This window comes from Arvicanthis niloticus, chromosome 1 (assembly GCF_011762505.2).
Source record: "Arvicanthis niloticus isolate mArvNil1 chromosome 1, mArvNil1.pat.X, whole genome shotgun sequence".
NCBI classification, from domain to species: Eukaryota; Metazoa; Chordata; class Mammalia; order Rodentia; family Muridae; genus Arvicanthis; species Arvicanthis niloticus.
In genome coordinates this window covers 46,718,660-46,790,748 of record NC_047658.1, presented here as the reverse complement: position 1 = coordinate 46,790,748, position 72,089 = coordinate 46,718,660, and the positions used below count along the sequence as shown (strand labels likewise).

The following is a 72,089-nucleotide window of genomic DNA, read 5'->3' as shown; positions in this document are numbered from 1 at the left end:
GTAAAGTACCATATTGCTGGTGGTCCATAGAAGTAAAATATCAAAAGCTATCATATAATGCAACATTATGCAGATAGGTTCTAGCTTGGCTTTATTGTTAACTTTAATTTGGTTTCCATTTAACATGGAGTCATTCACAGGCAAGATCCTGTAGCCCTTCTGAATCCTAAGAGGCACTCATACACAGGGATACACACACACACACACACACACACACACACACACACACACCATGCTGTTCAGTTCAAACACATATTATCACATCTTCTACTTTTAAAATGTATTGTAAGGAGACAGAGAATTGCTATGATTTTGATGCCAGCTTGAGTCACACAATGAGTTCCAGGCCAGCCGGGATATAGAATGAAGCCCCGTCACAAGAATTTATGGTAAAAAGTTATGATTAAATATAAGGAAAGTGTTATGGTTTGGGTAAGAGATATTCTCTGTAAAATATTCATGTGTTAAATGCTTGCTCCTCAGCTATTTTGGGAGGTTCTGAAAACCCTTGAAGGTGGGGCCTAGTAGGAGGAAGTAGTCACTGGATATCAAGACTTTGAAGGCTATACTTGGTCCTCTGTCTCTCCCTTCCCCTGTTTCCTATTTGCCATGAGATGAACAACACCCACCTCCACATGCTCCTGTTTCTATGATGCTCTCCCTCAGCATAAGTCCAGAGTCAGTGGAGCTCAGGATGATGACTGAAATGCTGGAGCAGAAATAATCCTTTTTCCCTGAAGGTGTCCTTTTATATATTGTGTCTCAATGACAGAACAAAACAATTCAAACAAAACCTGAGACTGGAGAAACGGCTCCATGGCTAAGAGCACTAGCTGATCTTCTAGAGGAGCCATGCTCAGTTCTCAGCACCCACTTGGTGCCTAACAACTGTCTGGAACTCATTACAGGAAAACAAATGCCTTCTACTAGCCTCTGCAGGCATCAGAATGGTGAGTGGTCCACAGATACACAGCAGGCAAAACATCAACACACATAAAATAAAAATAAACCTTAAAACCAACCAACCAAAACCCTAACAGAGGAATGCTGTGAATTCCACTCATTTCAAATTTCTTCTTTCTCTCTCTCTTTTTTCATCTTTCTTTCTTTTGTATTTTTCATGTGACTTTGAGTTTAGCCAAACTTGTGCTGGCACCTCAATTTACAAATGTCAGATTAACCTGCTCAACTCCTTCCATTAGGAATTAGGTTTTTTAGATTAAATGGATCCATTGGTACCTTCTTGGACTCTCTAAAGAAAGAGGCATGATTGAGATTTTCAGAATACAGGTTTGAAAAGCAAAGTGAACTTGCAGATAATGCAAAGTTTTGTTTGTTTGTTTGTTTGTTTTGTTTTGTTTTTAAACTGTTATGTTTAGTTTGTATGTATGTTTTATACAGCATTTCTAAGCTGCTGGAGAACTCACTTCCTAGTCTAGGCTGTGTATGTGTTCAAGCTATGAAGGAAAAGGTACCTTGGCAATAAGGAGCCAGGGAATACCACAACATCACGCCACACAACAAACATCACACAAGAGATTTTTTGGAAAAAAAAAAAAACACAAAACAGTGTTTGCCTCTACTCTAGAGAGAAGCAACAAAAAAGTAAGCAGTAGGCAGACTTTTTTTTTAATTCCATGTTTTATTTATTTACATTTCAGATGTTATCCCCTTTCTCATCCCTCCTTCTTCCCCCTCTCCTTTTTATTTATTTACTTTTATTTTTTGCTTTTATACTGTTTAAATTACATGCAAGCATTAAGGTCACTTCTAGGTTGAGTGTCTAGCAGTACAATAGATGCAAATAGTCAAGAAACAAGCAAGACAATAAACCCAGATAGTCAAAGAACACGCAGGACAATAAACAGAGTCCTGTGATCACTATTTCTAAGGACTTATGGTTTCTTGGAAAGTGGAGCTGGTCAGGGTGGCTGGGGGTTGGAGGGGTTTTGTGGCCTGATCTTGTGGCAAACTAAGGGACTGGTGGTCTGATCTTTGGCTTTTTTCCTCGTAGGACAGAGCTTGGTTGCCTATGTCTTAAGTGGCTAGAAATGGCCTTCGCAGCTATTAGAATAGTCTGGGAACAGAGCCCAGCCACTTGAGAGCCTTTAGGAGCTTGCAGACTTGTCTCAGAATCATTATCTACCTGCCTCAGGCCTAGAGTACTAGAATTATACGGAAATAAGATCACACCCAAATTTAGTTTATATTTTGAAGTAACTACTAAAAAAATTAATATGAGGCTTCAAACCTCAAATCTGACTGACGAAAAAATAACTACTGGATTATAATCAGGACCCAGTGGAGACAGATTAATGCTGTTTTTGCAATCAGGAATCTTAGCGGAAAACATTCAATGCAGTTGCAGATATAAATATTGGCCCTAGATTTTTAAAAAGACATATTTCCTGTCATGCCTGGTGGTTGATACCACCTGGAGCTGTGGGTCAGAGCTCTTCTGTGAGGTTTTACTACATGGCTTGGGCGCCTTCACATCACGGCTGCTCCCAGGAAGTCAAATTGACTGTTTCACAGATGTTGGGTTAGTGCTCTAGCAAAGCAGGCAGGAACTGCATCCCTGTCCTCTCCTGCCCTGGCTTTGGGATTTATTATCTCAGCCACATTCCATTAGCTACTCATGACTCTCAAGCTAAGGGAATAAGTGTCAATGTAGTCAAAGCATTTGTTTTTTGATTTTGCTTTTTATAACAATCCAAACTCACTTCCTGCTGTTCTTGCATCAGACTGTTTCAGACACAGACTGTTGGACACAGAGAGTAGAGCCTCTAGCCACTGCCGTTTTGCCTGTGAGTCTTCTTTCTGGGCTTGATTCCATAAATCCTTTGCAACTTCTTTGACTATTCAAGGTATATGGATTTCTGTCTGCCGTCTAAACTCTTGACATGGACCTCCCTCTTCCCCTGAGTCTCTCGGATCCAGGACTCAAGAGCAGATCTGCTATCCCCAGTTTTCTCTCATTCCAAGGTATCTCAGGCTATCCTCGGGAAGAATGAAGGTGGACTATAGAGAGGGCTGTGAAAATGAGAGAAAGACACAAGCCAAACCTTCCAGAAATTTCAGAATATATCATTCACATAGAGCGAATAAATCTTTTCACCACAAACAAAGCAATGCCCAGTCCTTAGATCATATACTGCCAAAGTTCATATTTCAATAATAAAATATAAAATGAAGGAGAACCATAAAAGATAAATCAGGGGCCACACGAGGCAACCAATGATATCCAACATGTAAATCTAAACCTAATTATTCCTTCAAATGATGGCTTTGTGAATTTGCTTTGAAAGTCGTATCTATAGATCATCCAATCAGATCTAAATAACAGGTTTTGAGAATTGTCTGAAGCCAAGACATTATGTTTATCATTTATCGTGTGTTGTGTGTTGGCTTTTGAGGGAAGATGTTAGCCTAGGACCAAATATGTATGCTTCTTCAGTCAGCCATGTCTCAGTTGAAGGGTTCATCTGTTCCCTGTTACCATTGTAAGCAATGTTTAAATGTCAATGTCATAGCAAGGAATTACATGCTGTTTTTTTATTTTGTCTGTTTGCCCTATATTTTCGTTTTCCAGAGCCTGACATTAATAAAGGTGTTGGATCAGAAATGGGCATCTCCTCTGATCTTATCACAAAAATCTGCTTCCTATCTTACTAGATCCACAAGTAACATCCCTATAACCTGCCTTCCTGGAATAAACACAGCTACAAACAACTTCCAGGTGAAACTAAAGAGTCACATGACATGTTCTAATGTTCTATCTGCTGTTCAAGTCAGCCAATGAATTCACCATACATTAGGCAAGCTATTGAGAGAAATTCCCGAAAAGGGCAAGTTCTCATATAGGGATGACAACTGAGACATTCTCCGACTTCCTGCTGAGCTTTAAAAAGTGGAGCTGGCTCAATTAAGGTGCTGTCAAAATGACTGAAAACCACCTGCCACCAATTTCTATTTCCCTGTATGAAAACCAGCCTTCTAGTGGATTCCTACTGTTGGCGAGAGAAGAAACCTCTCTTTACTTGCTGATTATGGTCAAATGGTCCGGCAGAGCTCTGGGGTAGATATGGTGAAAAGATGCAGAGTGACAGGGAGAGAGACAGAAACGACTGTGACAAAGAGCAGTCAGTCTCTCCGTAGCAAGTCTGGGTAGGGCACTTAAGGGTTGCAGCGCCCTTTAAAAAAAAAAAAAAAAAGTCTTTCATTCAAAAGAATAATGCTCTGACCTTTAAAAGCACTAACTGCTAATTTTCTTACAGCCGCGGCTCTTTTCTTTTGATTGCATTAAGAAAAAATATTATATGTAACCACAAATTTTGATAATAATTTTTATAAATGAGAGAATTTGTCATAATTTTGGTTTTCTGGGTTTTCCTGTGTAGGTAAATAGAGATACAAAGAGTCACAATCAGAATGAATGCAGTAATTTATATTTCTTGAATTAAGAAAGGACTACAGATATTTGTTCTGTTGTTTGTTTGTTTGTTTGTTTGTTTTCTAAAACCCAAGTATGAACTGGGTTGATAGCTCAGTTTATAAAATGCTTGCCTCTCAAGTCCAAGGACCTGAGATTCCCCAGAACTCAGATTTTAAAAACTGGATATGGCTGAGCAAGCTTTCAATCACAATGATAAGGTGGGAAGTAGAAACAGATAGATTCCTGGAGCTCACTCTTCAGCCAGCCTAAGCTACTTGGTGATGTTACAGAGCCATAAAAAGTAGAACTCACCTGGGGAAAGACACTTAGGACTGTCCTCTGACCTCTACACACATGAATACACACATGTGCTGGTACCCACGAGAACAGGAACTCACCCTCCTCTGTCTCTCTGTCTCTTTCTCTGTCTGTCTTTCTCAGTCTTCCTCTATCTCTCCTCCATCCCTACTCCCCACACAATCACTAAATAAACAAGCATCGTTATTAATTAAAGTAGAATAGTTCGTTTATTTCAAGTACAGAATATTTAAGTTGATGAAATTTAGCAATATCTTTAACTATGGCACCAACACTGAAATATGATCATTGTTCTCAATTTTTCACCTTCATGACTAAAAATCATTTCCCCCAGATTAAAAAAAAAAAGCATGAACCCTATTTTTAAGGCTCCCAAAGTTATATATCTATATCTCTCTATCCATCTGACATGGGAGGCTTCTCTCCACAAGGCCCCTTCCACACAGAATTTTCTATGGTGAATGGCATGCACAGCCCAAGTTATACAAGTGTATAGCTCACCAGGTCACTAGCTTATCACTGGACTGTCTTTCCAAAGCCTAGCTTATAAGGGTCAAAGGCAAAAATCCAGTTGCTTAAGGAGTTCATTATTGTGCTTATATAGATAAAATACTTAGTAACAGTAAAGTACTTCGAAGCTGGGCATGATGACACTCATCTCTAGCCCCAGCCTCTCAAGAGGATGAGATAGGAGCATGAGCAACAGAGTTATCCCCAGTCCCTAATATTTTAATAAAATATAAGTGGATTTCACTATAAATTTTATGGGTAGTTGACAGTGTAGGATTCAAGATCTATTTCTTAAGAAGCATAATAGTTTATGGGCTGGGCAGTCACTATGGGCACTTGCTACTCTTGCAGACAACTAGGATTCAATTCCCAGGACCCAGATGGCAGCTCACAACCATTTCTAAGTCCAGGTCCGAGACATCCAACACTGTTTTCTGCCTTTCAAGGGCCAGAAAAATATGTAAATATGTAAAATATGTAGTAAATATGTAGTGTACACATTCTCCTGCAAGCTTATACATATATACATGCATTTTTTAAAAAGTAAGTATTTTAACAGAAAGAAAATGTACTAATTTGTGAATTCACTTAAAAACTGCAAATATTAAAAGCATAACCATATCAAGGAAAATCAAAGGCAAAAAAGCCCAAAAACAAAAGAAATAAATTTCAAAAAAAGTAGAAGAAAGTGCAAATGACATCTATTACAATTTCATACTTGAGACCCCTAATAAAATTGGAGTTGATCAATAAAAAATGAGCAAGTAGAGAAAATTGGACAAATGAAATATTTTAAACTAAAAAAATGGTAATTACTCAATGTAAAATAATTGTGTCTATTATGTTAATAAATGTTATTAAATTAGGACATTGAGATGAATCTATGTTCTTTAAAAGACCATAAACACGAATACTCATGACGTGAAGAGTGTCACAGGCATATGTCCCAAAAGCTAGATCAAGATTGTGTACGTGGTGTGATTTCAATCATGTATGGGAAACAAAACTGCGCATTACCAAAAGAATGAAGTTGAGAAGAAAATCATGTCAAAATATTGACAGTGATTGACTCCGGGTTGGACTGAATGATTTTTACTTATGATTACTGAAAGTTTTCTAACCATCTCTGTGAGCTGATGAGAGCAGGAGGGAGAGCTGTTATAGGGTGTGTTCCCTTCAGATTCCTATGCCAAAATCCTAAACCCAAAGTCCTCAGCATGTGAGTGTACTTAGAGACAGGCCTTCAAAGAGTAGGGCATTAAGGTGGGTCCTGATCCAGTATAATTAGAATCCTTCCTCCTACAATTATGGAGGAAGCCCACAACATACCCACCGACAGCCTAGGGAGAGAGGCTAGGAAGAGACCCTTCCCTTCTGCCTCCAAAGGACCCAGTTCTGTTGACACCAGGATCTTGAATTTGTAGCCTCCAAAAGTGTGAGATGACACATTCATTTTGGCTAAGCCATTCAATGTACAGTGCGTTGTTAAGGCAGCCTTGGCAAATGCACAGTGTTTTTTTCCTTCCTTCCCCTGGTCTCCTTCCTCCTTCCTTTCTTCTTCCCTTCCCGCTTCTCTCCTGCCTTTTTCCCTTCCCTCCTCCTTCTTTTACTTTATTTCCTCTCACCATTCTCTCTCTCCTCCTTTCTATCTCTTATCCTCCTCTCCCCACTCCTTTTTATTTATCCCATCAGAAAACATGAAAACATCTTAAAGCATCTGTTACTTCCGCCTATGACTTTCACTGTACTGCTGGTTGATCATGTGACTGGTTGGGGAAGAGAGTCCTGACAGATGGATCTGTGAGATGACAATCAGCATTTGGAACCATCAGCTCAGGCTGAAGGAAACATATTTGGCTAGTGACAAGTCAGTTCTCTTCATCAGGTAATAAAGCTAGGAAGAAGGGGACAATGGCTAAACCAATTGTAGTGTCAAGGATAGAAGAGGAAATGTCACTTTTCCACACATAAACTCTGTCAGCACAAAGCACTGATTGCTTTCGATGTCAGGATTGTGTAGTTGTTCTGTTCCTGCTATACAAATACTCTTCCTCAGTATTTATGATTGCATTTCCAGACTGGAACCCACAAGGACAAAGAGGTTTTATCTCCATCTATTCAGTTTCTATTCAAGTCTTTGAATTCAGGCCATTGACTTGGCTAATTCAAGTCTTGGTAGCCGATATATTTTACAAGGTGGACAAGTAGAAAGGAAATTTGATACTACATAGGAAGATAATCCTGCAAGGGCCAAGTGGGCTATTTTTTTTTTTTTGCAACATTGTTTTAAATTATATTCTATGTATTTTATTATAATTTAAAATAATTTAAAGTGCATGTTCTTCATGGGAGCTGCTTGCTTGCCTTATCTCTGGTGTTCACAATCCCCCAAAGCTAAAAAGAAAGCTTAAAAAAAAACCTAAAATAAATATCTATTCATTTTCACATTTACCCACATTCCAAGCTTTCCCATCTTGAGAATTCTCCCAGCATGGAGTTGCTTCCAGCCCTTCATCTTTCCCCACTCCCCACTCTGTCCTGGAATGGAATGCTCGCTCACACACACTCCCAGGCTCTCTTTGAGTTCCCTCCTTTTGGGTTTCACGTCCCTTCAGTTCTCTTCCTGCTTGTCTTGCAGCATTTCTAAGGAGGTGGGGCAGCCTGATGACATCCATACTAGGTGCGTTGGGATAAATGCCTCTTCTCCATGGTTATGTTCATTCTCCTCCAACTGCACCTTTTATATTTCCCCACTTTTCCTAAGTGTGTGCAAGACATGTTTTGCTGCTGCAAAGGACAGTGTTACTGTGAGCCTCCGGGAAATGGCTGTTGCCTCTGGTCTTCAGGGAATAACAGGTGGCTGCAATTGCAGAGGATGTTAGGGAGGTGCTCCATCCAATCACCAGTGTGGACCAAGGGGATCAGGGCAGGAGCACTGACCCTGACTGGGGTCTTGAGCCAGGAGTGCTGGTCTACTCCTCATTGGTTACAGCACTCTGGAGAATGGGTCCTACATCTCACCTGGGTATCACAGTAGAGCTGGCCCTGTTGATGGAGGTGTGGATGAGCTGGTCCCATCCCTCTTCTGCCATGGGTGGTGTGGGTAAGGAGGGATCACTTGCCTTCCCCTCCTCTGCCTGTGGGAAATGGGTTATCTGGCCCTGAAGTCAGGAGAGCAAGTGTGCTGCCTTCTCCCTCCACCCCCTCCCCTCTAGACTGCAGTATTCTAGAGAATCTTCCCTGTACCTCACCTGGGCAGCACAGAAGAACTGACTGGATGGTAAAGGCATAGGTGAACTAGCCCTGAGGACATAGGAGCAGGAGAGCTGACCTCTGCCTCTTGTCAGCTGTGACATTAAATTGAGCTGGAGAGTTCACTCTGGTGGTGTGGCTGCAGGAGAGCTGTTGAGCTAACCAACTCAGCTGCCTTCCAGGCCTAGATTCAAGACTTTGAGTTGGCCCACCCCAACATCCATCCTGTCTATAAATCCATGAAATGGATGGAATCCATGAAAAGATTGATCCTACAGATTTAAAGATGCAAGATCTCCATGACACATCAACTACAGGATATCTGAAAGGAATCCCAGTGAGGGTCTGGTATTGATAGTGTAGCAGAAGTCAGATGCCTCAAACTAGACTAATGACTCATTGTAGTAAACATTTGCAAGTAAAGCTGTGTGGACAAAAGGGTATACTGTGTGATACACTGTGACACACTATAGCTTCCATGACAAGATTTATTTTGTTATTCTATTTTATTTTATCGGGGGGGGTGGATTATAAGGGCAGATGACAGATATAAAGAACAGGAAAATGAGTGGGGTTGTAGTCTGTGATGTGAAACTCACAAAGAATCAATAAAAACTTAAGGGAGGGGAGGTGGAACAACAATGAGATGTCTTACAGAGGAAAGAAGCTTGATGCCCAGGCTGATAACATAAATTCAATTGCTGGGACCCATATGATAGAAGGTGAGAACTGATTTCTGCAAGGTGTTTTCTGACCTCCCACACACACACACAGAGAGAGAGAGAGAGAGAGAGAGAGAGAGGGAGAGAGAGAGAGAGAGAGAGAGACAGACAGACAGACAGACAGACAGACAGACAAAGAGAGAGAGAGCGGGCAAAATAAGAAAGCACCTTTTACAATTCAGTGAAACTCTTCCAAAAACTTTTAATACTGCCTAATAAAATTTAATACACTGTATTTACCCAAGGGTGCGACCAATGCTAATGGTTCTAACAGATGAAGAACTTTGCTTTAGAAGTCAACAAGGAATTCCAGCACTACCCCTATGATGTGTTCTGGGTTCTCCTAGGCTTCTTGGAGCTCCATGTCAGCCCTAGTAAAATGCACCTGTCATTTTCAGGGTAAATAAAGCTTCCTCTAGAGTGTCTGGCACAATCCAAATTCTTAATAAATGTTAGAAGATTGCAAGCATACCTCCAAAATATACTATTGTAGTGTTATTTATCAGTGAGAGAATTCAGAAAAAGTAGTAGAGAACTTTTGTTTCTATACAAGGAAGTTCCATAGATACACAAACACCCTTTGAAAATAGAGCATGATGTATTCCAAGGCAGTATTCACCATTATTTATTATGCATTTTGTGAGATAAAGGTATAATTAACTATCTGAACAGTTTATACGTAGAGCCCAGTGCCACTAAGTATAGTCACCCAGTTATGTGATGCTTACAATAACCCATTTCCAGAACATTTTATTTATCTTGCAAAACTAAAATTGCATGTCATTTAACAATACGAATAATTAAGCCACACCTTTCTGTTAGCCAAGAAAAAAAGATATCATTATTTCTCAGGTACTCCAGATCCACATTACATACATGAAACATCTATGATCACATGGTAAAATTATAAGCACATATTGAAATGATCAGACACAAAAGAGTTTCTTAGAACTCAATAGAATATTAGTATATGAATGTCATTCATTTAGAAAGCATGGTGGGAAAATGTAGGACTGGGCACCAAATCAAAGGCTGCAAAACACTCAGAAGTAAATTTTCAGAGCAGTAACTTGGGAATTTTATTTATTTTAAAGTTTTAGAAGTTTGTTTGTATTTCATTTATATGAATATTTTTTTGCATTCTAGACTGTGTATCACATGCATGCCTGATTCACAAGGAGGCAGGAAGAGTGTGTTGGATACTTGCAACCAGGGACAGGTGTAAGCCACCATGGCATACTAGGAATTGAACCCCTGGTGCTCTATAAGAGCTGCCAGTGCCCTCAACGGCTGAGCCATCTTTCTAGCCATGACAAGTACATTTTAGATATAGTAACACCTTATTGGAAAAGCTAATAATTTCCAAAAGAGAGAATTTATGTGCTTTGAGAGGGCAGAGCATATCAATTCACTAATCACTTTTTAAAATATTCAATCAAGACATCAGCATTGGTGGATATTTATTGCCACTGTGAAAACACCTAACAGAAGCACTTCAGAGGAGGAACACTGTGTCTCGGTTCATGCTTTTGGAGGTATGACTCTGTGGTTGTCTGGCTACTTAGCTTTGGGCCGAGAGGAGGTAGAGCATTAGGAGAGTGAGAGCAGGTTATAGGGGCAACTGCAGAGTGCAAGGCAGCCAGGAAGCACTGAGGAGTCAGGCAAGACAGGGCCAGGGATAAGGTGCCCCCAAGGGGGCATCTAATCCTTCCAGCCAGGTCTCACCACTGAAACTCTCCAACTTTTGCCAAAACAGAACTCCCAACTAGGAACCAAGTCTGAAACTCATGGGCCTGAGGGGGACATTCCATAGGCAAACCACAGCAGCAGCCAAACCTATTTTAATTTTAATTTGGCAGGACAAGAATAAGAGTGAGAAATAAGATCAATGTGGTAATGGAGACCTGAGAAGAGAAGTCACAAAATATTAGAATATTTGGATAAAAAAAAAAACAAAGTTAAACAGTAGTACTGTCCCCAAGCAAAGAATTTCTCAAAAGAGATAAATATGCACAAGTACTTACCATATCTAAGTAAAAGATGGCAGAGACATTTATTCATAATGAAGAGATAGCATCCCAAGGGAGGAGTGCAGACTTAGGGCTGTATATCATGCTATCCAAAGGAAACTCAACACGTCTAGGGAATTAAATAAAGCTCTGATTTTTTTTTAAAAATGTACTCAAACTAAAATAAACTACTACTAAGCATTGAGGAGCACATGAAGGCCTTTCCAGCATAAATTTAAGAGATTAGTAAATGATAGATTAATCATTTTACCTTAAATACATAAAATATGAAAAGACTATTTATCTAATAATATAACAGTAATAAAACTAAACTCTAAATTTAATCTTATGAAGTTAGAGGCATCTGCATTATATTTTGCAAGACAAATGAAAGATTAACCTTTGCAGCAAGAACAAACAAGGCAAGAAACAAAGTTCTGAGAATACTCCCATGATCACTGTTTCTTAGGGCTTATCAGGATGACCAAAATATCTAAGCCAATTTCCCTGTCTTAGCCCAAAATAATTCTCATGTCTGAAGCCTACTTCCTTGTTCTAGCCTATAATTTAGATTCCTGCCTGAAATTACTTCCTTGTTCCAGCCTAATATTTAGAGACCATTTATGTTTATTGTCTTGGTTTTTCCTTGACTATTTGCATCTATTGTATTGCTAGACCCTCTACCTAGAACTGACCTTAATACATGCATGTAATTAAAATAGTATAAAAGCAAAAAGGAGGAAGGGGATGGGATAGGGGCTTTCTAGAAAGGGAAAATGGGCAAAGCAGATGGCATCTGAAATGTAAATAAATAAAATATCCAATAAAAAAAAAAACAAGAAAAAAAAAGGAGATCATTGGTTCCATTTTCTAGGACTCAAGGAGACTACATGGATAAATGAGTCAGATAGAAAGTTGAGTGCTTTCTCCAACACTCACTCATGCTTGCCTGTGACAGAGTCATGGTGACTCTAAGACCTAACATATTATTTCCACAGAACAGAAGCTGACTGCACCACCTGTTTCCAGACACATGGAGAACATAGCTGAGAGTAGAATTCATAGCCGCCCTCTGGGGCTTAGGCTTTGACTTTTGTTCTTGTTTTGTTTTCTTTCCCTTGCCATGAAACAAGATACAGAATAGCATAAATGATCAAAGGTGCTCTACAGTTTGCTGACCATATTCATCAACTGTCTTCTACATCCCAAGCCCCGTGTAGACCTAAAGATAGATCAAGACGTTCTCCTGATATCCAGGTTGGGGAAGAAGCAAATAAAATAATCTCTAACTGCACAACTATGTGATTCTATGTATATTTCACATGAAAGTCAAACAACTTTAAAGACACCAAATTTGAATAATGATTGTAATGATTTGCATATGATTGGCCAAGGGAGGTGTGTCATTGTGGGCATGGGCTTATGACCCTCATCCTACCTGCCTGAAAGCTAATATTCTGCTAGCAGCCTTCAGATGAAGATGTAGACCTCTCAGTTCTGCCTGCACTGTGCCTGCCTGGATGCTGCTATGTTACCACCTTGATAATGGACTGAACCTCTGAACCTGTAACAGCCCCAATTAAATGTGGTCTGTATAAGAGTTGCCTTGATCATGGTGTCTGCTTACAGCAGTAAAACCCTAACTAAGACAATGATAAATAATGAAAAAGTGAATGATTTGATGTAATTTCTGTGTGTGTGTGTGTGTGTTTGTGTGTGTGTTTATATTAAGAATGTAGCAAGCTTATTTCCCTGGATGCAATGGTCTCTCTTATTTTTTAGAATTATCTCAAAAAAAGAAAAAAATAGTTCACCTTGCCAGGTACAGTGGTACACCTCTTTAATCCCAGTACTCAGAAGCAAAGACAGGATCTTGGTGAGTTCAATGCCAGCCTGGTCTTTCAAGTGAATTCTAGGTCAACCAAAGATACATGGTAAAACCCTGTTTCAAAAACAAAATAAAACAAAACAAAAAAACAAAAGCACTAAATAAATACTTCACCAGAAGGGATTAAGTATCATCCGCCTATCAACTTCCCAAATACTGTTAGTACCTATCACCTGTGAGCTTCATGCTGAGATTGGGAGTGCATACTTAAATAAAGGTCCTTCCACAGAAATCTTCATTTTGCAGTCATTGTAACAAATACACTAAAATCTATTCAATAAGAGTTACATGCTATTGGCATTGGTGGTCAAACAGAACAAGCTATTAAATGTGCATTTTTATACTACATTAGAAATAGGCATCTGTAAAAGAGAACACAAGCTTTAAAATATTATATTTTGAACTGAATTTTTCTGGATAATAAATCTGGACTGTTAAACACTAACACTAGTAAGTATAGCTCAACCTGAAAAAGTCATACTAGTATTTAGAGAGTAGAGTGATCTTTATTTTGAAAAATTCGTATGGCCATCATTCTGGTTCCTTGATGAGAATCAGAAAGAGGGGCAAGAGTTCACACCACCGAGGAATGGTCCTGAAAGAGATTAATAATTGATTAAAGGGGCTTTGCAAACACTCCACTCTGCCAACAGTTCACAGAATCTCAAACCAGAATCTGTGAGATATGAAGAGCATCTTCTCGTTTAACACACACCACACACTTGTCCTCCTTAGACACAAGGCAATGTTAAGTGGAATAAGAGGCTGTGCTGACACCTTGTCCCACGTAATACCCCACTTACTCTGAAATTACTGGCCTTTACGGTTCCCCTTGTAAGTACTGTACTTGCTAAGTGTTATCAAGTACAATTTTATTCAGAATTCCCATAGTCAAGCATTCAGTATAAACATGTATTTTAACTTACTTACGAAACTGTTAAAGTACTTCAGTGATTCTTGGTCACTTTGAATCTACCTACTACCTGCTATCTAGCCCAATTATGTGCTAGTAAATCACCTTGTCTAGCACCTAGAAAGCAGGAACTCTAGTTCTTCTAGTTGATTTGCTTTGTTTTTATCTAAACTAACTCTTCGATACCCTTCAAGTCAATCACTACAACCTGGCAATACTGAGTCTGACCTTTCACCAACAGGAAAGAAACAAAGGCCTGCAGTAAGGAGAACACCCATTGTTAGGTTTGTAAGCACAAGGGGATTCTCCTTTTGATAATTGCAATCATGGAATGGCCAAGCCTGGGCGAGCTCTCTATCCTGGGAGTTGAGGTGGACGTACCTAATGACGATGGATGCTTTGGGCAGGCTGTTTTCATAGATTTGGATGCTGATGACACAGTGACCACACTGAGTTATCAGTTATTGAGACCCCAGGAGATGTTCTCATGATAGGTAACACTTAGTTTTGATGATTATATACTACATAATGTTACTGTCTGGTTCTGTGGCTTTGCTTATGATTGTACATGGTTATTTTTACCCAGTTACACTGATATGTAAAATGTAAGCAAATGGCTTCTTGGCTGATGGAATGAATATAGATTTTGCCACACACAAAAAAAGACAGAGTCTGGGACAATCTCCTTTCCTACATCATCCTGCCATATGACCCAATGAATGGGGATAAACAGCTCAGAGAGAGAGAGAGAGAGAGAGAGAGAGAGAGAGAGAGAGAGAGAGATACTTTGACTATAAAAATATTTGTAAAACTTCCTTTTCATGTCAGTCTTAAACCAGTGAAGTATCTTAGAGTTCTTCAAATGAAGAAGGTGCTGCATTAAGATAGAGGAAAGGCCTAAATTACTTTGTGGATGAAAACAGAGAAGGAAGGATGCGGTGGCAGGCCCTGTGACCATAGCTACCAGTCCAAAACTGTACATCTTGTTGTGTGTGGCCCTTTAGTTGATGAAGCACCTGTGTGCACCCGATCACAGCTCAAGATCTTGTGATTTAAGAGGATGCAGATAAATGGGAGTGCATGCAGAATAAACCCAGAAGAGGTACACCCACATCTGGACTGTTTACAGTAGGCTGTACACTCTACTAGTGCATGTAATTCTTTCAATTTCCCTTAAGGTCTCTTAGTTGACTAAACCACAGTGGAAGGTTTGGGTTAGTCACTTGTCCCCTACCATATATTTGATGAATGTCAAAACTGAGGCTTAAAAGCAAGTAATAGGATGTCAAAAACTTAGTGACCTTAATGGGCACTAAAATTTTTTACCAAAGGACATTGTTAGGAGTAGAGACCAGTCAGTGACACTGAATGTTTTGAGTTATCAAAAGCTGCCCATTTATGTGAGGAGTAGAATCTCTGAGAGACTCCAGAAGAAAGCCCCAGGACAAGAGGATTCTAGTTTTAAAAAATGCTATTCTGGGGCAGTGAAAAGTTTTTTCTCCTAGGAAACCAAAATGGAAGCCTTGAATTCCCTCAGTGACGGATGATGACATCGAGGTGTGTGGTTGCTTGGATATGCTTGACCCAGGGAGTGGCACTATTAGGAGGCATGGCTTTGTTGGAGTAGGTGTGGCCTTGCTGGAGGAAGTGTGTCACTGTGAGGGTGAGCTTTGAGACCCTCCTCCTAGCTGCTTGCAAGAAAGTCTTCTCCTGTTTGCCTTCTGAACAAAATGTAGAACCCTCAGCTCTTTCATGTCTCCCTGGATGCTACCATACTTCCCGTCATGATGATAATGGACTAAATCTCAGAACCTGTAAGCCAACCCCAATGAAATGTTATCCTTATAACATAAGAGATATATAAGAGATGCTGTGGTCATGGTGTCTCTTCACAGCAGTAAAACCCTAACTAAGACATGGTGTAAGATAAATAAAACATTTCCTCCTCTGAGCTGCTTTTGGTCATGCTATTTGTTATTGCAATCTAATGAAACCAGGATAGGAGCTTCTCTATGGGCTGCTAACAGTTTGCCATCATTTGAAACCTGTATCATATACTTTGCTTCACATGCCTCCAACTACCTCTGCAGTGCTGGCCTGTGGGGTGTCATCATTTTATCATTTCCAGTGCTTTTTCCTTTTTTTTTTTTTTTTTCATTTTTGTGGCCAGAGTAGCAATGAGCAATATGCTGTTTAGTGCATAGATAGTGATCAGTTCTTCTTGACTTCCTTTTAATTTGCTCACAAAGCATTTCCTGAGATTTTAGAAATTGGGCCACAACACTCTGTGGGCAAAGGGAGGGGTAGATTATAGTGGTTGGGCAGAAAAAAAAAATGTGCTGTCAGTTTGATTACAATGCCAGTTCAAACTTTGGGAATAAAGAGTCTTTACACACACACACACACACACACACACACACACACACACACACACACATTTTCACCTTTTCTAGATCATTTTGCATATCACTTCTTGGCCATGATCAGGAACACAGTGAAAGAAGATTGGAAGGAGGACTTGTGGTTAGTATGGTTTTGACACGGGCTGGTCCATGTGAAGACTGCTAATGCTGCAGGACTTCCTCACTCCGGGACATTTGAAATTTGCTTCCCTGCACCAGTAAACTTTGTAAATGAAAGACACTCACCTGAAGATGTGGTAGCTTCTGGCTACTTAATAAATCTATACCAATCTGTGGGCTCCACGCTGATTTTCTTGCGGGCCTTTGAGCTGCCTATCATCTCAACAAGAAACAAGTCAGAAGTAACTACCCTGGACATGTGCATGCTTGCATGAAGAAACAGTTGGGGAGACTTCTCCCTGCCAAGCTGGTGCTTGGTATTTCTATATATTGTAACCCATTTAGTTTGCCTACTACATAAGGTAAATATTTCACCATTATGATCATGTAAAAAAAAAAAAGGGTTCAGCAGAAGACAGAATGGGTCTAAGTCAACCTTATGTCTTCAGAGACTAACTCTGGAGAGTTCTCCCAGTTTAGTAGTAGCTACCTTTTACATTAAAAAAGTGAGACATTTTAATCTGAAAGTATGATTCTTTAGACCTTCAAGGCATCTCACTTTATCTCATCAAAATCTCACCAGCCTCTTCTGTATGCTCCATGATGATGTCTCCAGTAACCCCACCAAAGGCTACAGATACTATGATGATAATCTTTTCTTCCTGTGTTTGCCTACCTAAAAATGTGTACTCCCTTCCCCTGTGAATCCATAAGTTATTCCTGTGATTGTGTAAATAATCTTGTCCATAAAGCCATTAGGACAATGTCCACAAGTCATGAGTTAAGACGGACCAGTAGACTTACCTGTCATCAGAACTCACTTATAATGCTGCAACTTTATCACTAAACTTCATGATCCTATTCTTACACCACGTGTATCATGAGTACCTTTGTGTGTTTATTCTAAGGATTGCATTTGTATTCATTATTAATGCTTCTTCCCTGTAATATCATCACATTTTTCACCAAGTGAATCTCCAGAGTCCAAACATAAGAATAAAGATGACATTGTCTCAGGAGATTATCTTCTTTTAAGTGTAAACTCTATGGCTTTTCCTTTTGTTTTTTATTTTACTTTTATACTTTAATGCTCTGACATAATTATAAATTCATATTGTTTTATATTCAGCATTTCACTCAAAGCCATAAAGTCTCTGTTTCTGCATCTTGTCCTATTCTTGACTCCCCACCCCTCGTGTGTGTGTGTGTGTGTGTGTGTGTGTGTGTGTGTGTGTGTGTTGACATGGGGTCTCACTACACTACCATGGCTGGTCTCTCCTTCTGGTATTTGGTACAAGGTTGCACTCTGTGGCCCAGCCTGTCCCTAAATTCATAGCAATCGCCTTACAGCAGCCTTCCAAGTGCTGGAATTATAGGTGTGAGACACTTTGAATGTTTTTGAGCACAGTGACACACTTCAAGTAAAGCACATGAAAGTGTATATTATATAAGCTACACTGTACATTTGCCACCTGAATTATTATCAGTAACAGAACACTGAATATAAGTTATGACCACAACCATTGTAATAGGTTGTTCAGTTTGATGAATGATATTACTCTGACCTCATATCACATTTGTCTTTTAAGGAGCCCACATATCTCACAGTGTTTACTAGATATTTCACATTTGCCAGCACCCAGTGCATAGAGGCCATTGAGCTGGGCATAATAATTAGTGAATGAGGATCTTGAAGAGTGGAGATATATTAGTTTTGAATTGGTGAAAAAGAAGAAAATCAAGAAGATTAACATTTTTTAAATGGTGACAGCTTTTTTCCTCTTGAAAAATTCTTTTAAAATATCTGACATATTTCTTTGCCTAAGATAATGGAATGTCATATAAGAAAATGTACCTTGGCCATCATAAGCAAGAATAATTTTCATGAACATCAGGCAGTGCCTACCCTGGCAAGATATGCAGATTTTCAAAGAGAATGAATACTGGAGCCAGAGAATGTGAACTTAATTTCTACTTTATCATTTAGGGTAATTTAGGATTTTTGCATTTTGCACAAAATCTACAACTCAATGTCCTAGAAAAGATTATTGTTTTATGTCAAACAGTAGAGAGATGGATCAGTGGATAAAATTCGTGTTACACAGGCATAAGGACTTGAGTTTGAATACCCAGTACACATTGCCAAGGGGCAATGGTGCCCATCTGTGACCCCAGTGCTGGGGGACAGAAAAAGGGCATCCTGTAAGCTTACTGGCCAGCCAGGCAAGCCAATTGGTGAGCTACAGGTGCAGTGAGAAGCGTTGTCTAAAAACCAATAAGGTAAAGAAAAATAGACAAACACTTTCAATGCCTAACTCTGACTTTCACACATGCATACATAGTGAAATGCATTTGCACACACATGCATATTACACATACATGCATAGCACACATATCCTGCTGGTATGTATGCTAAACACACATGCATAACACGTACATGTGCATACTATACACACAGGCATAACACACACACACTCCAGATATGAATACTACACACATATGCATAACACAAATGGATAATACACATGTATAACATCGTTCAACTGCCATCACAATTTTCCCCAAAACACATGGTCAGGTCTTTCAGAGCAAAACCCTGTGACCTATACAGATTTCTGCCTTGAACTCCTGCCTGCCTGACCTCCTTAGACATTGAACTGTGTTGTAGAAGGGAAACCTGAACGAAACCCTTTCTTCCCCAGGTGCTTTTAGTCTTGACATTTTATCATAGCAATAGAATCCCTAACTAAGACAATTGCTCTTTTCTCTTGGCAGCTTGCAAAGCACCATCAGATACTGTGAGGGCTAGTCCTCAGTGAGGAGACTTCAAGGTCAGTTACAACTTGATTTTTCCATGCCCTATGTGCATGTGTGATGTCCTCAGTAGTAGGCTCTTACTTTCAAGTTCTGGGAGGAAACCAAGGACAGTGACAATAGACTATATTATTTGGAAATTCTCATAGATTCTCCTAAACAACAACTGAAAGGAAGGTTTGCCATGTCTGGAATTGGGGATTTTGTTAGGTAGTCCATGGTTCTTAGAATAAGCATTGTCACTCCATATGGTATGATGCCATAAACACACACACACACACACACACACACACACACACACAAACTTATAAAATATTTCCCTATTCCCTATGGCTTTTTCAAACATCCTTAGGGTTACTTATTTTTCTTTTCTCCCTCTTCATCCATATTATCCTCCCTTTCTCCTCTCTAGTTAAAGTTGTTCCTCTGGTTTTCCTCACTCCTTCATAGCATCTGGGGCCCACTATACCCCTTTCTAGGGCTTCTTTCCCTCCCTCCCCACCATTCACTAAGGTCCTATTCTGCATTCCTAGCTTTGATGGTTACTTCATGTTGTATGCACAAATCTATAGGTCAACTATTGTGATAAACTATCATGGCATCAGCACAGACATGTATATTGGGGGGATAAAAGAGAAGACCCAAATATGAATGCGTATAATGAAATCTGTCTTACATTTGACAAAGGTGCCAAAAATACACATTGGAGGAAACATTGGATGTCCGAGTATTGAAGAATAAGACTAGACCTATATCTAGTGCCTTACACAAAATCAACTCCAAATGGTCAAATACTTCAATGTGAAACATGAAACTGTAACTGTTAGGAAAAGTGCAGGCAAGACCCTGCAAGCTGTATGTGTAAAAAGAAAAAGAAAGCTTTCTGAATAGGACTCCACTCACTCTATGAATCGAGGCCAACAATTAGCAAATGAGGCCTCATGAAATGTAATAAGACAAAGGAAACAATCATCCTAATGGAAGGGAAGCCCCACAGAATGGAGAAGAATCCCTGTCAGCTGTACCTTCTGTAGAGGATCTAAATCCAGAGTATACAAAATCGCTCAAAAACAGCATAAAGGAAACAAATGACCCAATAAAAGTGGACTACGGGTTGAACAGAGAGTTCACATAAGAATATCGCTAATAAATACCTTTAGAGGTTTTCAACATCCCTAGAAATCATGAAAGGGAAATTATTTCCTTTTGCCTCAGTCAGAATGAGTAAGATAACAAAAGTAACAGTAATAATAACTGACAATAAATGCTTGCCAGGACATGGGAGAAAGGGATCCTCATTCACTGTCGGTGGGATTGCAAACTGTTGGACCTACCCTGGAAATCAGTGTGGAGTGCTCCATCTACCTCCTGGTCCAGTATAGCAAGCACTCAGTGGCATTTGCCCAAAGGTCTCGATAGCCTACTCCATAGGCTCTGTTCAGGCATGCCCATTTCACTCTACTCACAGTAGCAGTGAAATGAAACTACCTAAATGCTTTTCAACACATGAATGAATTATAAAAACATGATAAATATGCACAATGGAATTTTTGTTGTTGATTTTTGTTTGTTTGTTTGTTTGTTTGTAGAAAGGGTTCTTCTGTGTAGCCCTGGCTGTCCCAGAACCCACTTTGTAGACTAATCTTGTCTCAAACCCACAGAGATCTACTTGCCTCTGCCTCTTGAGTGCTGGGATTAAAGGCACATGCCAGCACATCCAATCACCTGGAATTCTATTCTGATGTAAAAAAAAAATGAAATAGGGAGATTCTCTGGTAAATGGATAGAACTGGAAGATATACTGAGTGTGGAAACTCAAACCCAGAAAGAGAAAAGTCATACATTCTTTCATTTGTAGATCCCATGCCTACCTTTTCGGAAGGTAACCTGAACACTCTCTCTGCAGATGCCCATATACATATTTGTATTTAGCATTATATTTGAAGTGAGAGTCATTTGATGAGATAAGTAGAGACAAACATAAAGAACATTCCACAGCATCCCAAGTTCAAGTTCAAGTTTGCATGTAAGCTTCTGGTAGAGGCAGTGTGAGATGTGGAAAAACAAAAGAATCATGGGATGGTTAGGGGGTACAAAGAAAGTAGGTGGTAAGAGAAGGGCTGGTGAGCTGGCTGAACAGGTAAAGGGACTTGCTGCATTATTAGTCTGGCAACCTGAGTTTAATATCCAGAACCCATGTAAAGATGGAAGGTACAGAACTCCCCAAAGTTGTTCTCTGACCTCAACAAGGATGCCTTGGTATTTGTACATCCCCTCTCTGACACGCATCACGTACACATACATCATGCCTGCATAAACACAGACATGCACACAGTAATAATAAATTTAAAAGAGAAAATGTAACACGTAAAGTTATTTTCAGAATATGGGGTGCTGAGCTAAGAAGTTGAAAGCATATTTTTGTTGTGAGGAAAGGAGCAGAGTGGAATAATTAAATGGTTTTTGTTAGTAACGAGTCCTGACAAAGACATGAACATAGACGTCAGTTTGTCAGTGATATTAAATGAGGTCGTCCCAAGCACATTTGTTAGAACCTATCAGTCATCTTGGGCTGTTATTCTCATGACTTAAATTGAACAACTACTTATTCCTCACTCATATGACCTGCTCACTACTAGAAACCTGGGAACTCTTGCTCTTTGAAGTAGCATGCAGCCCAGTTGAAGTGATACTCTCTCAAACTGTAGGAATTGCCAAGCTTTGGCACCAATGTGACTCAGAGAGTTCAGGGCTGATGATAGCTTACATGGGCTCACAAGAACCAAATTTGTACAACTCTACATCTTCAAATGGTATGATGGTAGTTTGAAATCAGCCATGTTTGCACTACAGAATCTGAGAAGTGCTATAAATCACTGCCCTCTCTCCTATTCCTCCCAAATGCCCATATGGTAACCCTCTTTCCATGTCTCTCAGCTTCATGTTAATTCACAATTCATTGGCTTAATCAAATACAAGGGGATCAAGATGTTCAAAGGGGCTGTGATGTCACAGCTAAAGGTAATGTTTGATGAACAAGGCTAAAAACAGCTATCAGGTAAGATAAGGGTCCAAAGGTTTGAATCACATATACCTTTATTCAGGAAACAGGCTCAAGATGTTAACCTAGGTACAATATCAGTGAGAAACACAAGCATGTTTGTTGTGGTGGCATGGCAGTTTAGCAGTTTATGTCTTCCTTGTGTTTACTCTACACTCTATATCCAACCTCGAACACTGAGGATTAGAACATTTCTTCTTGTATAGGTTGTAGTAGAAGGCAAATGACAGAAGCTCCTAAAATGACCTGCATGTGTTAAGCCTGAATAGATAGATGTGTACATAACCTGAAGGGCTTTATGCTGAGTGAAATAAGACAGACACAGATAGGCAGATGCTATATTATTTCACATATATATGAAATGTACAAGAGTCAGATGCATAGAAGGGAGAGTTGAATGGTGTTATCTACTTCTAGGAAAATGGGGAAGTGATGTAACACATAACATTTCAGGGCTGGAGAAATAACTCAATTGGTAAAATGTCTTACAAGCAAGAACCTGAACCCTAAGCCCCACCCCCTCACATACACATACACGTACACATACACATACACATACACATACACATACACATACACATACACAAAAGCATTGTTCTGGGCATGGGGATGTACACCTTTAACCCCAACAATTGTGAAGTAGAAACAGAAGGATCTCTGTGAGTTCCAGTCTAACCTGGTCTGCATAGAGAGTTTGAGGCCAGCCAGGATTTCATAGTGGTACTTTGGTTGATAAATAAATAAATAAATAAACAAACAAACAAGCAAACACATTAATTAGTTGATTGACTGATTGATTAAACTGGCTCACATTTACAATCCCAGTGCTGGGAAGGCTGAGAAAGATAGATATCTATGTTTGCTCATTAGGTCTTCTAGTGCATTTGTTGAACTCCAGGTCAGTGAGGGACCCTGTCTCAGAAAGAAAAAAGAAAGTGGATGGTGCCTATGAAACAAGACCAGACAGTGTTCTCTGCTTCTGCATGCATGTCATACATGTTCTTTCCCTCCTCCACCTCTCTCTCTCTCTCTCTCTCTCTCTCTCTCTCTCTCTCTCTCTGTCTGTCTCTCTTGTGCTTTCTCTCTCTATATATGTGTGTTTGTGTTATATATGTCAGTTATGTCAGTTATATCAGTTATGCTAAGATAAATAAGTTCTGGGATATATATTCACAATGCCTACATTAATTAATGCTGTGTTGTAGATAAAATTCACAAAGAATAACCATAGTAATAGCAGTAAGGAGAATGGCATGGGTGGGAGTCACTTTTGGGTGGTGGTGTTATAATGTACCTTGAGGTGGAAATATTCCATAGCTGTACAGTTTCCCCAAAGTCATTAAGATGTGTATAGTAACTACACACAGCTTATTGCTTGTCAGTCGTTTCTCAACAAAGTGGTTTAAAAATATGGAGTAAATAATTTTTCACAAAGTTTCAAATGATTTTAATTATGGACTGAAATTGAGGGGTCTGGGTGGTATGTTAGTACAGCCTGGTGCTGCCTAGCTTTTGTCTAGATTTTGATTGACATCCACAAAGGGCTGGGAAATGGCATATTTCTAAGGTCAAAGGAGTAGACAGTGGAAATTGTTCCCTCCTGTATATTTTCCTCATCCCCAAATCCTAAGTCCCAACCTCATTCCCCACTCCAGCCTACTAATCAGGTTAAGGGTCACCACCATGTCTGGCCTTCTCATACCTGTTCCTGGAGCAAAAACTCCTTTCTCTTCATATTTCAAACAATTCAGGAGTCTTACAGGACTCTCTCTTATTGGAAGAAATTAACAATGGTAACAAAAAAATTCCAGAAGCCATTCTAACAATAGATTTTTTTTTTTCAGAGTATAATCTGCTCTTGGAAATTGAAATGTAGCTACAGTCTGCATGCAAATCAGGTCGCCTGCAGCTCTGGGCCACGGGGCTTGGATTCATCTTTCTTGACATATGTACACCTACTTCTCCAGCTTGCTAGTTTCATCTAAATCATGTTCATTAACAGATTGGTAAGGCTTTTTTCTACGGGTGGGTGAAGTGATGGTTTCTCTCCAATTGCTCTAAAATAGCATTTTAAGGTCTCAGTGGGGGCACGTGCAGAGACATACTGGGAGAAGGAAATTAGCAATTCTCTATGAATGCACTCAAAGTCCTTGGTCAAAGGACCTAAGAATTTTACAAAAGAAAATGCTCCTATGGGTATGTGTTCCCCTGTCTGATTTGTATTTCTCTGCCTTTTCCATAATGAACATGTGTTACAATTTCAATAAGTTTAAAAAAAAGCATTTATATGTAATTAGAAAAACATACAGTACTTCAAGATTTACCCAACAGAAAAGGGGAAATCCAGGTTACCTACTGTAGAACATAGCTGTGTAGGTTCTGCAGAGTTGTGTTTTCCTTGTTTGGGTAACCCAGAGTACATTTAAGGAAAGTCTATTACTTCACAAGTATTTGGTCCATATAGCACTAGAGAGACTTGAAGATAACTTTTGCTAATTAAATATTTATCAGTAAAAGCTTAACAACAACTTCAATGCCTCTTCAGCATTCAAGTAAGTGGTCAACGTGTCCCAGAGGAGAAAGGAGCAGGGGAATTATGAAATATTTCTATTGAGTCCTCTACTGCATTCTTTACCACCCTTGCAATTCTAGATGAATATCTACCTGCAATATGTTTCGTACCTTTATCTCTCCAGGTTTCTAGTTTGGGAAATCTTCCACATTCACTGGCACAGAGCAATTAATATCCTGTTTGGGGAAAACAAGGCAAAATACAATATATATTTGCTCCAAAGATAAAAATTTTAATTGAAGAATTCAGAAAATCATCATCATCAACAACAACGCCTTCCTTGGGATATGTAGACCCTATAACATAGTTCCTGTATTTATCTACCTATGACCAGGAATAGACCAGATTCATACTCCTAGATAGCAATACGCTTGCTGCCATGGAGACCATGAAAAGTGCAGAATCACTCTGAGACTATCTTGCAAAATGTCACTTCAGCCGAAAGATGAAATATGCAAAGAATCAGTAGCACAAAGCAGTCATGCCAGGTGATCTTCTTTAAGTATAAGATGCCCTCTATAAGTTCACATTTTAAGGTTTTAGAACACTTTATGAGTATGAGTGATTTTGCCTTCATGTATGTTTGTATACCACATGCATGCCATGGTGTACATAGAGGCCAGAGGAGGGCAATAGAATCCCTGGAACTGAGGGTGGAGAGCCACTGTGTGAGTTCAGGAAATGGAACTCAGTTTGCAAGAGCAGAAAGTGCTCCTAACCCCTGAGACGTCCCTCCAGCTCTCAGACTTATGTTTTGTGAGCATGTTCATCAGTTGATGAAATGAATTTGGAAGCCATAGAGCCTCTGGGAAATGGGCCTGTGCTGGCCACTGATTCCAGCACTTTCTCTGCTTCTTAGTCTTCTGCATGTTACCAGCCTCCATCTAGAACTCTTACCATGACAGGTAGTACCACCAGTCTCCCATGCTGTGACAGACTGAAATACCCCAAAACTGCAAGCCAAATCTTTCTTAAGTCCTTTCTGCCAGGTATTTCAGTCACTGTGACATAAAGCTAGTACAGCAGGTATCCTATAAAACCTTTCATGAAAGTGTCACAAATAGGGAGTTGTGTTTTACTGTGGAAGCCAGAGAAAGAGATTTGGGAAGGTGCTTCTTAAGAGAGGCAGTAGTAAGAGCAGATAGATGGGGTCCTGGGCAGAAGAAAGAGGCTACCAGTAATCAAACAGGATGCCAGATGACCAGAAGCTTACATAGGTTAGTACAGCACTCTTAGCAAAGGGAGTAAGCAATTTTTTGTCTCTTATTGATGACGGTACCTTTATGAGCATCAGTGGCCTGAAACCTACATTGCCTTCGCATCCTAGGTCATAAATCATAAGCCAGGCTGTAGACACCAGCACTCTGAGTGCACATCCTTCTCTGTCTCCACCTGTAGGATTTTGAACAAGTCATTCTGTGTAAACATCAAGTGCTTTAAATAGCACCTACTTTACATTATACCCAGTTAAACACATGTGTACTTGCGCACACACACACACACACCCCACACACACATACATACACACACCACCACCACCACAAACAACAACAACCTATTGGTGGAGTTAAAAATAGCAACCATTTCTTTAATGGAACCCCTCCTCCACTCAATCAGTTCGTCTGAGCCTACATTAGTCCTCGTGGGCTGAATATATGAATTGTTCTTTGCAATTAACAGTATCCCTTTGGGCATGTACAGTTGGTCCATCTGGACCAATGCCCCAGGAACTTATTGTTACAACAGAAATTTACTTTCTGCTACAGTGTGAAGAGAAGAGCATAAAACCCTAGAGCAGCTGCTGTGAACACACACACAGGACTTCAGAGCCTGTGCAGGAAGGTAAGGCTTTAGCAGCAAAGCACATGTGACCTGTGAGTGCAACACTCTGAAAAAGCTTGTCATTTCCATTGTTCCTGTCCTGATACACTAAAATGCGACAACACGGTATATAAAAGATTTTCAGAGAACTGTCATTAAATTCAGCACTTCAAGAGAACCTCTCGTAGCTGGACATCACTGGGGACACAGAATGGAGGTCTCAGCTTCAGAAACGTCTCAGGTACTGCTTGGCCACATGGACTCACTAACTTCAACTCTGTCTTCACTGGTACTTTCTCCATTTTCAGCTATTTGCTCCTTTTCTGGTTCTGAGGATTGAATGGAGGGTCTTTGCCCATGCTAGACAGGTATTCTACTTATTGCTGGACTACATACTCAGTCCTCATACTGCTTTCTATTTTGAGATTGGATCTCATCAAGTTACCCAAGTTACCTTGAGTTTGATCTGGTCACAGAGAACCTTGAACTTGACTTCTGATCCTCCATATTCCATTTCCCAAGTGGCTAGAATTACAGACCTGTATCCACACTCCTGAAGCAATATTTACATGTTTCTCTCTGTCTCTCTCTCTGTGTGTCTGTGTCTCTCTCTCTCTCTCTCTCTCTCTCTCTCTCTCTCTCTCTCTCTCTCACACACACACACACACACACACACTCACATACATACACATACAAACTGTTATGTTGTGTTGCTGATTTTACTGGGATAAAAGCCTGCTAGCTCAGAGAGGCAAAGAAAGCACCTAGCTGATCTTCCTCCTCAGTCAACATCCCAGAAGCAATGTCCCTCTCTCACACCATTTCTAAGACAACCCTTCTTCAAACTGAATGTCCCTCCCTTCTACTTCCTGTGTGTCTCTCTATCCATCCTCATGACTCCCTCTTACATTCTATTTTTATTCCTTAATAATCTCCTGTCCACTTCCTGACAACTGGTTGCTTCCTCCACCTTTTGACTTATGGTTGACTTTATTTAATCCTGTTTAAAACATTCAAGCAGAAAGCTCTTAGATTAAAGGCACATACTAAAGCTGAGCCACACCACAACCCAAAACAAGTTTGTTCAGTAAATAACATAAAATCAGGGTTCACAGTGTGACCAAATATCCTGCAACAACATATGCGACTGGGCCTTTCATATATAATTTTGGATTGGGTGGATTATATTTTGTAGCTGACAAATAATTCCTAATCATAATTCTATCTCTAATTCTCATTTCATGCTAAGATTTAAGTGGTTAAATAGATATGATTTTTGGACATGGTTTTAAGCATGTAGTAACCTTCTAAATCTAAATTAAATTACTTGCAATCTCAGATGTTTTCACTCGGTCTCATGACATACACAGTACTAATCAGTCTCATCAATGCACTGTTGTGGTTTCTATCTGAAATGTCTCTTAAAAGCATGCATTACAGGCTTGGTGGCCATTTAATGGAATCATTAGGAAGTGGTGGAAACTTTAGGAGACAGGGCCTTCTTGGAGGAAGCAGTTAACTAGATGGGTATCTGAGGATAGTATGTATATCTTATCCCCAGCCATTTCTTCTCTCTCTTTGCTTCCTGGCTATTGTAAGATGAACAGACTCTCTGCTATACCATCCTGCCACTGTGAAGTTTCTACCTCACTGCAGACTTAAAAGTAACACAGCTGGCTAGCCATGGACTGAGCCCTCTTAAGCCAGGAGCCAGGGGGAAGTTTGGCTTCCTCCTAAGTCTTTTAACCTCAGCCCTTCTGTTGCAGTTGAGACGTTGACTGTCACGTAAGCTTTTTTACTAACACTGAGGACTGGCAGAGTGGAGACAATACAGCACCACACTTTGCACTGCATCTGACTTCCTGCTCCAGAGAGAGAGAGAGAGAGAGAGAGAGAGAGAGAGAGAGAGAGAGAGATAAACATGGAATTGCAACATCTGTCCCACCATTTTTTAAACCAAGAGTTCAATAGATGCTGAGTTGAACTGAACCTTGTCTCCTATACTAACAGACACAACCACACTCTACCAAAGCAAACAGAGCTAAGTTAAACCCAGTTTATTATTTTCTTTGCTTGTGAAGCTCAAACCCAGGAAATTGTATTCTTTACCATTGATAAACAACAAAACAAAATAAATAGCTAAAGCTCACATGCTAGATAATATTTTTAAGACTAATAGTTCTCAAATATAACTGCATTCAGGAATTATCTGGGGGGCTTTTTAAACTCCCAATCCCTGAGTTACATCATGAATCAATGGATGGAGAAATGGTGTGCGGAACCAGTTTGTGAAAGCTCTCTACTGGTTCCAATATACCCCCAAAGATCTAGTACCAGAACACTGCTCCAGAGAGTGGGGGAAACTACAGTAACTACAGTAATTATGCCACCTTGTTATTGGTAATATATCTTGCCTTACTCCAGATGAGCCTTGGAATATAGTTGTCTCTTTAACAGCAATAACAAAAATACAGTATTTCTGGTCTCATTCCTATCAGTGGCATTACTGACACCTTAGCTACCTCTCTTGTTCAAGGAAGAGGGCCACTCAGTTTCTTGAGTTTATCCTCCTCTTTTCCAATTCCTTTCTCCAGGAATTGTCAGAGCTCCACATACTCACAGCACTGAAGTCCTGCCAGTGACTATACAACCCTGTTCCCCACACCCTTGGAACCTACTCACTCTTTTCTCTTGCCACTACCCAGTGGGTTCTAAATCTGTGGCTTCATAGGGATGGTTTGGAGAGCTTGTGATAATGTGTTCCATGGGTCTACCTCCAGAGTTTCCCATTTAATAAGGCTGTGCTGAGGATGGAGAATCTACATTTCTAGCAATCCCAAGAACTTAGAGAACTGTCATAGCTGAGAGATCTGATCCAAGTATACTCAATGAAAATATCTCATTCTTGACCTATACAAACTCTGAAGCCTGGACTATTCATTTTCACAGTTTTCATAACAAATGGCCAAAACCCACTTGGTTTAAACAGCAGGGGTTTGTTAGAAGGCAGAAATGCAACTCAAGGTGTTAGCAAGCCTATGCTGGCCTTTGAAATCTATGCTGAGCGAATCCTTCTTTGCTTCTTCTTAGTATTGGATTAGGCAGTGATCCAGGATGGTTCTTAGCTTGTGGAGATATCACTCAGCCTCTGCTTCAGTTGTCACATGACTCTTTTCAGCCTAAACATTTATGTCTTTGTTCCTCTTTTCCCTCCTTTGGTATTGGCTAAGGGACTCATCCTACTTCAGCAGATTCTAGGCTTAAATGGTTACAATTGCAATGATCTTATTTCTAAATGACATTGTAGGCTAGGTACTCTCTTATATATTTTAATGGGGACACAGGCTGAATTTGAAACCATGGATTACCCCAAAAGGTCTGTGGGGGCTATATTTCATCATCAGCTCATAGAAGTGGAATGCCCTGGAGCATCCCCCAAGGAGAGAAGATGGTAACACATATGCAAAGAGCAAAACACTTAAAATATTGTGTTGGGGTCCACACTAGCCCCACGTTGGGGCGGCCAAAAAATGTCTCGGCCCAAGCAAAATGTTGAGGCCCGGGCCGACCCACGTCGGGGTTCAGCAAGAGAGAGAGTGAGGGCAGTCTCGAGGAATGGAGACCAGACAGAGTGTATTTCAATCCCGTTTATTCTTCAGTCTCTCTTCTTCTCCCCAAGTCCCAAGTCTTGAGTTCCTAGTCCCTAGTTCCTAGTCCCTATTGCCTCCAAATTCCAAGTTTCTTCTTCCAAGTGCCAAGTGCCTAATGTCTAATAACTAACTCCAAGTTGTTCTCTCTAACCTCCTAATTCCTAGTTCCAAGTTGTACTCCAAGTTGTACTCTCTGAAGTGTCTTCTTCTCTCTTCTGTGTCTCCCTAATGTCTGCTGTGTCTGATTCTCTCTAGAGTGTCTCCCTAATGTATGATTCTCTACTGTCTGCCTCTGCCTTTTATATGTCTTACTTCTAAGCCACGCCTCTAAGTTACACCTTTAATCATGCCCTTAGGTCTTGTCTCTAAATCTGATCTCTACACTTCTAAGTCATACTCTTAAGTCACACACCTTTAATCTCACACACCTTTAATCTCACACACCTTTAATCTCAAGGTATCTAAACCAAGATTATCAGAGTGTGCTCAGCTGTTGTAGGCTATTGTAATCAAAGTCACATGTCAGGGTATATGGCTCAAGATGGCTGCAAAGCTGATAGCCGCTTTCTGCTAATAGTCGGCCCCCAACAATATTGTACAGAGAAGATGTCTTGATTCTAAATGCTCTCTTACTCCTGACTTACTTCTGCCATTCAGGCCATGTCTCTATGAGAGGTATAGTTTCTGTCACCTAAAACATTTGCTTTTGAGTAGCTTTATCATGATTGACTACCACTTGCAATCAAAGAATGGTATCTATAAGCAGATGTATCTCACCTAGCCCTAGCAGGCCATGAATAACTTCTTCAGAATGGCATCTGCCATCTCTGCAGGTACTGCTGATGCCCAAACCTTGAGCCATTTGAGTCTTGGATTCATTATCCCTGAGAAGAAAAATAGCTATCCCTCAGCTATTTTAGGCATTGAGGAGTGCAAAACACTTCACCTGGCATCTTTTGAAGGATGTCTAGTGACATATACCTTGCATGTGATTGTATTTTTTAAAAAAAATCCCAGCCCTTTCCTCTGCCATAGACTCCCTGGAGCAGGAAGTGCTGAGCCAGCTGAGTTTGAACACCCAGGGCTATTGTGAGCATTCTGTTAGGCCACGATACAGTGCTTAGAGGTTAAGGATGAACACTCACCCTTCTCTCCCTTCTAGTACCTTCGGTACCCTACAATCTCTTCTGGAGGGAAAGGGGATGGCCATTATTTATAACTGGGTCTCTTGGTTCTGGTCATTAAAAATGACTCAGTGCTTTCCATTTATCCTCAAGTCCACTGTGCACACTGATTTGAGCCTTAGAAAGCGATGGTACATGGCTTCTGAGAGAGCTCCATCATCAGGAAGGAGCACTAGGAGAATACTGAAGGAATGGAGGAAAGAGAAGAATATTATTTCACCCCTCTCTTCCTAGGGTTACCACCAACTGACTGCACCACTCAGCCGAAGATGGCAACTTCTGTCAGAATGTCTACCCAACAGTCTTTTCTGTCTCATGTCTACCATGACTGGGCCTCTACCCCATCACATGCTCCACAACTCCAGAGAAACTCGTGGTTTTTGCTTCACCAAGCCATATAGAAGTGTCAAGGTTGGGAGTTGGTCTGTATTTGCTTAGACCCATGAGCTAGGATTTTGGCTTGCTGTCTATTGTTGGTAAGCCAGTTACTTCTCCACTTCTGTGCAGACCAGTGCTTTTCAACCTGAGAAGCAAAAGAGTACCAATTTGGAGCTCTTAGAAATAATTGTGCTGAAACTACAATTCATTAATTGATTTAATCAAAAGTACTGAGGGCAGAATTGTAAAATAAGAAACATTACATAGTTTGCAGATAAGAAAGCTGAATGTCCAGGGCTCAGAGTTATTCTAAAGGAAAAAGACATGAAACAATGAATCCAATCTTTCTGACTCCTACTCCAGACCCTGCCAGCATGAATACTGCAGTGTCTCGTTGTTTATTTCAACCATTTTGTCTATTGTTGTATTAAGATTGCTCCAAGGTCAGAAGCAGTCTCTTTCCCCTTTGATTTATACCACCCTACAATGTCTATCATATAGTCGATATACAGCAGGCCTTTAATAAAACATTGACCTACTGGTTGTATGCTCGGAGACACAAGGGAAGATAGCAAATCTCATTCCATTCCTTTCTTTCTTCCTTTCTTTCTTTTTTCTAACCTCCCTTTTTTCCATTTGTGTGTGTATACAATGTGGGGAATATTATCTACTAATATTTAGAAAAAGAGGTCTAGCTAAAATTAGCAGTGAAAAATATCAGGTTCCAAAAATGTCATTCACTGCATTTATCCAAAAACTACTCTGACAATTTTGTCTCTGAGCACACACATGAAATCTTTTGCTGTACATCTACATAATGATATTAATGCAAATAAAAGTTAATACATGTGTTATCTTATTTATTTCCTTGTTAGAACTTTAAAAAATTAATCAAGTTTCTCAGTATAAAACATTGAAGGAGAAACTAGCCAGTCTAATGAGTAGAGAATAAAAACATTTATGGCCAGTCTCTGGTAAACTTGACTTTTCTTGGGTGTTGAGGGATTAATGTGGAATTCTATGCCAAAATTCAGTTTCTACAAGGGAAATCTTCATATTTCTCAGGGGGATGGTGAGAGCAGCATCTTCACTGTTCACCTGCCTCCCTTCTTCCCCCATTTCCTCTGCCCTCCACACCACAGCCAGCAGAGTCTTTTAAAATGTATAGTGTAACCTTTATTTTTGATAGCAACTGAGAAACTGATAACCAAATTACCTTCTTCAGTGTTGTTTTGAAAAGAGAACATTAGAAACAGGAAAACACAATGAAGATGAACTGTTTTCATACACGAAACAGGAAACAGAAGCCAACCTTAATCTCTGAGTAAAAATAAGTAAAGTTTTACAATCATCCTGGATTTCTGCCTTTGGTACCTGCAAACCAAGACTTTGGAAAGAGAAGCCCCAGAGAGAATTCAGGGATACTGAGACACTGGGAATTTGGAGGACAGGGTTCTATAGGGAGTGGAGTTTGCAATACTGATATTCTAGTTCCACAGAAAGCTATACAACAGTTTCCTGTCACCTTTGGTCAGATAACAAACTGTGCCTGTGCAGAGACTCCATTCAGCAAGAGACCCAGCTTTCAGGAGCCTGTGCTCTGGAGCTCTGCTTGAGCTTACACAGGAGCAGTTACAGAGAGCCAGACTGAAGTATTTGATAAACACTTCCATATCCAAGAGAAATCTCAGCAAAGCTAACTTTTAGAAGTATGGAGACTCTTGCCCAAAGTAAATACAATGCTAGACTTCTTTGAATAAAGCTGAAAAGTAAGCCTATAGAGACAAGCTATACCACAAGCAGATACCATGCCTGAGAACTAGATTCAGTTCACTATCCAGACTGCTAAATACAGACACTCGACAGTATAGTTCCCTATGGCCAGTATAAAACAGAAAACCACTCGACTTGTGAGTAAGAAAGCCCGGAATTCACAAACAAGAGAAAAAAACATGAATAGAAACAAACTTGAGTCACAGGAACAGTGGTATTAATAAGCAAGACTGTCAACACAGATAGACATGGTAAGCATGAGAAGGAATGAATGAAGGTATAATGGAGAGAGGGACAGTAGAGAACACAACACATACAAGGAAACTAGAGGAGAAAAGAATCCAATTCAAATTCTGAATGAGAAATGTAATTCCTCAATACAAACAGTGGGTAACTCTAAACACCCCAAAGAATTAAAACTCAGAGACAAATAAAATATCCCCAAACTGAAGTGCACAGATAAAAGGAAAAGCAAACAAAACAACACACACACACACACACACATGCCTCAAAACCTTTACTATAATATCAAGTTCTGTAATTTGTGTGTATTTAAAATAGAAAAAAAAGATAATTGGAAAAAACTAAATAAAAAAACTTAAATTTTCAGATATGACAGAAAAAAAAATCCACAGTATAAAAAATTCAAGGCTGCTCGAGCAGAGTAACTACCAAAAAGGGCGCTCCAAAGTGATTTATGGTGATGGTGCTGTAAACTGATGTTAAGAAGATTAGGAGCAATTGGAGGGAACATGACACATTATGTAAAAGAGGAAATGATAGATTTCTAAAAAGAAACTGTCCAGGCAAGAAGATAATGAAACAATGTTTTTTTTTTTTGTTTTTTTTTTTTTTTTTTTTTTTTTTTTTTTTTTTTGCACTAAAAGTCATCAAGTCAACCTAGAATGCATTACCTAGAAACCCAGACCATTGTCTATAAGAGAAAGTGACAGTGGCACTTCCAGCCCCAAAGAGTGAGAACATTATCACAACCAGAATAGCATGACCCAGAATGCTGAAGGGAGTTCTGCGGGCTGAAAATTATACCAGAGGCAATAATGCCAATGCATAGAAATACAAAATGGTGTAGTTTTTATTTCCTAAGATGCAATTGCCCATTTAAAAGTCATGGATTATTAGTTCAAAGTTCAAGATATAGACTACCCAGGCAGGGAAGTTAGTGTAAGGAGCCTGCAGCAGCTGGTCAGTCACATCACATCCACAATCGGAAATCAGTTCCCCCTTCCTACTTACACAGTCCAGGATCCTAACCAGGGAATGGTGCCACCCACAATGAGCAGTTCTTCTCAATGTAGTTAATTAGGTTAGGAGGACCCCCTCAGGCATGTCAGAGGCCCATCTCCCAGGTGACTCTATACTCTGTCAAAGTAACAACGTTAGCCATTGCAGCAGATGAGGTAGACAGTAAAATAATAAACATTGAAACCCAACTGTGAAGTACCATAAGACATGGAAATGAAATTCCATGACATTTCAAGCAGCCCATGTCCTGTGTAGGGAATCAGGAGGGAACTTAGAGAAGAAGAGTAGCATCAAGGGGTATCCTGGGTGGGCAATAATGCTAATTTCTTTTACTAATATACTAGGTGGGAGAGACCTGGGATGAAAGGGTAGTGAGTGTGATGGGGTGCATTGTATGAAATTACCAAATAATTAATAAAAAATATTACATTGGGGGAAGATAGATCTATTGAATGTTTACATTGGTGCAGTCACTGGGCTGTTATCATTCTATAGAATCTATAGAAAATGAGATTTCATGTGCGTCAAAGTGTTTGAAACTTGAGAAAATGGTCTAATATGGAAAGCAATGATAATGCTTTTTTTAAACGAATGTAAAATAGAATTCAAAGAGAAAGTTCAGAGAAATGGTGGACAAAGTTGTGACAGGCATTGATACCAACAGATGCTTCTCTGTGTAATATGACCATACGTGTGGAGAACACTGGTGGCAGCAATGCCAACCAATATTTATTATTTGTCAAGCCATGTGTAGGTCTCAACTCCAAGTGTCATCTCTTAAGCCATCTTCCTCAGCAGGCAGTAGCTGAAAGCATGATCTGGAGGAAAAAAAAACTGTATTGAAAGGGTTAAGTCATGTTTCCAACGTGTAAAAGTTGTTAAGTGTCAATACAATGGGGGGAAAAGACACATATGTAAAGAAAACATTTGTAAACAGCTTATGTTAATGGAGTATCATGCAAATTATACAAAGAACTCTTAAAATGTAACAATAGGAAAATGAATAGCTGAAGTTAAAATGAAACCACAGATGCAAAAAGACCCACTGGAAGGAAGGCATACAGGTGGCAAATGAATGGGGGACAAGTTGTAGCAGCACATCATATGATATCAGAGGAATGGAAATCAAAACAAACACATACCACCACATGCCTGTGAGAATCCTAATGCTGGCGAGAATGTACAGCAGCAGAAGCACTCATTCATAGCAAGCAGGAGTGGGAAATGGCCTGGCTAGTTTGGAAGGCTGTTCAACGGTTTCTCACAGAACTAATCATACTCTTAACATACAATCTAGTAATCACAGTCCTTGCAACTTACTGAAAAGAATGAAAAACATGTCCACATAAAAGCCTGCACATGGATGTTTACAGCAGCTTCATTCATAATTGCCAGAGCTCAGATGCAATTAAGATGCCCTTCAGTGAATGAATAAACGGTTCTATACGCAGACAGTGGGATCCTATTCCACTCCACACAGAAACGAGCAAGTCGTGAAAACTGTGGAAGAAGCAAGTTTACTAAGTGATAGAAGCTCTACGTATGCAATCACTGTAAGAGACAGAGCTATAGCGATAGTGGCCATTGGCTGCCTGCCAAAAATTAGGAGACCTGAAGGGCAAGTAAGTGGAGCATGGAGGATTTGGGAGGCAGTGGAATAACTCTGCAATACTACAGTATCTGCAACCACATGCATATCATTATAAATACATCCAAATGTAAATGTACAACACCATGAGCAAACGATAATAAAGCTGTGCACTTTGGATGAAAATGAGTTGACGGTTTTCATCCATTTTAATAAATAATGTGATTAACATAACACTCTGGTGCAGTGGTTCTCAACCTGTGAATCTCAACCTCTTTGGGGACAACATATCAGATATCCTGTATGTCAAATATTCACATTATGAATCCTAACGGTAGAAAAGGTATAGTTATGAAGCAGCAATAAAGTAATTTTATTGTTGGGGGTCACAACAACATAACGGACTGTCTTAAAGGGTCACAGCATTAGGAAGGTGGAGAACCACTGCCGTAGTGAGTGATGTTGATTAAACACACAAAATAAATGATTCTGTCTGTCTGTCTGTCTGTCTGTCTGTCTCTGTCTCTGTCTCTCTCCTCTCTCTCTCTCTCTCTCTCTCTCTCTCTCTCTCTCTCTCTCTCTCTCTCTCTCTCTCATTTGTGTGTGTGTCTGCCTGTCTGTGGCAAAGAAATCAGGAAATACTCTGTGACTTCCACTTAATGTTGCTATGAACCCTGGCCCAACCTAAAAAGGATCTACTTGTGTAAAGTTGCTAAGAAGCTCTTGTATAGTCTGTCATGGCAGGGAAAGTTGAATGAAGCCTGGCATCCCACGTGAGCTGGAGTGGGTGTTCATTTACGTAAGTCCAATGACTAACTGGACGTTCTTGCTTTCTTCTACTCATGGGTCCTCTCCAGCCCCTAATCACTTACTCTTTTCTCTGCTTTTAGTCTCCTTAAACATTCTGCCTGATCCTTTGACTTGAACTTGCCCCCACGCCACCGACTTGATTTCCTGATAACTTCCTTTATCAGTCACCATCACTTAAATGACCCCCACTCTCCCTCTGACCATCATTGATTTTTATGATCCTGTAGTGTTTATGGCAACACCTGGATAGTGATCTTTGTATTGGTTACTTCTGAATGACCTGGAATACATGTCCTGTGAAATAGCTCCCATCTCATCTCCACTTTCTTTGCTTCAAATCCAAGTCTTCTACGTTAAACAGCTCTATATCCATTGATTGAATTTGAATAATTCACTCTTCATTGATTTACTCGTTCTCTTTTCTTTAACAGTAGCAAAATAGCTAGATATTCCTAGCTATAAGGAGCTTAGCTTATTTAATAAGTAGTTTCCTTCTGCATCTAGGGCTTTTAGCCAAAGAAATACTGTTCAGTGAGCCCAGCAATGACTTATGCCTGCCTTTTAAGAATAGAGATTCTCCTTATAGTTCCCTTTAAAACTATTCATTTAACATTACCAACTATTCTTATTTCAGTTACCTGCTGTCCATGGTATAATAATGGCTAACATTATTAAGAATGTAAAATTTACTAAGCAATGTAGCAAAAGCTTAAGACTTTATTCATTCATATAGAAATCATTTAAAGGAAGTAACAGTTTTACCTCCATGTTCCAGGTGGAGAAATTGAGGCGCACAGCCTATATACACCCCAAGTTGTAAAGATATCGAGTGGAATTCACACAAGTTAAGATGTAATATATGTATTATCATCCATTATAATCGTTTTAACCACAAAGGAGGTTCTAAAAGAGCAGAAACATGGACTTTTCCATCTCCTCAGCGTCATAGTGCTCAGCCTGCAGCAGCCATTCAATAATGATAAAAACCTATCGATTGCCAGGCACTGCATAGTTCCCACACAAACTATTTACACATCACACTTTCAAGTGAGGATACTGAGAACAGAGAACCTGAGGATTGTTACTCCAGCTCACACTGGTGCTGAGGCTCCAGGGCTAAACCCCAAGGGCTTCTCCAATTTGATTCAGAGCACTTACTTAGAACACTTTCCAGATATAGAGGACTTGCTATCCTGGCCCTGTGTTCTGAACTCATCAGATCTTTGTGAAGCCTGTGATTGTGCATTTATTTTAAGATATATTTTTATTTTTAAAGTGTGTATATGTGTATGAGAGCCTGCATGTGAGTGTACGTACTACCTGCAGAGGCCAGAAGAGGGCATCAGATCCTCTGCCACTGGCTTTTCTGCCACTTGTGATCTACCCAATATTGGACCAGGATCTGAATTCAGGTCCTTAGCAAGAGCAATATGCACACATAACCACTGAGCCACTTATCTCTCCAGCTCAAGATTCTCAAGATTCTCTATTACTAACAAGTACTGGGAGCCTCACCTTGAACAAGAAAGTCTAGACCAAAACTTTATGCTTTTAGAAAATTTGGCTTTCACTGAAAGCTTAAAACTTGCTCATTGACGGGGCAACTGGCACAATTCATCCTCATTGGTTACATTAATGAGAAATTTTTATCCCTGTGTTGGGACTCACTCAGCTTATGATCAGATTATTTATAAACAGGAACTCTGCCAACCACTGCTGGAGAAAACCCTAGGACTCCAGCTCAAGGCCCCAAGCCCAGATCCAAGAAATCAGCCTTGCCTGTGTCTTTAACTATCCCTAGATTTCCCATTAAGTTGGAAGGAAACCAAACTTCCTCCCAGGACCTAGGCTCTCAGCTCTTAGGTCACCATATCTAGACACACTGGCCTTCCAGCAATATCTAGAAAAGATAAGCCTTTTCCCTCTTCCGATTTGGGCCTCTGTTCTTGCTGCTTTCCCTGCTCCATTGCCCTCTTTTTTTTTTTTTTTCAGGCACTGAGCCTTTATTTTCTGTCACATATTCTGTAGCTTCATTTATGTCAATTTAGTCTGTAAAAGAAATTTACAAAAAGTCTTTTTTTCTCTTTCAGGTCTTAAATGACTTATTATTCTGGAGTCAGACAACAGACCAGATTTAAAAAAAAAAAATTCCTAGTGTTCCCTCTTACAAAATGAGCCACTTATATTCATAGTCAGAGAGAAGAAAGTGGGGTGGTACCAACCTGATGGTTACAACTCTTGTCCATCTTATTCGGCTATGAGATGAATGGTTGGCTACACATTAAGTTAGGTTACAGTTTGTGGTATGTGGAGAAAGCCTCGATCTGACTCCTCTCCCCTTCTTTCTGTGAAGATACACTTCCAAATACTCAGAGTGTGAAATAAGGAAAGAGCTTCATGGAAGAGTAAATTCCAAAGCCCAAGGTGCTGTGCCAGGCAGCTCCCTCACACTGCAAGGTTGACGCCATTGCTTTGCACCCCCTCTCTGACTGTGTCAGATGGCAGTAAGGCCTCTTTCAAGTCTCAGCCATCCACACTCATTTATGATCCATGTGTGACCATGCCCAATTCGAACAAGACTGACTCGTGGTGCACAACAAAAGACCCTATGGGGAAACAACAGTGTGCAACTTACAACAAGACTTCTTAGGGTGCACCCCCATCCTTCAGCTCGACATCTGCTCCCAGCTGCCGGTGTCATTTGGGGTTCCAAGCATGATCTTCCATGAATGAATATAAATGCTGAATCACCTCTGCATAGAACTCTTTGGCATTGACCATCCTGTTTAAAATTCCACACCCTTCTTCAAACTTGAGCGCACACCACTGCCTTGCTCTCTGTTTCCCACACAGTGCATCCCACCATCTGGTGTACTCCATGCTTTACTGATTCAGACTTTTACTGTACTTCCTCCTCCACCCAGGCTTTACAAGCATAGTAAATTATGCCCATTTTATTCATTGCTACACCTCCAGTCTTTGGAACAGGACATGGAGTATAGTATGTGCTCACTAAATGATCATGAATAGTTGACTCCAAATTAAAGGTCTTGGACAACTGCACACCCTCTTCCCATTCTTCACAGTTGTTCTTTGACCAACAGTTGTTGTCTTCCCCTGAGCTGCTCTTCACCAAAGAAAAACTGATCAAAAGGGAGACTCTAGTGGGCCTCAATCTTTTTATTCTGTCTTGAATCCCTAGCAGGCGGTAGAGATGAAAGATAACATAGCCGGGAAGACCTTTGACCCTCCTGGGGGCAGCATTTCTAGCCAAGATATAACGATTTTAGACCTTCATGAATGAATTCCTCTTCTGGATCATGTGGGGCCATTTTAGACAAATAGAAAGGCATCTCTGCACAGGATTGCTAAGGAGCTCTAATCTTCTGCACGTTCAAACTACCAGGGGTACATGAGGACTGTCTTGGCTCTGCTTTCACAAACTTTCCAACATTTGTCTCAGAAATGTCTCCGGAAGCTGAGGATAGAAACACCCTGTCAATTTCCAGGGCTTGGCAGGCTCCATTTGGAGAGAAGACGCTATGGTATGTTTATTAATGAAGAAATGTTTAGTTTGGATATGTGGGAAGACAGCCAACTACCCACAGGGTTCTTAAGTCGAGCCGCCTTTGGGAAATTTATAGCAATGAAATGACCTTTTCTCTGACAAATGGGTTGCTTCTGCTTCACAAACTTTCATCTCTCCCACCTGCCCTGAATCTCCTGTCTTGATCATCTTTGCCCAGGGGCTGCTTGGCAGGAATCTGACATTAGGCTAGAACAAAGAAGCCATTTCAGGCAGGAATCTAAATCTTAGGCTACAACAAAGAAGTAGGTGTCAGGCATGAAAATGATTTTGGGCTAGGACAGGGGAGTAGGCTCACATATTTTGGTCATTCTGATAAGCCTTAGAAACAGTGATCACGGGAGTGATTATAGGACTTTGCTTATTGCCTTGCTTGTTCTTTGACTATTTGTGTTTGTTGTCTTGCTTGTTCCTTGACTATTTGCATTTATTGTATTGCTAGACCCTCAACCTAGAACTGACCTTAATACTTGCATGTAATTAAAATGGTATAAAAGCAAAAAGGAGGAGGAGGGGTGGGATAGGGAGTTTATAGGGGTAAGGGGAAGATTGGGAAAGGAGATAATATCTGAAATGTAAATAAATAAAATATCCAAGAAAAAAGTGGGGAAGGGGGGTCTATAGTTTAGAGTTAAGAGTGAACAAAACTGGAAAATGTGAAACTTAGCAAAGCCATTTTCCTTTTCAGCAGAGTATTTCATGAGGCTAGCTGGCACCAGGCACTCTGGGAAAATGATATGAGCTAGCATCCTTAAGGAGACTTCAGTCCTCAGACAGCTTAAGGCAAACACATCAAGCCTTCATTAACATGGAAAGCACAAATGGCCTGCAAACCAGTGTACTCTCAGAACCAAAGCTTTGCCCTTTTTTTGGTTTGTTTTATTATTTGTTTTCTTTTTCCAAGAGAGCTAGCTCTTCCCTTTCCTTTTCATTCTTCCTTATATCTTTTTTGCCCCACCTGTGAGACTTAGGAGCACTAAAGACATAGAAAATACCCAGATGTTTCATTAGCAAAGATTCCCATAGCAAAGTACCATGGCACAGCTGTCTAAAACAAAGATGTCTTCCAGTTCAGGAGGCCAGAAGTCTAAAATCAAAATGTCAGCAGTTCAGGTTTTTTTCTAAGGACCATACAGCAAGGACCTATAACAGTCTCCCTTGTTTCTCTCTCTCTCTCTCTCTCTCTCTCTCTCTCTCTCTCTCTCTCTCTCTCTCTCTCTCTATAATCTCTCTCTTTCTGTCATTCTCTCTCTCTGTCTCTCTCTCTCTGTCTCTCTCTCTGTCTCTCTCTCTGTCTCTCTCTCTCTCTCTCTCTTTCTCTTTCTTTTTCTCTGTCTCCAGTCATTGTTGGCCTGACATTCTGTCTAGAGGTGAGAACAAGTACAATTGTCCCATTTGATGTTACTACTCCTGTTGCTATTTTTATTATTCACTCTTGTTTAGGCAGCCATAATGTTGAAGTATCACAGCTATACCTCATCTGTCATTTCTAGAACCACTCCACATCAGACTTCTTGGTCCTCTGGCTCTTTCAATCTTTCCACACTCTATTCCTTGATGTTCTTTGAGCTTTTGGTGCCGGAATTGTGTTGCAGATGTATCTATCTAGTGAGGCTGGGCTCCCCAGGATCCGTTGATCTCTGAATTATGACCAATTGTGGCTTTCTGTAATGGGCTCTGTCTGCTAAAAAGAGAAGCTTCTTTGATGTGGAGTGAGACCTACTATACCACTCATAGACATATGCTCTGAGGATTTGACAATCTACTTCACAGATACTATCTTAGCAATCTTCGTTACCATTCTGCTCACAATAGCTAGAAAATGAAAACAAGATGAATGGATAATGGAAATATGATACCACTTATACAATGAAATGATATTCAACTATAAATAAAAAAGGAAATAATAAAAATTTTCAGGTAAATGCATAGAAGGAGAAAAGATTCTACTGAGTAAGGTAATCCAGATCCACTAAGACAGATGTTGTGTGTTCTCTGTCATCTGTGGTTTCTAGTTCTAAATCTTCAGAGGTGAGTATACAACTTGTAGAAACCATGGAAACAAGAAAGGATCAGAGGATCAGGAGGACAGGTCATCTGGGTATCCAATATCACGTATTAGAGTACAGATGATATGAAGCAGGAAAAATGGGGAGGGAGCCTTTAATTGGATATGAGAAAGGGATGTGAATACAGAAGAAAGAGGGGGAAGAGGAACAAATAACATTAAAGATACTTGATAAGCCCTCAAGGAATCATACTATATCACTTAAAACTATATATAATACATGAAAGTGTATGTACACACATATGATACACATATTTAATAAACACATATTAACTGAAGCCATGCTACTTATGCTATAACAATCCTCAAAAAATCCATAGACTCTCTAACAAAAGCCCAGTACCAGGCATGAGAAGCTTCCCTTTGAGTTGTTGCTCAGGTATTCCAAATAACACCTAAAACAATATAATTAATTCTCTTTGCATTTGTCTGCCTCTCAAGGGTAGAAGTAAGCCCCTATTGGTGAAGACACCACACACTTCAGAGATGAGACTCAGGAGTCTTGAGCTAGATATAAGCTGCAAGCCTTGTTCCTGAGATCTAGTTTTCAGGGTTCTAGAGGGTTGTTAAGAAGCTGCCAACGGAGGGAAGCAATTAACAGTCCTATCTTCCAGTGACCTGACCCCCATGGCAAGAAATCCCTTACATATAACAGTGATACCTATATCTTGGTGGCAACCAAGGGCTGTCTAATTGGAGTTAAGTCCTGCTCAACAGGAGGTAAGGGTGTCTGATACTGGAAGCGAGGCCAGCTGTTAGAACTTGATCACTATAATCACTAACGGCTTTCTAAAATGCATTATTAACTTTTTATAAGTGAAAAGATGAAAGCCTCACAATTCATTCTGTAATGTCACTATTGCCTGATACTAAAATCAGAAAATGATAACACAAGAAAATAAAAGGACAGACTACTATCTCTCAAGAACACAGACGTAAAATTTTCCTAAAAGTTAGACACCAATAGATCCCATCAAAATGTTAAAGGGGGCCTGTGATGGCTCCTCTTGGTTATCAACTTGACTACATCTGGAATTAACTAAAACTCAAAAATGGCAGGGCCTGCTTGGGAGGGATTTTTGCTTGATTTGAAGTGGGAATATTTGTTTGTTTATTTTATTTTATTATTATTCCTTAGATTACTATTTCCTAAGAAGAAGGTCTGTGGATCCAGATGCAATGAGGGATAGGGAAAAACAGGGGGAATAGGGAAAGGAGATCTATAATCACAATATACTCTATGAAAAAATGAATTTTCAATAATAGAAAAAAGACAAAATATTAAAGGGAGTGTACATTGGGGTCAAGAAGATTTATAAAAATGCAACATTGCTTTAAAAATTCAATTACATTATGTCAATTGAATGAAGACAAAAATCTGCCTAATTATTTAAAGATACTGAAAAGGATGTAAAATACAAAATTTGACAAAATGTCATCTAATTTCATTATGTCTAAACTCAACAAACTAGGAATTTTAAGGGAAAGTTCTCAGCCTACTAACAGTTGTCTATAAAATTCCTACAGCTGATACCAAACTTAATGTTGAAAGACGGGGAACTGCTCCATTCCCAACCATCACCACCAGGATCAAGGACAAGAAAAACATGGAGGTCCTCATCGACTGTTCAGCATGATGCCAGGGCTTCTAGCCAGAGCAATAAAACAAGAAAATGAAATAAAAGACATATTGGCTCCAGAAAGAAGAAAGGCTGTTTCTATTCTTATACCATGTAATATATTCTGTGGAAAATTCTAAGACTCCCCACCGTTGCGGGTTAGAGACCCAAAGACTACTCAGCATGACCAAAGTTTGAACTGAGAGTCTGTTTTAAGCTGGTCAGCAACTCCCTGGAGAGAAACACGCTTCACGGAACAGCCTTCAGTGCATATTGCAGGGACATATTAAAGACAAAGAACACAGGGGAAGTAAGCAAGAAGTTTTAACGAGAGCCAATAAAATGCAGTTAGCTAGGACATTTCCACCCTGAGTTTCTCCACCAGGGTTGGGTGTTCTCCCACAGGACTTCTCAGGACACAGAGTAGAAATAACAAGATTGAATGTCTGACTCCTAGAGCCGCTGATGTGGAGGAGGTGGCTATGAGGTGCTAGAAGCCCAAGAAACTCGCTCTCCCCTAGCCTGAAATCTCTGGTCCCAGAGGAGCTGTCTTGTGAGGGGAACCAGGACCCAGTTGCACTGAGCTCTTTCCCTGGAGGCAGCAGCTCCTTTCCTGGGACAGTGTGTTCAAGAGAATGGAGGAATTTGGGAGTTTGGGCCTGACTCTGGAAGAAGAATGATTGGTTATGTTGCCTAATACTTTGGAGGGAAAATGTAGACGGACACATCTGCCACTGAACAGTATATGTGAAATCATCTAAAATGAGCATATGCTAAATATGTAAAGAAGGGCCAGGTTAAATTACATGAAAACCATGGCACGACCTTAAGAGTCGTTACTAAGTCTTCATATGCAATTCCTAGAATGGAATGGAGTGAATTTAAAGTAATCATCAAAATATTTTCATTGACCCTAATGAAAGACCAGTGACTCTGCATCATTTCCTAAAGCTGTTGCAGCCCGACAAGCCAATGTTGGTCAGGGGTGGGGGAGACAGTCTTTTCAGAGTTCTAAGGTGAAATAATATTTCAAGACCCAACAGCAAGGATACAAGGTTAACAACACCTTGTCAACTAACATTAGGACCCTATAAGGACAAACAGAAATTGCAAAAATTGAAGTGAAACCCAGAGGGGATAGGGAAGCTTTCAAATTGCAGAGCGTAAGGAGAGATTAAAAGCAAGTCATCAACCAATAAATTATTTTTAAAATGAACTCAGGAAACATGAAGATGATGAGACGAGACATATAAACACCTGGAAGTTAACCTGAACCAGGGTGGACTCTGTGGGAGGAAGGACTTGGTGCAGATGCTGGAACGTTTCTAGGAGGATCTGCTTGCAATTTTGCTGGCCGTGGTTTCTCAGCAGTGAAGTCTAAGTACACACACACACACACACACACACACACACACACACTGCTCAAGCAACATTTTCTGGGAAATACATTTGTGTTCTGAGTTGATGCTACCCAGCATTGATGATGGTAAGCACAACTTGAAAAGTGTTTTTCTTATATGGAATACACGTGTAGTTTACTTTGCTTCAGTCAGGCATCAAAATTCTGTTTGAAAGTCTAACTTAGACACATGTTGTACTTTCTACTAGCTAGAATTAGTGATGAGTATGTGTATTTAATTCTTAGCTGCCTCCATTCTACTTCTTTGTATATGATGTGTCTGCTAAATATTCAATACATGTAGTTTACTAATCCAAAAAGAAAGAAAAAAGAAAGAAATGAAATTTTCAATGAATCTACTTTTAAAAATCTATTAAGATTGGTAGATTCAGTCAGCATGTTTATATTAGATGGATATACAAAAATCAATATTATCTCTTTAGGTTTGTGATAAGAAAATGAAATAAAGGATATAATTATATTTAAATACCATCAAAAAATTAAAATCAAAGATGAGTGTGTTGCAGAGGCCTGCAATCTCAGGACATGAGAAACTGACAAAGAAGAATCAAGAGTTCAAGGCCAGCCTGGGCTACCTGGCAAATTTAAGATCAGTCTTAGATAATAGATACCCTGTTAAAAACAACACCACCAACAACAACAAAACAGGATAAAATACTTAGAAAGAATTTCAAGCGAAGAAATGTAAACTGTTTATCATGAACACTATAAACATTGCTGGCAGAAATTAAGAGGTCCTAAAATAAACAGAAAGACATTTAAAACCAATGAGTGAGAAGATGTACGGTTGTTCAGGGGCCAGTTCTGGAGAAACTGAAAGCCCTGCTTACATGTTTGAAGAGAGAGACTGACAATATTAAGACAAAGTTATTTAGAAATTAAAGGAACCTAGAATGTCCAAAGTCAACTTCTCCTTTTCAAAACATTCTATAGAACCATAGTAATCAAAACAGAGTGGCCTTAACAACAGCAACAGGGTAAACATGGGTAAGTAAATACAAAACAGAGACGAGAGATAAACTTTTGGATTTATTGTGAACCGACATTTAACAAGGATGCCAAAAAAACCAAACAAACAAAAAACTAAACAAAATCCCCAAAGCTTACAGAGAGAAAAGATTTTATCAACAAATGTTGTAAAAGTTATCCAAGCAGAAGAATAGAGGTCAAACCCCTGTTTTACTCTAGGATAAATCAAATCAGGTGGATCTAAAGTCTAAACATAAAAGCTAAAAATACTAAAACTACTTTTATTTTCATTTATTATTATTGGGTGTCATGTGTGTGTTTGTCAAGGCTGGTGTGTATTGGTCAGAGGACAACTCTCAAAAGTTTCCTTTCTTCCTCCACCATAGATTCCAGGTGGACATAAGTGTTTTTACCCATTAGACCATTTCAATGTCCCTAAAAGTAATAAAACACTTAGGGAGACATAGAGGCATAAATATCTATAACCTTGAGTTATGCAATAATTTTAAATAGAATACTAAAACTACAAATGATAAGGAAAAAACAAATTGGCAAATAATATTTTCTCAAACTTGGTGGGTGTTTTTTCTTCAAATACTGACAGTAAGAAGGAAAAACAAAACAACCCATAGAATGAGAAAATTTTCAATCATATATATTTGATAGGAGTCTTAGATTTTATATATGAGGATTCCTTTATGTCTTGCATATTCAAATGTGTAGGGGTGTAGGGGTGAGAGAGGTTTGTGATGTGTGTGAATACATATTAGTTTGTGAATGTGGGAATCCAGCTGCGGAGAATAATTACCTTGGGTGCCAGTCCATTCCTTCTACTTTGTTCAAGACAGCATCTTCTATTGTTCGCCACTGTATAACTGGCCTGGAGCTTCAGGGATTCTCCTGCCTCTGCCTCCTATTCCAGTAGGAATATTAGCATCAGATGCACACTGCTTCATTCAGTATCAGGGTAGTTCTGGAGATCTGAACTCGGGTCCACACAACTTGCATGGCAAGCACATTATGCACTGAACCACACACCCTCAGTCCACCTTAAAAATGGGTCAAGAATTTCAATAGATATGAAGATGTGAAAAAGACAAGAAAGGCCATGAAGAGAGCCAGAACTCATACACAGTTGTGGACAGCTAGCATCTATGTTCACTTTAGAATGTATGGTGGCACCTTCTTAAATGGTTTAGCACCCACCCTTTTGCCTTGCTAAGCCTATGTAGTTATCCAAGAGAAAATATACAATCAGCTGAGAATCAGTTGGTGAATGGATACAAAAAAGTCCACATGGCTTGATGATTGAATATTATACAGTAATAAAAATGAAACATTAATGCATGATACAGGATGGGTCAATCTTTAAAATGGTATGCCAAGTGAAAGGAACTAGCCTTGAAGGACCACATGCTGTTAATTTCCAATTACAGGAAGTGTCCAGAAAAGGCAAATCTATAAAAACGGAAAGCAAATGAGTGGCTGCCAAGGCATGAGTGACAGGAGTGGGCAATGAGAATAACTGCTAATGGCGAAAGAGTTTCCTCCCATGTGATGGAAATATTCCAAAGTTAGATTGTGGTCATAATTGCACAGTTTTATAAACATGTTTAAAAACCAATGCAGTGCTACACTTTAAAATTGTCTGGGATTTTGTAGTATGTAAATTACATGCCAACAAAGCTGTTCATGGTTTTTGTATGATCTCATAAAGATCGTTCAGCATCTGCTAATTAAAGCAGTTGTCTGTTTTTTTTTTCTCCTTTTGTCTTTTATCTTCTTACCATCCTCACCTTTTGGTGAGTCTGGTGCTCCAGTTCAATCCTTCCCATCCCATTCTTTTCTAATAACTTAATGTTTACTACTAAGGAATACATGTAGGACTGGGAATATAGCTCAAGTGGTAGAGTGCTGGTCTGGCATGCACAAAGTCCTAGGTTCAATCCTATGCCCTGCATAAAACTAGGCATGGTAGTCCATGTCTGTAATTCCATCCGCTGGAAGCTAAAAGCAGGAGGATCAAGAGTTCCAGGTTAGTCTCAACTACAATAGCTAATTTGGGGTCAACTTGGGCTACATAAAGTCCTGTTTCAAATTCAAAATGAAAACAAACGTGTACATTTAGAAATAAAAATGAGTAAATTTTGTCAGATGGCAAATAAATGCTTCCTTGCCCTTCGAGATCTGCTGTCCCACCCTCTAGATGTATCTATTGTCCATGGTTTCATAGGGATCTCTTCAGATCTCATTGGTACACACACAGCCTGTTTTCTGTGCTTCTGACACTCAAGGCTAGGCAGTGTCCTACACCATAGCTGTCTTATGGGGTGCTGCATTTCAGAGCTATTTTCACATATGCACATATGCACCAATCAAACCTACTGAATAGTGTAGCATCTGTTGCTATTTCTGCCATATTTGTATTTATATTTATATTTAACCCACATGTAGGGTTTCATTTCATGTTTTACTATTACAATCATTAAACATTAACAGCTCCATGTAGCAGGTACTAAGAAATCAGGCATGAAAAGTCGTATGACTTGACTTTGAATGCTAATAAATGTGACGATAGTTTTACAGAATAATGCCAGACATGTGAGCTTGCATCCTCTGAGGATACGAGAGCTAGAGTATATTTGAGAGGCTCTTTGGGGCTAGGTCAAATTGTACCCTCTTTTAGATCACAGGCTTGAGTATACAAGTTTAAGCAACGTGCCTAAAACATGTGGGTGCATGCTCTTAATACAAAGATGATTGTTCAGCTTTGATGTCTGCAGTTTTCCATCTTGACAGCCAGGCCTCCCAGACTCATGACACAGATACCATCAATATGCATACATCAATAGCCCATGACAGCCCTGTTCAAAACAGAGCCATGTAAGCTCCCATTCTAACTCTGTGGCTCTGACCGATGGTTCAGCTATCCCTTTGGACTCCTGCTTAACCTTGAGGGAAGTCATTCTACTTCTGACAGTTCCTGTCACCGTACTGACTTAAGCAGCTGGTATGGATAATGGTGACAGAAGGTGGTGTCAGCCACGTGGGAGGTTCAGAGTATTTGTGCCACAGGAAGGGGTGGGGAGTGGAAAATAGTAAACGGGTGTTTGAGAGCTGGTAGGAAACCACTAAGAACAAAATGTGATTGTCAGCATCTTTGGCTTCCTTGAAGATGCTCTGATGTAAGAGGGGTGTGGTTTGACTCTGAGACAAATACAGCCACTATTTTGGTTCTCCTCCTTCTCCTTCTCCTTCTCCTTCTCCTTCTCCTTCTCCTTCTCCTTCTCCTTCTCCTTCTCCTTCTCCTTCTCCTTCTCCTTCTCCTTCTCCTTCTCCTTCTCCTTCTCCTCCTCCTCCTCCTCCTCCTCCTCCTCCTCCTCCTCCTCCCCCTCCTCCTCCTCCTCCTCCTCCTCCTCCTCCCCCTCCTCCTCTTCCTCTTCCTCCTCCTCCCCCTGCTTCTCCTTCTCTTTCTCCTTCTTCTTTTAAAATTTATATATATGTATATATACATATATATGCATATATATGCATATATGTATATATATATTTAAGAGGTGAACGTGGTTTGTAAACCTAAAACTCTGACTAAAGCTAAAGCTTTATTGACTTCTGATGCTCAATTTCTATTAAGCAAATCAAAAATTCAGGGCTGATGGTTGTTAAGAGAAATAAATGCCATTTTTAATGAGGATATTTTTTGGTTTCTACTCATATACAGGGCTTAACTGACTCTGTATATGTTCCTTAGTATATGTTTAAAATTCTTTCTCTTTGAGTTAAAACAAATTTGACTTTAAAAAATTTAGAACAGCATTTTAAGAACTAGTCCTTTGATCTCAAACTTAGACAGTGTACTTTTTTTGACTTCAAAATGAAAATAAAAAGTATTTGTGGAATAATTAAGCTGTTTCCAGTGGGATAATTATGTCCCCCTCCCAAAGGACAGAAAACAGGACTAGGGGATTTGAAGCAGCCCTAAGAATATAATTCTGTTCTACAGTGCTACAAAAATCCTGCCTGATTTGTAAATTTGTGTTTCCATGGTAACATGAGAGTGTAGTTAAATAATCCTCACTTGTCTAGGACTGAATTCCAGCAACTCTTCCTAAACCTTCATCCTATTCTAATCCCACAGCTGTTGCCATGGAAATGATCAGATAAGATTCAGTCCTGGAGGCAGATGGGCCTGCAGTGGGAGCTAAGTCCTGGCCTACATATTGGTTCCCTTTGGTTGTTCCTCCCAATCTTTGCTTTGCAGAAACCAGTCTCCACACATGAGAGGTTAATTTAACAGGAAGTCCTGACAACGAGGCTGTGTGCTTGAGCATCTGGTCCAAATGAGGAAAAGTCAGTTCCAAAACACTGCTGAGGAACGAAAAATCAGTGATGCCTCCGTTCTCCTCCGTTCTGGACACTTACAGTAAAAAACAACAGCAGAGGCTTTTTCACCCAAATCTTACTCACACTGATGGTCCCCAGAGCCAAGAAGGAGCCACCCCACCCTGCACTTTGCCAGCAGAGGTGGCAGCATTCTGCTGTTCGCTATGGTCCCTGGGCCTTTGCCAGGTGCCCCAGGGTTCTTGCCTGCTGCGCCAGCAATGTCCTCAGGCGTGACAAAGTTTTTCCATGCCTCTGTCAAGATCCCTTTAACGTGGGCATTCTTGCACGCAGAAGCATAAGAAAATCTAAAGTTCAAAACATTGTTTCTAAACCAGATCCAGCCGAGACTGGGCTGGGATTAGGGTGGGGAGAAGCCAGAATTTCTCTCTCCTTTCAGCTTGTGTTACATCATTTATCTTGAAGTCTTTCTCCAGAAACTTCATTAGCCCGAAAGTCAGTTTGCCTTTCAGTGAGGCAGTGAGGCAGTGAGGCAGATTTCCTGCAAGGGGTGGCCCTGGTATGTCACAAAAACAAGAGAAACTTAAAAGGGGAACACAGAGCCCGAAGTGGAAGGAAAGATTGGAGGATCTCTAGATATGAAAATCTGAGTGGTTTCTCCAGAAGAGGCTGAGGCTGGGGTTTCCGTGCCTTTCAGCTCCAGACACATTTGCTTCTCTATGGGTAACACCTCATCGTGCTATTAATTTAGTGATGGATGAAGGAGTCTCAGCCATCTTTGTTATTGTTTTTGTTGCTCTTTCCCTGGACAGGATCAGTTTAGTTCTTATTAACTATGCCCTTTTGGAAGATTCATCCATATATTCTATATGCTGGCATAATTCTTTAGATGAAATAGCATATTTGATAAATATTTGTTTACTTCAAGCATTGATGGAGGAAGGGTGTCCCAAGGTCCCACCCCTATCTGAGGATCTATTGACAGTTATTGGTTGTTGGGAGAAGAGGAATCTTTTCTTCAATTATATGGCCATTGGTAAGTTGCCTATCTTGTGGATAACTATACTCCTGCAAGCCACCCTTACTAAACTCAACTGGTCTGTAAAAATTATATGGAAGTGAGGAGGGAGTTGGGAAGAAGAAGGGATCCAGAAGGAGTAAGGAGTTGATAAAAGAGGGTATTAAGGGGAGGTTAATATAATCAAATTATATTATATACATGAATTATATTAAGTTGTCAAAAATAAGATTAAAAATAATCCCTTGTTGAACTTAAAATGGATTATGTGATCTGAGACTTGATTGCAGTAACAATCAATCAAATGCGAATTGTCTTATTCTTGGGGCTCTTCTCACCCTAGTTACAGTGACAACTTTTAGAACCTGTGTATAACACTTTCTCTGGGAAAGTTGTTATAGTTTTGGTGGCAAAAGTTATGATTTCCAATGACATGGTGTATAATTTCATTTCCTCAACTTTCATAATTTTGCTGACACAAGAAACAGCTAAGAATTTCTGAGTCGGGAGTTCACAATCCTTGGGAGCATATAGTCTTAGATGGAATCTGGCCTTGTGCATCTTCAGTCAGGTCAACGGGGCTGCCAGTGTTCACTGTTTCTCTTCACAATATCGCTGAGATTCACTGTCTCCCAAGTGATCATCATCTTCCCCTTAAGACAGGTGCCTGTGCATTAGTGTCCCTGGCTTCTTCTTAGCCCTGTTCAGTGCTTGAAGCAAGGCAATACTTTGAAAATCTCTATCTGATCCTGATTTCTTAAAACTTTTAAATGGCTCCTATCTCTGGAATAAAGTCCAAATCCCTACCTAGGTCTCTGCCACCAGCCCACACCGGTACAGCCCAGAGCGTCCCATGTATTTCCCATGCCCTTGACAACATGCCTTGGTCTCCAGAGTGCACACATGATTGGAGTGCTTCAGCCTCTTCTTGCTCTAGGCTGATGCTATTCACTGGCCAGTTCCGAGCTGCAATGTAGTTTCCTAATATAAGCCTTTGCTCTGTTCCACACTCACTGTAGTCCCCTATTGAAGGCTCTGCTTGCATGGTTCCCGTGCATTTAGATGGATTCATCACTACTGTTGTCACACAGAACACACAGAATGTTTACATTAGTCTTTTCTGGAACGTAAGTTCTCCAGGAACAAAGATGGAACTTATCTTATGCATGGGATAGATGAAACACCTGTGAAAATAATGTCAATGAAAATACTGTCATTGAAAGTAAGTGGTCATTGCAAGGATCACTGATGTGCAAGGTCATATGTGGCACAAGAAGCACTTTCGGGTTCGGTTCAAATATTAAGTACTTACATGTGCCATAAATATGTATCAAAGTGATACTGGAATCACACTACACACATTTTCTAAGTTATATAAGATCAAGTATATGTACCCAACCCTCCTTCAAAATAGGTCTCACATGCCACCTTTTTATACTGCAAGACAACCTCATTGAGAAGATTTAAATATTCTACCTCTCCAGTCTGGCAGGATTCTACAGGTATCATTCTTCAGAGAAGCTGATTCTTGTGTTAAAAATAGCTATTTTCTTGGATCATGGACTCTTTTCTCAGGCCAATTACTTACCTGGTGCTCAGCTGAAGCAAAGATGTTTGGCTCTAGAATCAAGGGGTGAGGTTGTACACAGTGTGGGGGGTGCACAGAGTGAGTTACAGTACGGAGTCAACAAGGACTCAGCCAGCCCCTAGGGAACTCTAGAACTGGATGGAACTCCAGGGTTTCTGTGCATCGAAGGGATGGGGCTAGCCACTGAACACCCACATTAGCCAGGGTTACTACAAGAAAGCTCTCCCATGAGTAGGTATGCCTTTGCGTGAGGCAGTTCTTTTAATATGAAGGCAATTGAGGGACACTTTCAGTGTGAATAATGAACAGGAAGCACACAGCGGAAGAACTGAATGGCTCTGATTTGGGCAGAGTACTACAGTCCCTACAAGGAAGTGAACACAATATTTCCTGTATTCCTTCTTTCTTGTCTTCCCCTGTCCCTTTTAGTTGAAGAGATTTTCTATTATTTAATAACATCATTGATTAATATTACTATTAATTATTAGTATTAAATAATAACAATGGTTTTGCTCACCTCCTACCTGTACCTCCCTAGTCCAACTCTGTTAACATAACACAATGGGTTGTGGGGAAGATGTGAAGATGCTAGGTGCATTTTGTTTCACAGAGCGCTATCCTCTTCATTCTCATCAGGTTCTGACGAGATGGTAAAGGCAAGAAGAGAGGTCTTCCCCTCCAAGGATTAAGTGTGCATCTCCCAAGGATGAGAACAGAAACACTCATTCTCGTTTTAAAATGGATAAGAATTCGTGACTGTGAGGCAGGGATATGGCCCAAAGCTTCTGATCCCTTTGGGCCATTCTTTTGGAATAAACCATGTATTGCAGGTTGAACGTGGAAGATGGCTTTCAGGGGAATTTCCTTAGTTCCTGAAGTCTCAGAGATTCTACCTCAAGCCAGACAGAGCAGCTGTAGCTGGGGTTGGGTAGAGTCAAGACATATCTGAGAGCCAAGTCTGCTCCTCATCTCTCTTCCAAGGGCCCAGGTGCTCCCTAATTGAGACTTAGGCGATTTATCTAAGTGCCAGTTTTTTCATCCATGGTAGTTTCTCCATGCACTAGATAGAGAGCAGTTATTTATACATACCTTGTTGTGTAAGTTGTTGGTGTGTGACCACACACTGCTCTATTTTTCTGGGGCTCTGGGCCTCTCTCCCAGCCCTCCTCCTTTCTCTGCCCTTCTAGTTGTAGCAGCACGGTGCTATCCCAGAGGGAATGTCCCTCTCTATGAAGAGCATGAGAAAATGGTACAAGCGTGGTTTTCCTGCCTGCCTCTGCCTCTTCGAAATCAATCCCTCACCAAGGCCCAGAGCAATTCATTGTTCAAGCCCTTGCTTTGTGCACTTGCTACGGGAGTTTGGAGCTCTGACATTTCCCCCAAAGAAGCTGTTAAAACCATGTCACATTTCTGGAACTCCTTTCTCTTTGGAACCGATTGTGACTAAATTCATTCTCTCTCTCTCTCTCTCTCTCTCTCTCTCTCTCTCTCTCTCTCTCTCCCTCCCTCCCTCCCTCCCTCCCTCCCTCCCTTCCTCCCTAATAGTACTATTTTGGTGTCTGGACAGAATCCAGAATCACGTCAACATTGGGCAAACTTTCTGGAAATAAAGTCAGTTGATGGATATTTATTTATTTATTTATTTATTTATTTTTGGTTTCATGATGTACAGTCTCCTGTCATTCAGAAAGAAAATCTGGTCATTTCTTTGTGTCCCAGGTGTCTCCATTAAAAATTGACAGCAGAGAATCCACATTAAGTTCAATTACCTCTCCATACAACTATACTGAACACCTGCCTGCCAAGTGAATGTCAGCTCTGTGCTGGGTGAAGTTTGGAGACAGGAGAGGAGCTGGATCTCCAGGCTGCTCCACCAACACAGAACCCAGTAGTAAGACATGAGTGTAGCTGGTGGGACTGCCTTCTCTAGGACCTGACTTCCTAGACTCTGGCTGCTCAGAGCTTAATTTCGGCTCTGGCTGCCTGAAACTGTGACACCCCTGAAATGTGGCTAATTCAGTAGAAGAACATTTATGGCTATTTAATTTCAATTAAAAATTATATTCTAGCTCTTAGAAAACTTTTACATTTTGGCTTGAATAAATAGAAGTATAGGCTTCCTTTAAAATTATGTATTTACTTGCTTGTGTGTGTGAGAGAGACAGAGAGAGACAGAGACAGAGAGACAAAGAGACAGAGAGAAAGATCAGGTATGTGTGAGCCACTGAGTGCTGTGTCAGAACACATCTCGAGCATTGAACTCAGGTTCTTAGGTTTGCCATCCAAGAGCTTTTACCTGATGACCTGTCTCCCGGCCTGGATCCCCTTTCTGAACTCTAAATATTATGAAATGCATGAAAGTGTCAAGTGCAGGCTTTTAGTACAGTATTTGTCATGTGCTATATATGTTTTAAAATATATACAATGTTTCTAAGAATAATTATGGAAAGAATAGAAAATATCCTCCTTATCTATGCATTCATTCAACATTGAAAATAAAATATACTTTGGCTAGATGAGGGCCAATAAGATAGGTAGTTAAGGTTAAACACTTGGAGCTTTTACAGTTTTTAATGTGGTTGCCAGAAACTCAAAAATGATGTTCACAGCATGTTATCTGAGGCAGAGGTTTACTAGGAGAAAAGGGGGTAAGGAAATAACAAAACATTTTTTTATATATATTTTTATGTATATGACTGTTTTACATGTATGTACATCTGCATGCCAGAAGAGGGCATCAGATCCCATTACAGATGGTTGTGAGCTACCATGTGATTGCTGGGAACTGAACCCAGGACCTCTGGAAGAGCACCCAGTGCTCTTAACATCTGAGCCATCTCTCCATCCCCAAAATGTACATTTTATGTGGTAAACAAGACATTGAGAATTATGTCAATTGCACGAAAATATGAGCATCTCTTTTGAAGGGGATGCAGAAGTTCAGAGGCCTAAGAAAACAGAAAAGAGGCAAAGGTGGGTTCAGCAAGAGAACCTGACACCTGTAGACACACAGAGGCAGAAACAAGCCCAGTTTGTGAAGAACGTGAGTAAATTTCAAAGTTCTAAACCACAATTGAGGATGAACATCAGAAACCAAAGCAGCATCTCTATGGAAGGAAGAAACTCAAAACATATTCTGAGGTGGTAGGAAGTCTTTGAGAATCTTTAATGAAAAGAACAACATGGCCAGAGCTCCCTTGCTTCTTGCTTGGTTGGTTGGGTGGTTGGGTGGTTGGTTGGGATTTCTGATGATACTAGGGGTTGGATCTAGAGCCTCATACGTGCCCAACATGCAATCTATCAGGGCTGTGCTCCCACCCTTTTGTGCTTTTATTTATTTATTTTAAAGATGTATTTAATTTCACGTGTATGAGATTTTTGTCTGCATGTATGTATGCATGGAAGTCAGAAAGGGGCACCAGGTTCCCTGTAACCACACTTAGGATGGTTAGGAGCTGTCATGTAAATGCTGGGAATAGAACCTGAGTCCTCTGTAAAAGCAACAAGTGCTCTAAACCACTAAGCCATGTCTCCACCCCACCATTTGCCCTGCCCCTCCTCAGATCTTTTTAAACATTCATTTTTTTTTTAAGAGATCTTTCTAAGTTCCCCAGGCTGGCTTCAAATTCACTTTGTAACCCTTAAGGACCTTGAACTTGCAAAGTTGCATTTTGAGATCTTCTCCCTGGTGTTAGTTTGAGGAATAAGAATAGCATTGGGACCCCCTCCACACAACCAGAATGGCAAAACAGAAGAGTCCAGGGAGCCAGTGTTCTCCCTGCAGAGATGTTCCTCGGAGGAGAACAGAAAGAAAGCAGCAACCCAGTTGCAGGCTGAACAGTAAGTAAATACAATCAGTCATAGACAGGCATTTTTAGAAAACAAAGACATTTTATATGAATGTTGAGGTTATTTCTTGTTCTGTTTACAAGGTACAGACTAAACCTGTGCAAACAAAAGCAAAGTTTACACCCTCAGTATGTGTGAGCCTGTGACAAACCCAAACAATTAATTCTGACCCCATGGCATGAAAAAAAAATGCAATTATTGGAAGACAGAAAGCTGGCTGAGTTGTGCGGAAGGATTTTCCAGGCAATGTCTACACTGGTATCCTGATCCTGTGTGCTCAGGCCCCTTGTTCACATCTGTGGCCTTGGGATTCTCTAAAAAATACACCTCTGAATACAAATATTCCAATTTTGCCTCAGGACTCTCATTTTGTTCTGGCTACATTATTGTTTCTAACCTCATTTCACTCCTAATTCACATTTACTTTCCTACCAGGAGGTCAGAGGCTCCTTATGTATATAAGGACATGTAAATTGTTGTATTTCTTGGTTTCCCATTAAGTACCTTCCACTTGGGAATTCTGTACCATTCTGTGTCTCCTGAGGAGAGCTGAATGGATCAGAATTTTAAATGTACAAATGCCCCAGGCTTCTTAGGTGAATGATATTCTGGAAGTAAAAAAAAAAAAAAAATGGAAACAGATTTATAAGTATAACAAAGAAAAATGTCCTGGGCTTAATCAACATGATGGGAACTAAGCCATTATGGGCAGTGGTGTGGACTATCAGAGTCAGAAGTCGGTAGGGAGGTGGGATCTCTGGTCCTACTGTGCATGTGGCCTTTGTGCCCAATGGACCATCACTCCATTGCCTTGAGCTTGCACTTCCTCGTGTGTGAAATTAAAATAATAATATCAGCACTCTACCCATGGGGTTGTTGTGAGGGTAGATAAAACCGATGGCAAAGTAAGCACGTTCATCTGCACACCACTAGACATGGCCAGTCTCTGAGGACCATGATCATGGTGACGAGGGTGGGTGATATTGCCATTTAAAAAGCCACAATGCTCAACATATGTTCCATTTCAGGCTCTCAACAACACTGTTAAATGGAGCTATAGGTTGATTTTGTTTGTTTCAGAAATCCTTCTCAAACATCTACCATTTCTTTCTTATACTTATCTTTTTCTATTGGTGGTAGCATTTATTTTTCTTTATACAATGATGTGCTTGTTACTGGAGCCTAATGTTCTCACCAAACAGTAGAAAAACAAAATATGTCATATCCTAAAGGACTGTATTCAAAATAACTTACATTCATTAAAAAGATAAATAAATCCATAAGTGTTCTGAATTCAGGCAAATCACAAGCCACTGTGCTATGAAAAGGAGGAAATCCAGCAGAATGAAACTTGGTCCTAAGGCTTGGACTTCCCCACCCTGTTAAATAGCAAGATCGATGAGGTTACTGGTTCAGGAACCTCATAGCATCCAGAAATCCTAGGTTGGTCGGCTGATAGCTGATAACATGGACAGAACATTTTATGGTGCTCACGTGGAGCCATTAGGCTGGAGATTCCTCTTCTATAGTGTGTTCTCCACAGCCACCAAGTTACTGAGCCACATGACATGAACTAAGGACTGAGTCAGGATATGCACAGGTTGTTAAACATGTAATAAGGGAAGAGTTAACTTTAATACATGGTCAAAAATCAGCAACAAGTTCTACAATCCAGTGCTGATATCAGACACAAGCTTCAAGGCCAAATTTCTTCCCAAAGGCTTTTCTCATTTTTGTGAGGTAAGTGTGAGGTGTGTACTTTAGCCAGGACAAATTGATACTTCAGAATCAGCTCACACAGCAGATGCCTGGCTCTGTCTCTCTAGACACATTTGCAGTAAACAATGGAAGGACCCAACTCAGCATATTCTTGATTCCTGGTCCACATCTGCAAAATGGTGGACATTGAGGCCAAGATGGAGCCATTAATTGAGACTTAGTACCTATGCTTTGAGGGACTGTGCTCAGGGGAGCAATGATCTTGATCTTCGTTGGGCTGGAAGATAGCATTTTGATATTCTTCATCCTGTCAACAATGACTAGCTACATGGTGGTAGAGTTGAAGGTGGTCTCATGGAAGCCACAAGACTACAAGCACAGTAAAAAGCACCGGAAGACAACTTCTGGACGCTGAATCTTTCATTGATGCCGCCAGTCTCCTGCAAATCAGCAATTGATAGCTCTTCTCTGAGGAACAGGATGATGAAGGAGTGGCCATTTCTTGCTCAAAATCCAGGGATAGCACAACCTGTCATTAATGTCATGCACAATCTCCTGTCAGCCATGGGTTGAAGCTATAACCCTCATCAGTCAAACTTGTCATGAGGTAGTCTATTAGGTCTAAGCCAGTCAATTCCAGACCAAAAATGACATGAAGAAGGCAATAGTCCTCATAGATATGTGTTGTATATGTGACCAGGCACCAGGAGACATGACAATGCCAATGGTGTGCCCAGAGGCATACAGGGACAGCATCTGGATGGCCACATACATGGTTCGGGTATTAAAGACTTGAAACACTATCTGTGTCATCTTCTGTCTGTTAGCCTTGGGATTGAGAGTGCTACTCCAGTCAGAAGCGCTGGGTTCTCCTCACTGGCCACATGCAGTCCATTGTAGAAGGTGTGGTGCCAGATCCTCCTAGTTGGTGACAATGCAGTGTTTGATAGGGGACTTCAGGGCCAAGATATAGCTCTTGATCTTGGCCTCTTAACCCACATAGGAGTCCTTTTGTCTCATATCTACCATGACACCTTAGTGTCACGAGTACCAGTCAATGAAGGGAAACATAGCTCTGGGGGCATGTTCACCAGCAAAGTCAGCTTTGCACATGCCAGAGGCATTGTTAATCCTGAGCACAGTGACTTCTTCCATTGAAATCAGCCAGGACCCTACCCCTCCCCCTCCTCCCCTTCTCCCTCCCCCTCCCCCTCCCTTCCCCCTCCCCCTCCTCCCCCTCTCCCTCCTCTTCCCCTTTCCCTCCTCCTCTCCCTCTTTCTCCCTCTCTTTCCATCTTTCATTTTTTACCCAGCTCAGCCTCTGCACCGCTATAATCTTCCTCATCATGAAGTTTCCTTTTTGCTTAAATCCATTATTCTGACAGTGTCTACGCTCTTTTTCTAGTCACTGTCAGCCGCACAGCTCTGATTTAAGAAGTGGGTCCACACTGATTGTTTCTGTCTGAGTTAGGGCCATGACTGCTGCCATAATGTTTTATGGGAACAGAAAATTTGGTCTCTAAGAACTTGCACACATACGATGCATCCTGCAAAGGGCAAGCGTGCTAAGACAAGGCACAATTTAGGAACACAATTACTGCTTTGGTAGGGGTTGTATGCAGCCCATTCTCTAGAGTTAATTAGCTCTTTATTTTACTGGACTGATTATATTTCAAGATCACCCCGTCTGCATTTTTCTCACCTTTGTTCCAGTTGCTCTGTGTTATTCCATAGCTCCTGGCAAGTGATGTCAAGTAACAGAGTAAGCCAGAAGACAAAAAAAAAAGACAGTGATTAGGATGGTTACTATGGTAGCTTCCACTATTTCTGGAGCCTTCACAGTATAAAGTAGACCCTCTTCTTGATTCTTTATATGTATTAACATGGAAGCTTCCCAGGAAAGCCCAATGATAGGTGCATAGTTGGTATGGCAATATTACAGCATAGTATAAGAAAACAGAAGTACTGGGTCTAAACAGCTTGCCCAGGTTGTATGGTAAAAGGAAATTGGATGTGAAGAAGGGGCACAAAGTCCAAAAGAATTCACAGGTTTATGTGGAAGAGATTGGACTTGTCATATCAGAAGTCACAGCTCACACTGCAGCCTGTATTGGTGAGAGATCCTAGCTAGCAGTCGTGACTGTGTCTAGTATGGAGAGCAGCTGAAGAGATGGAAGAAAGTATAAAATCAACAGGAACCTACTATGTAGAGGAGAGCAAATATAACTGATGGTCAGCTATAGAAAGACACAGCTGGCTCCTGCAGTGGAAAGTACGTTCCATGGTAGTGAGAGAGTTGTAATACCTCATGAAAGAATCCTGTCATTTTAAACCTGTGTGCACACAGGCCAAATGGGAGCAACTCTTCTATACCTTGGCACAAGAGGTATAAGGGTCAGGATTCTCATAATTCCCAATGACTGATTGCTCTTGGAATTCCCAATTGTGGTTTCATGGCCTGCTATTTCCCCTGTTTTCACAGTGCATTCAAACTGGCAAGTAGTGACTTCTAGAGAAGGGAACTGATTCTAAGACAATAAACTATAGAAGTACATGTTGGTGCTAAATTATCCTAAACATTGTTTGAAGCCTTGAGAATAAAAGCTTCTGCAAGAGGGCTTGCTGTTACTTCACATTTCAAACACTTAGAAGCCAATATATATATATATATATATATATATATATATATATATATATATATATATGTTTTGTTTATTCAGAAGAATAATTCCATTATGTCACCTATTGGTTTCCCAAAGTAGGTATAATAATGATCATTCTTAAATAGTCCCCCAGTGTGGTAGTTTGAGTAAAAATGAGTCACATAGGCTTATAGGGAGTAGCTGTATTAGAAAGTGTGGCCTTGTTAGAGCAAGCGTGTCACTGGAGGTTGGCTTTGAAGCCAAGCCCAGCGTTTCTCTTCCTGCTGCCTGCTGATTCATATGCAGAACTAACAGCACATCTGCCTGCATACAGATGTTTCCCACCATGATGAGTATGGACTAAATGTCTGAACTGTATAAGTCAGCATCAATTAGATGTCATCTATAAGAATACCCATGGTCATGGTGTCTCCTCACAGCAATAAAAACCTAATTAAGACCCAGCGAGGGTCCAAATGGTCCTACCCATCTCCGAATACCAGCTAATCTAATTCCTCTTAGGTAAGTCTGCTGTGTCCATGCTGAGTGAAGCGCACCTTTCTCTGATCTCTGTGGCCCTCTGTGCTTCCCTATTATAAGGGTGATTGTTTATCCTGATTGGAGAATCAGGAGCAAATAGCAAAAGCCAGGCACTAGATTGTGTCACTTACTCTGGTTCCTCATTCCATCTGGTATCAATAACTTAACTCCAAACCTGGCCACACATGAAACTTACTTTGGCCAATAGATGTCAATTCATTAAGTGAAAATATCATTAACAAACTTTATTTAAAGTCTTGGAAATTGCAGTTGGGAAGCAAATGCTCAGGTGTGGCTGTGGATGAGTGGTCTGAAGAGGCTTAACGGCTGCAGAACCATTTAAGGGACAAAGATAAAAGAGGTCCCAAAGTTACATAGAAGACCCAGTGCTACTGCAGAAAAGCTATTCTCACAGTAGGCCAGATATCGTTATAGATATTGGGTTACACATGACTGACTGACAGGGTGAGCTCTAGGTAAAGAATCTATTCGTGACAGTTGCAGCTGTCATTAAAAATATTGGTGGGCTTCCCACACTTAGTCCAATTCAAATACTCCATCTCTGGGTACAGGTCAAAGGCTTATTTCTTCAGGTAACAACTTGATAACTCCTTATGTCCTGATTTCCTCCAGAACTCTCATTTCTATTTTAAAATGCTCTATCACTGTAATTTTTCATTACAGTTTCATTTTGGATTTCACATAACATGAAAAGGAAAGCAACAGGAAATGGTTCTAAACTCAGACCTTAAGGGGCCCTGCATGGTTTACTCATGCTCTGGCTCTTATGCTATCTCTGTAAGAAGAGCAGGCCCCGGCTAGCCCAACGGTCCTAGAAGTAATTCTCTAATCAAGAGAAGAGCTGCCCAGCCCTGCTGCTGATGCATGCACTGTTACAGTTTATGGTTGTATTAGCTCTTTTTGCTTTCAAGCTGTTAGTTCCACAAGAATAATCAGTTCACACAATCCAAAGCAGACAGAGGAGGCTTCTTGGAGACCCTGTTATGAGCAGCTGAGTTTTAGCATTCACACCAGTCCCAATGACTCCCATACAGTTCCCCCTTAGCAGAAGTTACTGTGTCTCAACTGTTTTGACTCAATGAGCCACATGGAGGAGGAAGTACAGCTTATGGCAGAAAGATGATGTGGGTTAGCACGAGTCAGCCTTGTTATGAAAGGCAGGCTCAGCAATTACTAGTCAGAGTTTGAAAAACAGGCAAACCTATTCGGATACATATACTCCAAGAATCAACAGTCACCCTCAAATTCATGCTTGTTATGGCACGTCTAACTATAGCCAACTTATGGAATCAGCCTAGGAGCCCACTGATGAATGAATATATATATATGTATGTGTGTATATATATATATATATATATATATATATATATATGTGCATATATATGTGTATATATGTGTATGTATATGTATATATGTGTGTATATGTATACATATATATTCAAGTTTTGTTTATTCAGAAGAATAATACCATTATGTCACTTGCAAGAATATGGGTGGAGCCAGAATATAATGATATTCAATAGTATTTGTCTGTGAAATCAAGGGGAAAGACAGAAGAACAGAAGAGGGGTGACAAGACATGTGGGGAGGTAAAGGAAAGAGGGGCAACGAGGGGTCACAGAGAGAATGTATATAATCCAATTACTTTTCAAGTATGCTGCAAGTGAAAAGCAGCCTCTTATTTTGTATGATTCATCTATGCTAATTAGAAGCTGGGGGAAAACCAGCAGAACCTGAAGCTAGGTACAGGTTGGTTCAGGATCAACAGGACTGGGAATTTCTCTAAGAGATTTTATGTCCAGGTGTGACCTGGTCATTAGACAGCTGCAGCCCTGGCAATCACATAGCTGCTGTGTTCAACAGTGTCTCCAGTGGTTTCCTGTCACCTTCAGGGTGAGTGTCTGTCAAATGCTTCCAGAGGATCTGTAAGCTGCATGCCCGCCCTCCTCCAGCTTCAGAGATGGTCTTATCACTACTCTTCTCTGCAACTTCGAGCTGTTCTTGTCTAGAATGTTCTCCTTGCGGAGAATGCAAGGCCCTACTTATCTTTCCGAGGTCACCACACATGTACTTTCTGTATATTTCCCATTTTTAGCTACTTCCTGCCCCTCACACAGAGTTAACGCCCCTGCAAGTACAGTTTACACTGCTTCCTTTCCTGTTAAATTATGGCCTACCCCAAGTAGGGATTCAGCTTCCCAAGCCACCACGCCCTTTAGCATTTAATGCAGGAGCCTGGCCCCCTCCCCAGGAGGTAACTAGTAGATGTAGCTGTTGAGATTCAGTTGCTAGGATACTTTCCAAGAGGATACAGCTTTTTTTTTTCCTTTCACTTCACTGAAGAGGTATTGTCATGAGGAAAGATGCCCTCCTAAGGATTTGTTGATAACCACTGGATGCAAAGGCAGAGACATGGATGTTTCAAATGCTTTTCAGAAAGGGGGCCAGTTGAATATTAGAGAAGAGCCTGGGATATAAAATAGGCGTTAAAATCCCAAATAAGCAAGGCGACTCAATTCCCACCGAACACAAAACAGCTTGACAGAAACCTGCTTTAAACAGACCACTTAAACAGAGACGATTCACAGGTTCATCTCCTTCAGACACCAGCCATGCTCTGTGTTTATTCTCAGAATTATGTCTCACTTCCCAAACATCTCCTCTTGAGCATTACACCCTTTAAAAAGATGAAGCACTATTTTATTATTGCTGTTGTTTGGTTGGTTGGTTGGTTTCCTAAATTGGTAGAAAGGTCAATCCAGTGTATACCATCACCACCTTTTTTTCCATTTCAGGTTAGGTAGAGGTGGGGGCACTCTCTGTCTCTGAGCTCCACTTCTGGGAGGCATTATCATAGGTGTCTAAGGGTGGCCTCATACCACTTCTGAAATGCTGATTACTTGTATTCCCTGCAACCCATTCCTCCACTTGGTGTCCTGATAGGCACTGCCTAAAAGGACCAGGGAGACAGAAAGGAGGTTATAGTTGGGAGAGGAACTTCCTCCTTGCTTCCTGTTTCTTTCTGGCTCTTGGCAGACTCTGGGACTTTGTTTTCTCACCCAGACAATGGCAGCAGCACCTTCCCATGGTAACAGTTGAGTCCAGCTTTTCAACAACTGCAGAGTGCTGCACCCCAAGTCTTTTGAGTTTCAATTCCATAGGACGACCTCTCTGAGGCTCTAAGTTCAGAACATTTCAACTCTCTTCCTTGTTGTGCTCCAGTTTTAGAAGAGCTTGCTTCCACTACAGTTGTGTTACTACGAAGCCTTAGGACTGCCTATTTTCCTCATTTATCTGCATAGGAATTTTATATTTAGATAACAGTTCTTGTTATTAAATAGCTGGCTTAATTTTCTCAACTGTAATCTGGCTGAAACTGGCCACACTTGAAGACATTCCAGCTGTTTAGTCTTCTCTCGAGATTCCGATGGGGGTGATGTTTGTTCGGATATTTGGTTGTCAGGCTCCATGCTGATCTGATCCCTCGACTATCCTGTTGTCTCTCCTTATCCTTCTTGTGGTATCTTTCTCTCCTGCAAGAGTCTTACTCTTCTCGAAACTGGAAAGTTCATAATTAAGATCCTTCAGGGTTTCATTTCTATAAATGTGAGCCTGCTTCCTCCATTGATAGGTTCCTTCTCCCTAGATCATAACAACACACAGAGAGAAAGAGTCATCTCTCTGTTGTCACTTCCTAGCTTCCTATAAGGACATTCATAAGAATACTTACCTCCACCTTTACAAGGTCATTCATTTCTATATCTTGCTATGATATGGCTTTCAATGTCTTTCTAATAGTTTGATATGCTGAAGGCTTGGTCCTCAGCATGATGGTGCTGGGAGGTGGTGGATCTCGGAGGGATGTTCTTAGGACTTAGAAAGGACTCTGGTACTGCTCAGTAGAGACTGGTTGCTCCTCATTAGAGTGTTGTTAAGACTGCCCAACCTGGAGTCCACCCAGTCTTTGTTTTCTGCTTACAATTGTTCACACCTACCCTTGCTCCCATACTGCTCTCTGAGCTGAGACAGTCAAAAAGCTTAAGCCATACCATTTGGTTTTCTACGACCCAACACACTGAACAAAATAAACTTCTTTGCTTCACAAAGCTAACCTTTCTCCATCTCCTGACAGCTATAAAAAAAAAAAAAAAAAAAAAAAAAAAAAGGCTCATCCTATTCCCAAAGGCCTCATTTCCAAATACCAGCCCACCAGCAGCTTCGATAGATAAGCATGGAAAAGGGACACAGTTCAGTCCACAGTGTGAGTCCCACTCTAGCCCTTCTTATAGTGATCAGGAGGATCCCATGCTCTGAAGTCCAACACCTGTGAGCAATAGTTCTCAGCCCAGGCTTCTGCTCTAGACTCACGTCAGACCTTCCAGACTTTGCAACCTATGTTGGATCCTCTGGTTCTCAGGGGCAGGAGCATGGGGTCCTGTTTGGTAACCTGTGCCTATTTCTACAGGCTTTCAAAAGTCCAAGTCTGGTCAATTTTATAAGGAGACAAGCAGAATGCAGAGTAGCCTGGCAGGTTAGTTTACCCTATAATTAAAATAGGCATGAATAATATGAATTGATAAAGTAAAAATGCAATAAGGTAATCGAAACTGATGAATTTGGGGCATGTTCAAATATAATTTATTTAACTCTGTTTACTTCCATTTATAATGGCTTTGTTGAAAACTTCCTGATGATAATAGTTAGCTCTCACTATTCACTGTTTGCCCTGTGTAATCTGGCCTGAGACGTAGTCACAAAGTTTCTTCATTCTGCTCTACATCACAAGACCTGGAGTCTATGCAGAATAAGCATAACATAGAAGTCATTTCCCTGAAGTCAAGTGTAACTAGAGTTGTTGGTCTTATCTATGACCCTAGCCTCGCATTACAGAAGGAGAGTGATACGCAGGAGTAGCTCAAAATACAAAGTGCAGATATCCATGAACTACACAGAAACCTGCTTTCTGCTACCAAAATGGGTGCCCAGCCCTCCCCTTCCTGCTTTGGTACACAAGGGCTGGGGTGAATGCCCTATGAAGCCTTTATAAGCTGACTTTAAAATGGAGAGAAAGGCAGAGCTAAACACTATTTGAAGTAGTAGAGGTTTCTGTGATGGACACTATTCTAGGCCTGAATTATCCCTGAGTACTTACCTGTTATCTCATCTGAAAGCAGTAAGTTCCCCACGAGTCTCATGGGGGTCAGCTAATTTTTAAGCAAACCTGGTCTTGTAAAAATCCTCAATGTGTTGACCCTTCCAGGAACCCCAAACCAGAAAGCACAGCTCAAGTCCCAATGAATTGCACACACCCTCACCCCACTTCTCACTATCTCAGAACGAGCTCCATTGTCATCAAAGCTCAGGACTTGGGTGTTGGTTGGGGGGGACCTTTTCATTTGCTTTTCTGTCTGCCTTCTCTGATTTTTAGAACAGTGAGGTCTTTACTGCTGTAAAGCAAGAGAAAATTTTAAAGAAACAAAGGCAGGTACTGCTTGTAAACTGGTGTCCATGGATGCCTAAGATGAGAAATATTAACTATGAAATGGCCAAAAATAATGAAGGCTCAGATATTGGACTCCCTACAGTATTAAATGTCTTCCTCCCAATTTTTATATTGACTGGGCACTAACTCAGGAGTCTCTAGTATCACATCCAAAACCACAAAGTGGGAGTTTTTCTTTTTAACAAGATCAAGTACTTTGGTTTTAGCCCAGAATTAATTTCAGAAATAAATTAGTTGCTGACTCTGCAAATCAGTTTAGGTTTTCTAATAACTAACACTTTTAAATGCCTCAAACAAGATGTTGGTTTAAGTGATAAAGGCCCATTTCACAGATGAATATAGAAGCCTATGAAATGTTTAAGGAGGTACACCAAAGACAGGCATTGAACCCACCCAGTGTGAGGTCACAGCATCACAACGATCTTGCAATGTTAGCTCATTGTCTAAACCACTTAACAACATTACTGTTAAGAGTTTTCTAGAACCCCAAAACAGTAACAAAGAATCTCTTAAAAATACTTTAAAACTATACATAACATATATGTATACATATACACTTAAATGTATTATTTGTAGTTTTAGGTGAATATAAAATGATATGATTCCCTATGGCTATTTCAGATATTCTTTGTGTTAAATTATCTCTCTTTCCTTCCTCTTCTGTATTGTTCTCCCTTTCCCTCCATTTCAACTAAAGCTGTACCCTGTTTTTCCCGTTTTCCTCTTCATATCATTATAAATTTATTTTCTAGCCTGCTAGTCTTCTATCTAGGGCTCCCCTAGCCAGGATTCCTTTATACATTTGTGTACTTGTTTTACTCTGGGTTGTATATTCACATCTGAAGAGTTGAGCAAGGGACTGCCAATGAGAGACAGTATGCTGCATTTGCTTTCTGGGTCTGAGTTGCCACACTCAATGTGATATTTTCTAGTTCCCTCTCTTCTGCAAATTCCGTGATTTCAGGTTTCTGTTTTCAACATGATTTTAATCGGGACAGAATTACTCCACTTTTCTCCCTCTTTTCCTTCCTTCAGCCCCTTCCAGCTACCCTCCCTCAAACTCTCCCCATATTCTCCCCTCCCCCACATTTTCATGTTGATAGCCTCTCTTTCTCTGATTATTATTGTTACATACATGTATATGTGCATGCACAAATATATATAAATATGACCTGATGAGTTGACTTTTCTTGGTATGAGTATGTTTTCAAGATAGATAATTGTAAATTAGACATCTAATATAGGGACCCATGCCCACATAGAGGCTAACTCTCCTTCACCCAAGAGTCATTAGTCGCCTGTAGTTCTTTGTCTCAGGCAGGACCCTGCAACATATCTCCCTACAGCTGAATAGTGTTGCATGAGGTATATGCACCACCTTTTCGTCATCCAGTCATCAACTGAAGGACATTTAGATTTTTTTTTCTATTTCCCGACTATCTTGAACAGAGCAGCAATGAAGGCTGCTGGGAAATATCCGTGGAATAGATGTCAAGTCCTTTGGGCGTATGACAAGGAGTGGTACAGTTGTATCATATGGTAGATTCATTTTTAGCTTTTTAAGAGCTCTCCATGCTGACTTCTCTAGTGGCTGGAGCAGTTGCATTCCCACCAACAATGAGTGAGAATTCCCCATGTCCCCTCTAGCATTTATTGTTCCTTGTTTTCTCCATCATTGTGACTGGTACAAGATTGACATTCAAAGGGAATGAGGAAATCTGACCAGGCCCCATCCACAGATGAAGAGCTACAGATAATGATTATTTCAAGGAGAAATAGTATTTCCCAGGGATGAGCCCCCTAAATGGGTGTCTAATGCCAAGCAGTCAATCCTAAAGACATACAAAGAAGAAACACTAAATGGACTCAGCAGATTGCATTTATCTGCAGGGACACACACACACACACACACACACACACACATCAGTAATCACTAAAATCAAAAGCCACAGTTTAGAGGGAGCAGAGGAGTATAGGGGCTAGAGGAAAGAGAGGGGAAGAAAAAAGAATGTACTTATATCTTAATTAAATAAAATATTGCATCACGTATTTGAAATTTCCATTCAATGTACTTTGATCACATTCACCCCCATTCTGTCACCTGCCTAGAGCCTCCCCATCTCCCTACCCCTCTTACTTTGTACCCTCTTCCTGTTTACTCACCCACCTACTCCAATTTGTGCTGCTCCTGCTTCTGAGAGGAAGCAAGTAGTATTTGTCTTTGTGTGTTTGGTTTACCTCATTTACCATAATGATCTCTGTTTCCCGGATGCTCGATTCCTTCTAAACAACTCTATGAAGTGTCCCTACCACGTGCCTGCTCTAAGTTCTAAGTGCAAGGTAATTGGTATCAGTGTTTTGTTCTCCCAACTGCACCAAGATGTCAATTCCATTATCATCACAGTATCAGTGAGGAAACTGAGGCTCAAGGAAAGGTTAAGAGCCCCGAAAATGTCCCATAGCTAGCATTCGACAGAGCTGACAGTGTAACAAGCTCAGGTGCAGCACCACGCTCTGACAAACCAGCTCCTGACTGCACACTGCTCTGCCTACCGGCGGAGTAGTGATGGAGAGGGTCCCCAGGCACACATTACTTGAATTACACTTAACTACTGCAGAGCCTTATTATGCATTTTCATCTTCTTAGTGCTTTCTAATTAAAAAGGAGGGGAGTGGTGATCTTGCTCGCTAACTTCTGTTTGCTCAGAAGTGGAAAGCCAAGGGCCCCCATCGAGGGCTTTTGCAGAACAGAACAGAACAGAACAGAACAGTTCCATCTTCCTCAGCTGTTTAAGTGCAGGGCTCTCCCTGGCCCTTTTACAGTGGAGAGTTAATTAACATCACAGCCACTAATCACTTACCCATGCTTAGACTTGATTACAACGAACGTGTGAATGTACTTAGGCTCCCGAAAGTCTGAAAGTCTGTCCATATTGTTGCAGATTTTAATTAATCGGAGGAACGATAGCGATAATGATAGTGAGTAGCAACGGAGCGCTTACGAAGCTCCAGGTATTCTGAGAATTCAGTGGTTTGTTTTGTTTTATTCTTGTGAAAGCTTTGGTTTGAGGCAGACCCATTAACAGAAAAAAAAAAAAAAAAAAATCTGAGTTGAAGGTCAGGGTGAGACTGACAGAGCTGGAAATGTGTGCCCCAGGGCAAGTCCAATCCTGGACCCTCGGGTAGCCCCAGTGCTTCCTAGCTTTGTGTTTTAGGCAATTGGGACAATCAATCACTTCTTCCTTCATTGTCACAGGATACTTCTTTGCTGAAGCACAGCTCAAAGTCCCCAAATCTAAGAAATTGAAAGGAGACGTTTGCAGCCACGAACTGAAGTTACAGACCATTTGACCGTAACAAAGGAGACCTTTTCAAGACCCTTGAGTCTGAGTAGATGGCAGCTAAGCTCCAGGCAAGCATTAATCTTCCCAGCTGGCACCCATCTAACTGAGGCTTAGATGAGGTGGGTACTGAAGGCTTTCAGGGGCCAAGTGCAAAGCTGCTGAATGGAACACATTGTCGTCATGGTGTTTTCTCATCAAGACTGTTTCTTCAGAGCAGAACATCTTCAGGCTGTACTCAGGTCCGATGAGTGGATGGAATGCACAGAAGACATAAAATTTGAATTCTCATGCTGAACACTGATCATTATTAACAAAATTACTCTCCCATCTACCTCTACCTAGCCCACATCTTTTTATCCATTCATATATGGCTTTATAAG

At 40.5% G+C, this 72,089-nt stretch overlaps 2 pseudogenes; one reads left to right on the top strand and one right to left on the bottom strand.

Moving 5' to 3' along the window:
- Positions 1 to 31,280: 31,280 nt before the first annotated feature.
- Positions 31,281 to 46,029, top strand: LOC117709972 (YEATS domain-containing protein 4 pseudogene; annotated as a pseudogene).
- Positions 46,030 to 60,012: 13,983 nt separating this feature from the next.
- On the bottom strand, positions 60,013 to 60,815 carry LOC117709902 (actin, cytoplasmic 2-like; annotated as a pseudogene).
- Positions 60,816 to 72,089: the final 11,274 nt, after the last annotated feature.